Source organism: Medicago sativa, chromosome 3 (assembly GCF_051527215.1).
Source record: "Medicago sativa cultivar Bolivia chromosome 3, Bolivia_mono, whole genome shotgun sequence".
NCBI lineage: Eukaryota > Viridiplantae > Streptophyta > Magnoliopsida > Fabales > Fabaceae > Medicago > Medicago sativa.
In genome coordinates, this window is record NC_140751.1 from 101,607,064 (window position 1) to 101,679,152 (window position 72,089).

Genomic DNA, 72,089 nt, shown 5'->3' on the forward strand with positions numbered 1-72,089 from the left:
CCCTCCGGTCACTATTATAAGCAAATTTTTACTTTTTAGATTCATTCAATAAATGATGTATGTGGTCTACATTATAGACCACATACATCATTTATTGAATGAACCTAAAAAATCAAAATTTGCTTATAATAGTGACCGGAGGGAGTATTAAGTTAACTAGTTAATTAAGTACTCTCTCCGTCCCAAATTATAAGAAAAAAAATTCATTTTCCTTGTCCCATATTATAAGCAAAAAAGTTTAACTTTTATCACATTTAATTATGTTTTTTCAAAAAATCATCTTTTCCAAGGAGAAATTAAATGCAATTTGCATTCATTATGCTCTCTCTTTCATTTTCTCTATAACTAATAACCAATACAAATTGTTTTTACATCGTTCTATGAAACTTATTCCAAGGATAACACAAAATACTATACTACAAACTACAATATTTTAGTTTTCTTAATAAGTGTGATTTTTTTTTTTTTTCTTATAATTTGGGACGGATGGAGTACTTAGTTAGGGTCAATAAAGCATGTTTCCTATAAACAAAATTGGGTTTATATGGAGAGTTAGGCCATTACCTTTTCAATAAGTGCATTAACTTTTGGTATCATCTCACATTTTTATACCCAGATACAAGAGTGATGGAAGTTGGGAAATTTTAGTTTATGAACTGCTAAAGAGAAAATCATTACTTTAGATGCATCCATCCTCATAGAAAACAAATATTTTTAAAAGTGGCTTTTATGCTTTTGATTTTGTAATTCATAATGTATAAAGTTCTTGCTGATTATTCATTATTCAACAGATGATTAGTATGTTTGATTTTTCTGTTTGATTGTAGGAAGAGGTTGCTAAATCTTTTGGCATACCAGCTCAATTCCAACTCTTTTTGGGTATTGGGAAAGCGTGGAAACGATACATGTCATCCATATCGGCTAACACATATTGAGGAAGCAGGACCTGTAAGTTCATGAAAATGCCAGAAGCTTTTCAATTATATTTTATGACTTTTTCATCATGATAGAATATGAATGCATTTTTTTCAATTAAGATCTTACAACTTTCAACAATTTATGTCTACCACGTACTTTCTGCTAAGATAATCTTCTACCATAAACACCAATTTTAAAAGACCGTGAATGTAAACAATGATTTTAGTAACAGCTGATAAAGAAGAAGAATGCAAATGAAAAACCTCTTCTAAAAGCAAGTTATAAGTTCAATTGCTCGCACACGCTCTACTTTTTGGATTCTAAAATCTGAAAATGGGGGGTTTTGTATGTTTTTACCCATTTGGAGGATATTCGAAATATTTAGGAAAGGAAGAAATGCAAGTAGGAGCCACGTACTCACCCAAGCATTTCATCAAATCAAACAGTGGAGTGCAAATAAGAAATGTTAATCCATTTATAACTATCTTATACTTCCACATTCTTTTATCAAATAGCCGACATGCATTTATAAAAAAATACGCAAATAAGAGTAAAATTAAAATTTTAGAAGTTCTCAGCTAATATATTCTAGTATTCTACTACTACTGCTACACACATATAACACCAACAAACAAGACTGAAACAAAAACTTTAAAGGAAATATGGATATGGATGAAATGTGTTTTAATTCTCATAGCTTGTTTGTTTAACAAAACGGATAAAACTTATTTTATTTTAATAAAAAAAAATAGCACCAACAGGAAAGACTAGGAGAAATAATTGGGAAAAATGGTGTGAAAATATTGATTTTCATTTTTTAAGATGTACAGGACAGAGAAAAAAGCGGGACGAAATGGCCTTACCTAATTGAGGTAATACATACAACCATTTTGGTGTGTCTCGACAATTCAATTAAAAGATTAAGAAGCATTAACAAATATTTTCAATTAGGACCTTCATGGTTTACTTCACAAATTAGTAACTTACATAATATATCTAGTACCTATACTCATACTCAGTTTTTTACAAATTAGTTAAACCAAGTCCTGTGATCCATGATTTTAAATAATGTTTTTCAATATCAGGTTCAAAGTTCAAAGATTGGATTGTTCATTCAACTTTATTTCGATCCACCTATACGAAGAAAGTTATCTGCATTCCACAAATTCAGACTAGGCACCATTAAATGCTAAACTAGCTTCCAAAAATGCCACAAGATGCTTGGTTCAACCAGTTTTCTGTTCTAGTTCAAAACCACTTCAAAATGAAGTCAAAAATAAGTCGTTGGCTCAACTTTTTTAAGGAATGAACGGGGGATGCTTCTAATATGGACATTTTACAAAAGGACTCAAAAGCAAGATGCATATTGGAAATAGAATTGGCGAAAATTCTTAATTTTTGTTCCACTGGTTCCATCATTGGGTCAAGACTATATTTGAAACCTCCTCCAAAAGCTAATTTAAAAGTAAAATTAAAAGAGCTTTACCAAAAGATCTTTTTAAACTAAACAGTTTCTAATTCTTTTTTATCAACACAATGCCTAGTAACTTCGGCCCCAGTATGTCCACTTCTTTGCAGGCTTACCCGATGCAAAGCACTTGGTGCCTGTAAAACCAACACCACACAGTTTTATTAAGCAACATCAATATCAATTGTGAGATACATAGAAGTGTTCGTACAAGGGTAACATTAACAATAGCAGATAGCAAGTGCATAGAACATCAAACAGATTTTAACCTGCAGTTGTGTTAAATTCAATAACACAAACATTTGAATAAGGAATATACCTTCTAGGAGTTCTGGCTGATCAAAGGGACTACAGAGAGTCTTTGCTGGTCCCATCTCATTCTTTGTCTTTCTTTTGACATCTAATTCCACATCCTGAAGCATATATATAGATAAAAAACAGTTACCAAGAAAGCTCTTTTCAAATAATTGTCCAAATTGTACAATTATGTCTCTTAGTATTTCTTTGCCGAGACTCGTTATAAAACTGTAATACTAACAAGTTCTTTTGATATTATGATGAATATATAAATCTTGATTCTTAATTTAGTTGTTTATAAATAGTGCTCATTTAATTTCATCTAATTATATATATTGGTGTTGCTGTCCTATATCTTGAACTACTGACGTCTATGTATCAGTACATGTGTCAGTTCAGTCCATGTGTAGGTTTTTTTTTTTTTTTTGTTAATTCAGACTTCAAAATAGGGAAACACCTAGAATTATTATAAGGATTTAATTAATAATTGCATAAGAAAATAGACAATTTCTACCTTCTCATCACACCAAGGAGCTAAGATCATCTTTCTTTGAATTATTATAAGGATTTAATTTATAATTGCATAAGAAAATAGACAATTTCTACCTTCTCATCACACCAAGGAGCTAAGATCAACTTTCTTTGATTCAAAGCTTTTACGAACTCCTTCCACGTATGTATGACTTGAATACATTCATCTCGTTTTTGTTTTGCAACATCGAACATATTTTGTTGAATATTATTGAGCAACTTTTTAATTTTTTCAACCAAATCAGCATTAGCAATGTCCATCTTTGCTCCATTATCACGTCGAACAACACAAACCTGTGCAAAATTGACGTGATTTATTTGGTGTCTCATTGAACATACAGGGTAGAAGCAAAATGACAGGTGAGAATATTTGAGCAACAACAAGACAACATAGATAACCTGTTTATTTGGTAAATCCTTTGGCCCAATTTCAATCCTTAAAGGGACACCTTTCATTTCCCATTCAGAATACTTCTTTTCAGAAGAGTAGTTATCTCTAGAATCTAACTCAGCACGTATTTTTGCTTCACACAACATATTCATAGTTGCTTTACAAGCATCATAGATTCCTTGAGTATCAACATCTTTGTAAGGCACTGGAATTACAATGACTTGAGTTGATGCTACTTTAGGAGGTAGCACCAATCCCTTGTCATCACCATGAACCATCACCATCGCTCCAATCTGTTAAAAAAACAGACTAAAATATAAATGCAATCGTACATAAGAGGAATCCTTCCATGCATGTATACTCTAGACATTAAAAGCTTACAGTTCGAGTAGAATAGCCCCATGAGTTCTGCCAAACCATTGATTTCTCTCCCTTCTTATCTTCAAAGTTTACGTCGAACTTTTCAGCAAACTTTTGTCCCAGACAATGGGTAGTTGCACCTTGTATCCCACGACCAGTGTTTGGAATAAATGCCTAGGAAAATAGAACATAATTATTTTTTATTATAAACCTTCTAAATTTGTACGATTCGAACAGCATATCACTGTCCACACATGAATGTTGACATGTACCTCAACAGTGTTGGTGTAAATTGCACCGCCAAATGTATCCAAATCACTTTTTGTACTGCCAAATACTCTTCGTATATACGCCTATATAATTCCAATATCTCAAGAGCCTGAAACAATAACAGTTTAGAGTATTTTGAAAAACAATTTAAGAGATGACCAATCTCCGTGCTTGGGTGGAAAACATGAACATGTTAGTATTAGTAAATTGTATGCACCAGAAGCAAAAAAGGAAGTTCATAACTAATTTAAGTTAAATAAAACCACAAGGTGGTGACTAAAAATCATTTTTTAAAATATCAAATTACAAAGGAAATTGTTCACAAAGACTCATTACAGATGCCAAAAATGCATAAAGTAAGGCAGATTCCTAAAATAACTACTTGATGGAATACCTCTGCATGTGCTTCATCCTCTGTTGCAAAAGCACCGTGACCTTCTTGCCAAAGAAACTCACGACTCCTGCAATCAAAATTTGTATAAGCACCCAAAATGGGACTATGAACAAGTTCCAACATAAAGTAGACGTGCAAGATAAAAACAATATCCAAGACTGGTTCACAAGACGAGTATCCATTCAAAAAGAAAATGTGCAGAACTTTAAGGCATTATGTAAGACATAAAACTATAATGAATAATATCAATTTTTAGAATTTTTTAAGCCTCTTATTTAAATCTTGAAAGTTTTTGTTACGTTACAGCAGCCAACACATCGTTATAACATGGAAAAAGGAAAACATGGTAAAAAAGAAAGTACCTGATGAATGGTGTGGGATCTCCATCCACCCATCTAACAGCATTGCACCATTGATTAAATTTCAAAGGCAAGTCACGATGTCCCTTTATCCACTTAGAGTAATAGGGATACATGATAGTTTCACTACTTGGACGAAGAGCAAGATGAGTATCCAAATCAGATTGTCCAGACTTTGTTACCCAAGCAACCTGGAAAGCGAGCAATATATAATCATAAAAATAATAATGATGTCCTCAGGGGAAGCAATGAAGCTGTGTAGATTATTATAAAGAAAATCGTTAAAAGCGGTCATTTTAACACGAAACCATCATCAGTAAAACGAGAAACATTGATAAAATAATTGGGAACCAACAAATGATTAATAATGCAATGATTTTCAAATATTTAGGAGCAAGCCAATGTGCATGATATGCATGGAAAATGTTAAATAGCCTAACCTAACAAACTTAAAAACTCTCACCTCTTGTTTAAAACCATCATTATGGGCCTTCTCCTTTTTCAAATGACAGTCTAGCACAAACACAGGGAAGTAGCAGTTCTCAACCTTCATTTTCTTTATTTCTGGATCAAAAAAAGCCTGGACATTTGTTCAAAATACGAAAGCAGCTCTCAGCTAAGTAAATCTTAACAGAAAAGAAAAGAACTATGTAATTCAATACCTATGTCTGAAGTGCGCAATTTCACCAATTGGAAAGAATCAAAAATTTTATTTATTTTGCATCAACTCTATAGCTAGCTAATCAAGAGTATAAAATAAGTACAATATACATAAATGCATTCAAATCGTTGAGAAACATACTTGCAAAGTCTCCCATATTTCCACTGCCAATGGTCTCAGAATATATAAACCAGAAATATCATAGTGCTCAATCAATTCTGCACGAACGACAACCTGTCGGAGCAATTGAAAGCTAAAGTCAAACAGGTCAGAGTGTTGTTACGTATATGAAGTAATGTGTATGAGAAAAGACTAGGGTTAGGGTTAAAGAAAAGAAAACTAAAATACACAAATTGATTCAATGGATGGATATAAGTTGCAGAAGGGGAACGAATAATGTACATACCTCGGAATACCACTGTTGGAAGTTTTTGGTCTTCCGCTGATCTCTCTAATTGGGGAATTTTAAGGTTTTTTTTTTTTTTTTTGAGTTAATACTTAATAGTTTAGTATTTTCTTCCTTAAAAAAAAAAAGTTTAGTATTTTCTCATCATTGTACGAGTTACATATATATATCGATAGAACAGATCGGGAAGATTTTGGACTTATTTTTTTTTAATTCCAATTACACCTTTAAACAATTTTTTTATATTAATATTATATTACTGGTGTTATTAAAAAGATAAGAATTTTTGTTATATTTGTTATATTATTGTTGTCATTGAAAAGGATAAATATGGTTTGTTAAGTTTTTTTTTTTTAAAGAAGAGTTTGTTATATTTTAAGGTCACAAATATATATATATACTTATAATTTTAATCTATATCAAAAAAGAGAGTGGAAAGACATGCATGTGAATGTCCGTCCGTCTTTCCGCTAGTATATATAATATTATTGTTTCTTTTCTAGAATTTTTTTATAATATTTTTTGTCAAGTTGATTAATGGTTAGACTCATATACTATAATTGTGGAGAAGTGGACAAACCGGGGTTTAACCCCGACCCCAACATATCAATGTTCATAGAGGTTATTAACCAAGTTGCACTTACATGACTATATCTAAATATTATCGTTATTGTTATCTATACTATATATAAATGGGATAGATGATTTTGGGCTCGCTCTTTCATTATTTAAATTATACCCTTCAATAAATTTTCCTGTAATATAATGTTATATTTTTTGGGTCATTAAAAAAAACAAGAATTTATATTATATTTGACTAGCAAAAAGACGGACACTCGCCTGCCCATCTTTCCGCTATTTTTATTGCGTTAACGTGTGTAAATTATGAACAATATATTTGATGAAAAAGAAAGGAAAATATTATTGTTCTTGACTTGAGCATGAACATTACAATCAAGTGCTAGTTGTTAGCCTGAAAAAATAGAACAATAAGTAAACATAGTACATGTAGCAGTTGGTGTAGCTTAAAGGGGCTTTTGTGGTTAATGCAGAGGAAACAAAAGAGATTAACCTCAAATAGTCTCTCAGCTATGAACATCACCCTTATATTGACTAACAATTGGTCAATTGAATACCCTATGCCTCAATAACACTAAAAACACTTAAACCGGTTAGATCAAATTGTGCAGGGGCACGTGGGACAGTAACAAACAATGTCCCATGTGCAAGGTACGTGGCTTCATGCACAGGGGCACATGGGCAGCCCCTCTTGCGTGATTTCAACAATTTTCTATCATTTTTCGCCCATTCTTCCATATTGTAATGTCTTGAAACTTGAAATGAATTTTCTTCGGGTTATAATGTCTTCAAATACCTTCTAAGATCATTGAACTTCCATCTTCATATTCTCGATCCTTCACATGATGTCATGTTTTACCGATTTACGTGATTTCTCATTAAACATACTCAAAATACCTATAGACTTGCATGATTTATGATAAAAGTTAATTACAACAATTCGAATGGAAACAATACAAAAAGTTCCTCAAACTATTGACAACTCCTCTAATGACTTCTAACTTGCGTTCAAATGCAAAGAATTACACTAAAAACATGGCTAAAAACGTCATATGTTATTTCAACATCATTAACCCAATAAAAAGGGCAGAAAGACGGATACGTGAATATCATTCTTTCCGCTAGTATGTATACTATTTATTAAAAAAAAAAATCATATATCGTAGTGATAATAAAAGAAAAAAATCATTCATATTTTGTTAGGGGGTAAAAAGAAAAAACATAATAGACTATTAATATCTATCAAAAATATAAAATAAATAAATCTTAGTTGTCCAAGTTAAAGTTTGTACTTTAAACTTTTTTTTTAAATAAAACTTTAAACTTTTTAACACGCGCAAATTTGCACATGATAGAAAAACTCATTAATGATTCTAATTGAATTTATGTTTTAAAACTGCACAACATTTTATAAAAATAGGGGGGCTATACCCTTACCCCAAAAATAAAAATAGCAAGAAAAGAAATATCAATAGAAATGAAAATTAGGGAGGCTACGTCAATCCCTACAAAAATTCATGAAAGAGGCAAGGTCCCACCACACAGAAAAATCAAGGACAATCATTTTATCCGCACAAGTGTTACTTTCTCTGAACATACGGAAGAACATAAGCTGCATGTTTAAACAGAAACAATATCAACAATGAATTATATACAAAAACAATATAGTCATACATGGCATGTCCTCTATCATTCTTTACAATTTTAAATAGAAATAAATAAATAAATAAATAAATAAAAGAAGACATTTAAACCCAATTGATTTTCAAAATGAAACCATGCAACCAAGATCTTATTAATTTCATAATCTGCAATCAAATTACTCAATTACTCATTCATTTTGGAAAACAAATTTTGAAATTTATTTTATAAAAATATTTTTCAAAATGAAAAATCAAGAATAGAGTACAATAAATACCAATATATGGTCCTGCTCAATCCTATATATCGTTTAGTCTCTAGAAGCACCTGCATGTGTAGTGCCCGAAACTTTGCACTCCCGAAGATGCAGCCACTTAGTTGAAGCCCATTTATTTCCTCTAATTACCGGACTACCGCCTGAAAGCAAATATTAATTAAATAACTTCATCATAGCTTCAAATTTCCAATGTGAAATGTAATATAAGTTTGAATCACATGGCTATAAGATTTTCTACATAAAGTCTATGGTCTATTTATAAATTTTTTAGAGAGAGCTGGAAATAGAGTATACAGGGTTTTGATTACATGAATCAAATTATACCATAATTTTCTATTATAAAACATATTTGGATCTAACCGGAGAAGTTAGGTAGCTCAACTGGTTTGAGCAAAACCAAAATGAGTTGGAGGTCTTCAATGTAACTACTAACATTCAAAATTAAAAAATATATATATATATTTGGGTCCAACTCATTAATCTATAGTTTGTTTTTAATAGAGCATATTTTAGGGTCGAACCGGTTACAGTTTTTAATAGTTTCTAACCGTGTAAACTAGAAGTATCTAGTGTGCCATCTGGCTTCATGCTCCAAAACAACAGAGCATCACCCATTTTGGCTTTCACTGATAGACCCTTTACAGGATATTTGGATACAGAATTCAAGCTGGGCTTAGCATTAGGAAATACAGTCTCACCACCTTCTTCAATGTCAGACCTTCATAAGGACCAAAAACAAAGAAAAGAACTGTCAAACTTGTATACAATTCCATCATAAAGCACAATGCAAATCCAATATATGGAAAGAGAGAGAACAAGGGTTTACAGATACATAAGAACTGTAGCAACTCGTGGGCCTCCATTCATAGTGACAATCCCATTAGGGGTGTAATCGTAATGAGGCTCAAATTTCTGCCCGACTCCATAGTGAATAACATGAAGTCCCTCTCCATTCTCTGCATATATATTTAAAAGTTAAAACAACATTAAGCAACGGTTTCATGAGTTCGGATTTGGGATGATTAAGAAAAAGACACTCATTTGTTAAAATCAAGTTGCATGCAAATCATCATAAATTTACGTTTTACGAGAGGACCATGTACCACCACATGCGTTGAGATGAGATAGACTGCCACTTTAGTTAGAAAGAATAATGTGTCCAATGTTTCTCACTAAGGTCTTAAGACTTAAGTATATGTGCAACAAGTTTTGTGTATTATTCACAAATACTTCAATACACAAAAACTCATACCTACTGGTATGGAGGTAATTTCAGCAATTCTCCGTTCAATATTTTGGACAATTTTGTCCTTTCCTCTCTCCAGAAACCTTCCGGAACTAGTTCGAGAGCTACATGCAGGGGATATATTAAAAGTAATGTGTTACCACTAGACACTATTCTCTCAAGAAAATGTATATGATCAACCATTAAGCAAACCTGCTTTCTCTACCCTTTCCAGTCAAGCTATCAACAACAAGCGATCTTGTCATGAAAGGTTTGGCAAGATTGATCAAATGCTCACATTCTTCTTTTGACTGATCAAAATGATAGGCAAAACGGACATTTTAATACAATATAAATTCCAACAATTTAAAATCTCTCTCATTTAAAAAAATTAATATAAAAAACTACAATCTCCAATCAAACTCTGGAGTCTTTCAGAAAGTTCAAGTTTCCTGCAATCTGAATATTCCATGTATGATCAAACCAGTGATGCGATGTCATTATAGTCAATTTGGTCCTCAAATGTGTTTTACATTACTCAATTTTGTTCATAAAATTACAGAGAGTCATTTTTTGCAATTTTGATACATAAAGTAAACTCTAATGACAGCACCAAAATAATTGTTTACCCAAGGAAAATATTTCCAATCATAAATGTTCAAAAACTAAATTCATAATTTAGGAACATGTATTGTGATACATGTTGGATTAATTTTCACTTCAACTGTCTTATGTATTCTCATATAAATTTAGGTTTAAAAATCGGTGTCCTCTAATCCTCTCATATTAATTTTCACTTTAACTATCTTATGTATATTCTAAAACTGACCAGAAAATTGTGATAGATGGAAGCTCTTGGCTCAGATGACAGAATTTCAGTCCACTGATCCTTCCTTTCCGTCAAACTGAAACGCATTCCGGAGGCAACAATCACAAGACTTAAAAGATTATGCACATTTCAAATCAAAATCAAACAGAATACCACTCACTTTATGTCGTTTTCATCCTTCCTTTCCGTCAAACTGAAACAAATTCAGCAGGTAGTAATCACAAAACATGAAATATTAAACACATTTCAAATCAAAATCAAACAAAATACCACGCACTCTATGAAGTTTTCATCCTTCCTTTCTGTCAAACTGAAACGAATTCCGGAGGCAGAAATCACAAAACATGAAATTTTAAACACATTCCAAATCAAAATCAAACATAATACCACTCACTCTATGAAGTTTTCATCCTTCCTTTCCGTCAAACTGAAACGAAATCCGGAGGTAACAATCACAAAACATGAAAGGATAAACACATTTCAAATCAAAATCAAACAAAATAACACTCACTCTATGAAGTTTTCATCCTTCCTTTCGGTCAAACTGAAACGAATTCCGAGGGTAGCAATCAAAAAACATGAAAGATTAAACACATTTCAAATCAAAATCAAACAGAATACCACTCACTCTATGAAGTTTTCATCCTTCGTTTCTGCCAAACTGAAACGAATTCCGGAGGCAGCAGTCACATAACTTGAAAAATTAAACACATTTCAAATTAAAATCAAACATAATAAGACTCACTCTATGAAGTTTTCATCCTTCTGATTAGTTAGTAATACTGATAAGCCGGTCTCTCTCTCAACCTCGTTGTTCTTCTCACCTGTAAAATTTTGCCGTTGGAATCAAGGTTTTAAATAATGATCTCAATCTCAGTCCAAGTAGCGGTAAGGATTTCGAGATTTCGGCTTTTATGCATGTTTCATTCCATAAATTTATTAAACTGATATACACTATCATATAATGTAATAGTAACTTAATTTCTTATTATTTCGCCATAATTGCATAACTGCAATTATTTTCATAATTTTGTAATTAATTTGTTCTTTTAAAAATTAAGTTAACCACTTATAAATCCACGAAGAGACAAGAGCATAAATAAATAGATGAATTTAAAAAAAAAATGATACAGAAATTTTGTTTTCTACAATTTGCCGCGACCCTAATGGCATTTTGTGCATAAGGGTGTTTTGTCAAGCTTGTTTCCATGGTTTTTGTTCACTATACTAAGCCTATGTTTGGCTCTGTGGTGCCATTTCCACATCAAGCCAAAATCACAGCAGTTTGCATTGAAGCTACAGATAGTAGCTTTTCTAAATCACGGCAATTTTTGCCTTGGGACGCAAGAAAACTTGGCCCACCGCATATCCAAACAAGCCATAAAACGGAGAAAACGACCAGAACATGTCGCTGCCATTTTCATGATAACAGACAGGTATTTAAAACATTGGTTAGAATAGAGGAGAAATTCTTAGGTGTAATCGAACAAAACAAGTCATGTTTAGAAACAGCGAATCAAATTTTTTTTGTTTATTAAGTGCATATTTGATTAAAGATGGAGATCAAAGAAATTAAGAAACCCTTATGAAGGGATTACATATGCACGCACAAGCACCACAGAAGATTGAATAGAAAACACTGTGGGAGACACAAAGTTATTGAATAGAAAACACTCCAGTAAAATTCAAGTAGCAGGTTCATAAAAAAGGAAAAGTAAAGAAATAAAAAATAAAATATAGGTCAGAGCCAAACTTGATTTTGACTTTGATTTTAAAACTAGAGTCAATAAGTTAATCATCAGAAACAATCATGTACAGAAGCATACCTGAGTTTATTTGACTTGGCATGACCTTACAGGTCATCTTTCTGTCACTTGATATGGGATGTTAACAAAAACAGCAACTATTATTGTGCGTGACTTGAAGACCACGGACTCTTTATTTATAGAACTTAAATTAGGTTAAATATTGATTGGTTTTCTATTTCATCCCATCATAAATTTGATCATTTTAATTGAGCTAATATAAGAATTTGATTTCCATAATTACCTCAACTAATCGAATAAAATCATTAATTTTAGGGAAAATTACACCCACCGATCCCTTAAGGTTTACTAAAATTACATAATTGTTAACAAGAAAACGTTGAAAGGTACAAATAAGATTCGCACGAAATTTCCCAAACAAACAAAAGTTTAATTTTTTTGCTCTTCAAAAAAATTTCATAGAATCAGTAAATTAAGAAAAAAAATTAATGTGTGATTGTTTGTTTTTTAGGGGTTTCTATAATTAGGGGGGTTCATGGTTCATGAACTGAATTGTAACTGAACTGCATTAACAGTTTGGTTCAGTTCATAAAACCATTTTGATAAAAACTGGTTAATTTTTCAAAGCAGTTCCAATTAAGTTCTAAACCGGTTCAAAACCGGTTTGTAATTGTAAACCGGTTTAACTTGTTTAAACCGGTTTCGAACCGGTTTTTTATTATAACCGAATTACTTTTAATTGATTTTTAAACTGATTTTTGAGTTAATTGTTTTAAAACCTATTTTTTGTGATTTTATAACCAAACAGTAGTGCAATGGAGATTAGGAATAAACAATTGTTTTCTGCAACTTTGTTCATGTACTGTAGCGTTGTTCACCATCATCTTTGACGAGATTCATCATCAAATTCGAGTCTACGTTCATCATTTACATCATTTATGAACACAAGTTTCTGACGAGAGCTATTGACATCTATCTGTTGAAAATCAAGGCATAGATCTGGAAATGAAAGACTATGAATGCAAGGTTCAGTTTTTTCACAAAATCCATTTCAACTTCAATCATTCATTGACGCCATAAGTATTATTATTATTGTTGGATTGATTTAATTCCTTTTGATTTTTAATTCTTGATTTTCATTTTTTTTCATAGTGTCATTGTTTTTTTGTTTTTTTAGTTAATTTTGTTCTCGGGATGTTAAACATTTTGCAGATTTTTTTTTTTTTTTTAAAAAGTTCTAAAATTCAAACCGGTTTTAAACCGGTTTTAAACTGTATTGGAACTGGTTTGAAAAAGTGGTTCAGTTCAAAACTGTTTGAAATGGTTCAGTCCAAAATAGGGTTGGATGCAGTTTGGTTCATAGTTTGGTGCAGTTAACTGAATTATTTGAACACCCCTATCTATAATGGGTGTTGTATTTTTTTTTCAGGAATACATGAGAAATAGAAAGCAAAATATAAAGCTTATTATGTGATGTGTTTAGTAAAAGGAAAAAAAAAAGGGGGGGAAAGCCTCTCTATGTGAGAGAAAATATAGTGTTGAATAATCCCAACAAATATCAATCCTTAGAGGGACACGAATTTTTGCATCACATAACATATTCACAGTTGCTTTACAAGCGTCATAGATTCCTTGAGTATCAGCATCTTTGTAAGACATTGGAATCACAATGACTTGAGTTGCACTTGCACCTTATATTATATCCCTTAACATATATATCAGTGTCCACATAACAACGTAAATTTGCAGATATGCTCCATTGCCTTTGAAATAATTATCTGCCACAACTATTGTTTTAGCCGAACACTATTCTTACAACCAGTCCATAGTTCATACACTATCCCCCACCTACTCTTCATACATATATTTCCTACACACATAATAACATTGCCAAGACAAAACATAGCCAACTCTTCTAATCTTACTGACATCACATCATAGCCAAAACTTTGACAGAATCGAAACCAACTAGTTCCATCCTCAAACATTGCAAAGGGTTTAATCCCCACAATCTTTTTGTTCCTATAAAAAAAAATCAGCACATATTTTTAGTCCTATTAAACGTTATTTAATTATGCTTAAACTTTAAAAAATTTAAATAATTTTTTACATACTTATTAAAACATTATACAAAGTTCCTCCGCAAAAAATTAGCTCGATTTTTAGGTCCTTTATTACTTTAATCTTAAAATTTTGGTGTTTAGAAAAATTCATATTTAATTCATTACATGTTAAAAAAATATAATTTTAATAAGAGTTTTTTTATAATGTTTTAAACATGTCTTTAAAAATTCATTCCAACATTTATAAATTTAAGAATAATTAAACAAATTTTAATTTAATACGGGATGCGTGCTAAAAAATTTATAAGGACCAAAACATGTTACTTTTTTTATGAGGACTAAACAAAATTTAATAGTATATTTACAGGGATCAAAAACTTATTTAACCCGTATCATTATTATTAATGAAACATTTGACCAATTATTTTTAAAACTTTTTCTTATTTTTAAAACTTCTTCTATTAATTGAATATACAAGCCTTCTATCTCTATATCGGAAAGCAATTGATAGTTTTTCTAAAAACTATATAATCAAAAGAAAGCAATTGGACTCAAGTGGTTAATGAGTTCCACCAAGGACAAATTATTCAAAAACAAACTAGAGTTTGATCCAAATGAACACGGACATGATTCAAACCTCATATTCTCTGCTTATTCACCTTAAAGGGAGAATTTCTAGTTGCGTGGTTAAAAAAAGAAAAGGTCATAATGTGCAATCAAAGTATTTAGTCATTGTCATTATATATATATATATATATATATATATATATATATATATATATATATATATATATATATATATATATATATATATGGGTTATGTTACAAGCCACCCTTTGGTGGTGTCTTTTATCAAGTCACACCTTAAGGTATGATTTTCACTTTTTAGTTATAACTTTGCTAAAAGACACCTTCATAAAAGTAAGTTGGTGTCTTTTCGCAAATGCTTATAGAGTAACTTGATAAAAGACACCTTCACAAAAGATGTCTTCTATCATAACCCTATATATATATATATATATATATATATATTCATTTCTAGGCTCCCTCTCTTAGAACATCCATAATACAACAACAACAACCAAGCCTTATCCCACTAAGTGGGGTCGGCTACATGGATCAAATGACGCCATAGTGTTCTATCAAAAACCATATTTGGATCCAACTCATTGACCTCTAAATCTTTTCGAATGGTTTCTCTAATGGTTTTCTTAGAACATCCATAATGTAGCTAATAATTTTGTTTGTTGAAATGAGTCTCATATATAAAAATTACTCATTTTATAACTTTTTAATAATAATATTGAATAAACACCCAATGTATCTAAACCAACACCTCAACAAACAATTATTAAATAGATGTCATCAACGGTTATATATCATTAGTCCTTACATTTCAATAAAACTTATTTATTTTTATACAATTTATTAAATGAAAAAGTGAAGAGAATAAGTGCTTCAAGTGTCACCATCCCTACCACTGCAACGTGACACCATAAAATCGCCGCCCCACCATCGTCGACCACTGTTATGGTTGTCCACTACCTCCACTTTAAAAACATGTCCTCAAAACAAATTTATAAAGTTTTTTTTTTTATCTCTAAACCAGTTATAAAATTAATACTATCGAATAGAATTATTTTTTTGTTTTGAAAACAAAAATTTAAACTTATTTTAGAAAATTGTTTTTCAAAATGAAAAAGCAAGAAAAGAATACAATAAATACCAATACATCCTCCTGCACAATCCTACATAATAACTGAGAACTTAGCTTTTGGGCACAAACTTCACTTAATATTTGATAAGTCGCAAGTAAAATTCAGACCCATATTTGAGGAGAACAATTGCCTCATCGTTTAAACTTTGAACTCCGTAAGATGCAGCAACTTATTTGAAGCCCATTTACTTCCTCTAATTACTGGGCTACCACCTGAAAGCAAAGATAAATTAATTAACTTCATCATTCATAGCTTCTAATTTCTAAAGTAGAATTAATAGAAGTTTGAATCACATGGCTATGATATTTTCAACATAAGTTCTATACTCTATTTATAAATATTTTACGGAAAGGATTTTAAGAGTTTCTAACCGTGTAAACTAGCTGTATCTAGTGAGCCATCTGGCTTAACGCTCCAAAACAGCAGAGCATCGCCCATTTTTGGTTTCACTACTAGACCCTTTCCAGGATGATATATGGATACAGAATTAAAGTTGGGCTTAGCATTAGGAAATACAGTCTCACCACCTTCTTCAACGTCAGACCTTCGTAAGGACCAAAAACAAGGAACTGTCAAATTTGTATACAATTCCGTCATAAAGCACAATGCAAAACCAATAGATGGAAAGAGAATAAGGGTTTACAGATACATAAGGACTGTAGCAACTCGTGGGCCTCCATTGTTGGTGAGTCTCCAATTAAAGTTGTAATCATAATGAGGCTCAAATTTCTGCCCGACTTCATAGTGAATAATCTGAAGTCCCTCTCCATTCTCTACATATTTAAAAGTTAAACAACGGTAAATGAGAACAAATATAAAGCAGTCAATCTAGTCCCTCGATAGAGATACATGGTGATATGGCAAAACATATTTTTTTTCTTGACAAACTCATGTTTTAGAGATACTTGGCATAAGAAACGGTTTCAAGAATTCAGATTTGGGATGATTAAGAAAAAGACACTCATTTGTGACAATCAAATTGCATTACACATCACCTTAAATTTACTTTTTCATGAGAGAACCATCTACCGACACATTGAGGTAGACTGCCACTTAAGTAGAAAGACTAATGCATCCAATGTTTCTCACTATAAGTTCTTAAGAGGGTCTTCTAGAAGTGATATGTGCAATAAATTTGGTGTATTATGCACAATACTTCAATATATGTGCAACAACAACTAAAAAAGGCTAAGAGATGAAGGGAAAGAGGCAAACATGTATACACAGGTATTACACAAAAACTCATACCTATTGGTATGGAGGTAATATCAGCAATTCTCCGTTCAACATTCTGGACAATTTTGTCTTTTCCTCTCTCCAGAAACGTTCCTGAACTAGTTCGAACGCTACATGCATGGGATATAACAAAAGTATAGCATTACCACTCAGACACTATTCTCTCAAGCCAATGTATATGGAAAAAAAAAATACAAGCATAGGCAAACCTGTTTAGTACACCCTGTCCAGTTACGCCATCGACAACAAGTGATCTTTGCATGAAAGGCTTGGCAAGATTGATCAAATGCTCACATTCTTCTTTTGACTGTTCAAAATGATAGGCAGAATGGACATTTTAATACAATATACATTCCAACAGTTTACGGCCACAAGAATTCAAAGAAGTAAACTAAGATCTCTCTCATTTCAAAATAAAAAATAAAAAACTAAGATATCCACTCAAACTCCGGAGTCTTTTAGAAAATTCAAGTTTACTGCAATCTGAATATTCCATGTATGAATACCTAGATTTTCTTTTATTATTAACCACCCAGAAAAACCTCTATCTTCGTACAATTTAATTTTCCATGAGCCTAGCCTATGCTTACAACATTACAAGTGCAATTATATATTTCTCCTTGACAAATCTGCAATATCATACATGCAGCCCTCTATTCAATACTTGAAGAACTTAAATCTTCCATACAAACATTTATTATTTAATTGATTTAAGAAAGAAAGTAAGATAAACAGCCATTTTTGTCGAACAAGTGATGTGCTGCCATTATAGTCACTTAATGTATCGAAATTGCAAACACAAACCTCAAGTTTCTTTTTAGTTGGTCCGTTTGGTCCTCAAATGTGTTTTTCGTTACTCAATTTAGTCCATAAAATTGCAAGAGTTCATAAAATTACAAGAGTCGTTTTTTTCAATTTTGATACATTTAGGGACTCTAATGACAGCGCTTCACACGTTCACCAACCAAAATTGATGTTTACCCCAGGAAAATATTTCCAATCTCAAATGTTCAAAAACTAAATTCATAATTTAATAAAATGTATTGTGATAAATGTTAGATTAATTTTCTCTTCAACTATCTTATGTATTCTCATCTTAATTTAGGTTCAAAAATTGTTGTCCTTATATCCTCTCGTATTAATTTTCTCTTCAACTATCTTATGTATTCTAAAAACTGACCAGAAAATTGTGATACATGGAAGCTCTTGGCTCCGAAGAAAGAACTTCAGTCCACTGATCCTTCCTTTCCGACAAACTGAAACAAATTCAGAGGGCAACAATCACAAAACATGAAAGACTAAACATATTTCAAATCAAAATCAAATAGAATATCACTCACTCTACGAAGTTTTCATCCTTCCTTTCTGACAAACTGAAACGAATTCCAAAGAATTACGAAACATGAAAGATTAAACACATTTCAAATCAAAATCAAACAGAATAACCACTCACTCTATGAAGTTTTTAGCATTCCTTTCCGTCAAACTGAAACAAATTCCAGAGGCAACAATCAAAAAACATGAAAGATTAAACACATTTCAAATCAAAATCAAACAAAATACCACTCACTCTATGAAGTTTTCTTCCTTCCTTTCCGTTAAACTGAAAAGAATTCCGGAGGCAGCAGTCACAAAACACGAAAGATTAAACACATTTCAAATCAAAATCAAACAGAATAACCACTCACTCTATGAAGTTTTTATCATTCCTTTCCGTCAAACTGAAACAAATTCCAGAGGCAACAATCACGAAACATGAAAGATTAAAGACATTTCAAATCAAAATCAATCAGAATACCACTCACTCTATGAAGTTTTCATCCTTCCTTTCCGTCAAACTGAAACAAATTTTGGAGGCAGCAATCACAAAACATGAAAAATAAAACACATTTGAAATCAAAATCAAACAGAATACCACTCACTCTATGAAGTTCTTATCCTTCCGTTTAGTTAGTTTTAAGCCAGTCACTGTCTCCACCTCGGTTTTCTTCCCACCTGTAAAACTTTGCCGTTAGAATCAAAGTTCCAAAAAAGGGTATGTTACGTTGCTGAGAAAAAGTCCGCGACAAAAAGGTAAAGGTAGCCGCCGTTACCGTCTTCCCTGTTTTTACATATTAAAAAATAATAAATAAAATAAAAATCACAATGAAATGCAATTAAAGCCGCACAAATGTGCAATGTTGTGATTAATTCATCACACCGCAACGGCTCTACCCGTGACCTAGAATCTGTTACCACCGAGTTTGAGAAATCGTATAGGTGACCCCAACTATTATTTAAAACCTTGTTAGTGTGCGTATAATGCCCAAGGACTTAGAAAGCCCATAATAAAATATAGCCCTAAATCAACTAGCTATCTATGATACCAAGAAGAGAAAAGCCGCCGCCATTTAATCTCATCCCATGTTCTTCCACCGTACCAAAAACAGCTTCATGTCATGTTTCTTCCTTTTTATCATGATTCACGAGTGTGTGAGAGACATGCAGATAACCGTGCAAAACTACTTTTCTAGGGTATGCAAAATGGAAAAAGATAAGATGACATATGCAATTCAAAACGGTGATAAATAAGAGAACACGATTCAGTTTATGTCAAAAAAAGCAAGAAGAAAAAGCACAAGTGATGGTGGGGGCAAAACTTTGACAAAAGAAAAAACAAGTGACGGAAAATGAAATATAGGTCAAAACCAAACTTGATTTTGATTTTAAAAGTGGAGTGATTAAATATAATCATCAGAAATAATCATGTACAGAACTAACAGAAGTGTACCTGAATTTGGAGTGACCTTGCAGACCATCTTGGTTGTCAACAAGAACCGCGAAAGCTATTGACGTTTCTATTTTATTTATAATGGGAAGGGATGTCGACATGAGAGACTTGCGAGCGACAGATATATATAAAGTACCAAATCTGTTTGTGCGGCGTTTGATTTTGCGTTTTGTCGCGGTGTTCATTTAATTCCTATTGAAAAATCTACATCAGTCAATTACAAGTTCAATCAATGATTTGGGCATCAATGTTGCATATACGGAAGCATGGGTATTTCGGTGACTTAGGTTTTATCATATTATTTGTAGGCATTTTGCCGTTGTATGCTATTAACTTGGGTGCTGTGAGTTTGTTCGCACATTCACCCTTTACGTTTTTAGCGATGTTTGTATATGATGTACTCTATCAATTTAAATGAATGAATATCGTTTTGCTTTTGTCAAAAAAAAAAAAACCGTGGTCTGCACAATTTTGCTTTAAAACATTTGATGTGGGACTTATGCTCGTTTTTAACAAAACCAAACTTTCATTCCTAATCACTATGAAGCCCGGATACCTGCTACGTGTGCCAATGCAAACGATACGGGTATGCGGATACCGTAAATTTTTCAAAATCTAAGATACGATAGAGCTAAAATTTGCTAATAAAAATTTTATACTAAAACTTATATGTTTGTAAAATACTTGAAGAAAATAAGCACCAATTACTATTCGTTATTTTTTTTTTGAAGGAAACTCTCTTTATTATTATATTATGATAAAAGTCACAATTTTTTAAAATAATACAGGTGATCAAAATAAATAAATAATGTAAAGTTTTCATATAAATCATATTTTATTTTTATTCATATTTAGGATATTAGCAGAAGTATCATTAAAAGAACTATACACAAATTTTGTTTAATATTGATTAATTGAATCTATTCTCTCGTTATCTTCATCCACAAGAAGTTTGATTTTAAGAGGTTCATCGAGAAACAATTTTACTGATTCGTGTATGAAGTTGAATCATTTAAATCGAATTTCCACAACATTGTCTTGCTTGGAAAAAAGGGTGAAAATTCCATATTGAACATGTGTGTGGATGGAAACAATCAAGGTAGCTCGAGCAATAGTGGGCTTAACCTTGCACCAGAGAAAGACAAAGATAACACAGTCAAATTTTGTTCTCTACCATACAAAAATCAGATTAGTCTAAAGTGCTTTAGTAAAAGTTGTACCAATGTTACTATATAATTACAAAAATTTGTTTGCGTGCCATGCACAAAATGTCATGATTATGCTCAAGAACAATACTCAACACTATAATTGTTCCATCCAAACATTATGTATGCATTCATCTTACTGTTCACAAAAATGAGTATGGGAAACAGAGTTATATACAAAATCATTTATACATGAGAAAATGGAGATATCAGAGGAAGGTTGAGGAGCACCTATCCCTCAATCAAACACACCAGCACACAAGAAAAACGGGAGGGCCAAACCATAACCAGAGTAATAAAGGGAGAGATATGAGAAGCTTCTGGCACGAGATATGAGAAGCTTCTGGCACTTCTCTTCTCCATCATTTGTTTGAAGATATTTCCGAACATTTTGTCTGATTCTATTATCGTTCTTTTCCTTTCCTATTTCTTCATTTTATGTTCTGACATGTTTTTTCTATCTTGCAATTTGGTTTTTTTTGTAGTTAAACTCTATTCTTATTCTGTTTCTACAATTATTTTTGTTCCCCCTTTATTTTGAAGACAATGAGAGTGTAGCGTTAATTCAGACGATGAAAATCTTATATTTTGATTACAAAGAATGGAATTTAGAAAGTGAAATGCTCACCAATGCATTTATTGAATACCATTGTTGTAACTTTTAAAAAAGGAAGTACATAAATTATGCACTTTTTTAACTAATGAAATGCATGAATTTTGTATTTTTAACTAATTTGGTGCATCAATTATTTGCTTCATTATGTGAGCTTACAAGATTATTATATTCATTCTTCTTTGGTTGATTTGCTCGAATGAATTGAACAATTTTGATTTATTTATTGTTAGAAGTTTCTTGATTCATAGAGGAAGTAGGAGGAGTACAACCAAATATGAGAAAGGAGACACTGAAGAAGGATAAAAAATTTGTAAGATAATAAAGGGCAATCCAGTTGGAACACGATACCGTTTCTGTAAGATGATAAAAAATTTGCGAAAACAGCTGAAGGAGCAGCCACTGATTTGATCACGTTGTTATTTGAGTTGTTTAATAAGGATGAAAAACTTCAGAAAAGTTCTCTGTTCATTGCAGCAGAGTCTTATGGTTGCAAATTTTGGATTATTTGCTCTTAAACTGTCAAATCTCAGATTAGTCGCATTCAGTTAATGAAAGTCAATAACATTGCAGCTGTAGTTGTGACTTGTGGTTGTGGAACCTCAATTTAAAACTAATTGAACTCTCACAAATTTCATACTTGATCTGAATTTTCAGTTCTCATGAGGTCCTTCCTTCAAAGCCTTCTCAAGACTTGATGATAATGGACTGAAAAAATCAAGCAGGTAAATATGTTTTCCATCTTCTCAATTAGAAAATGTTTGTACTTTGTACAAAAAGTTTAATATATAGACTAGTCATTTTCTCTGGAACCTAACAAACCCATTTTGTAGATCACTATAGCTCAGAGGATCAAGAAGCAATTTGAAGATGGTAAAGTTTTTGTAAGAGAATGGAATGCTTGTCTTTCTCATTACTGAATAGAATGTATATATACAAGTGTAGGTCAACTATCTAATTATGTTACAGCATAATTACAGGTAAATCATTAAGATTAATTATGGTAAATATTCTATTCTATCACACCCCCGCAGTCGAAGCGGGAGGTTCACGGACGCTTAGACTGGTCCGAAAATCATCAAAAAGAATACGAGGGAGCCCTTTTGTGAAGATGTCTGCAATCTGATGTCTGGAGGGAACATGAAGTACGCGTGCCTGACCACGAGCTACTTTTTCCCGAACAAAATGAATGTCCATCTCAATATGTTTGGTACGCTGATGCTGCACAGGATTACCAGATAGATAGATGGCACTAACATTGTCACAGTATACCAGAGTGGCATGAGGAATAGGAAAATGGAGCTCCAGAAGAAGGTTGCGGATCCAACAGGATTCAGAGACAACATTTGCAACACCTCTATATTCAGCTTCGGCACTAGAGCGAGAGAGAGTGGGCTGTCTTTTGGAAGACCAAGAGATAAGATTGTCACCGAGAAAAACACAGTACCCAGATGTGGAGCGTCTAGTATCAGGACATCCACCCCAATCAGCGTCAGTGTAAGAGATCAGCTTAGTAATGGGGGACGGTGATAAATGTAGACCAAGGTTTATGGTACCCTGTACATAACGAAGAATGCGCTTAAGAGCAATCATGTGTTTTGTGCTGGGTGCATGCATGTGAAGACAAATTTGTTGAACTGCATAAGAGATGTCAGGTCTAGTGAACGTGAGGTACTGTAAGGCTCCTGCAAGACTGCGATATAAAGAAGGATCCTCATAAGGTGTGCCAGAGGAGGTGCTAAGTTTCTGTTTGGTATCCACAGGTGTGGCAGACGGTTTACAGGATGTCATGCCAGCACGCTCGATGATCTCAGAGGCATAGGTGCTTTGACTAAGAAAAAGTCCACCAGGATGACGAGATACAACAATACCCAAAAAATAACTCAGGGGGCCTAAGTCCTTCATCGCGAATTCAGATGCTAATAGTGACATAATTGACTTGCGAAGGGCATGAGTAGAGGTGATAAGTATGATGTCGTCCACATAAAGAAGAATGTAAGCCATGTCAGATTGTTGTCGATATATGAATAGAGAGTGGTCTGATGTGCTATGTTGGAAACCAATGGTGGATACATAGTCAGCAAAGCGTTGGTACCATGCTCTGGGCGCTTGCTTGAGACCGTAAAGTGACTTCTTCAAACGACACACATAATCTGGATGATGAAAATCACGGAAACCCAATGGCTGATGCATGTAAACAGTTTCATTAAGATCACCATGTAAAAAGGCATTCTGGACATCCAGTTGATGAATTGGCCAGGATTTGGAGAGAGCAATGGTGAGCACTGTTCTGATGGTAGCAGGTTTAACCACCGGGCTGAAAGTCTCATCACAATCCACACCTGCAACTTGTGACCTGCCATCACCTACAAGACGAGCCTTATATCGCTCAAAGGAGCCATCAGAATTTTTCTTATGTCTAAAAATCCACATACATCGAATAAGATTAGCATCACAAGGACGAGGAACTAAATCCCACGTGTTATTTCTAATAAGTGCATCAAATTCAGATTGCATTGCGGATTTCCAATTCGGATCGGATAAGGCTAGTTTGGGGTTTTTAGGTATGGGAGAGATGGTGTGGTCGGAGTGAGAGATTGATAAGTTAAAAATCTTGCGGGGTTTTACAATGCCTTTCATGCTACGGGTAGTGATGGTTCGTGTAGGTGGAGGTGGATGCGGTTGGATTGGTGATGGTGATGTAAGAGAATGGAATGCTTGTCTTTCTCATTACTGAATAGAATGTATATATACAAGTGTAGGTCAACTATCTAATTATGTTACAGCATAATTACAGGTAAATCATTAAGATTAATTATGGTAAATATTCTATTCTATCAGTTTTTTGTGCACCCAACTCATGGAGTAAATCAACATTTGAGTTTGTTAATATCTAATCAATGAATGTGTAATATGAATTGTTTGATCTCGGATCAATAGTTGAGATTGATAATTACGTGTAACTGTGTAACAATATTATTACTACAGGGAATCCGATCTCAATTTCAATATAGTAAACTTCTTGCTCTGCTTGATTTATAAGCAGATTACACGAATATGGAAAATATGATCAATGTGAAAAGCATGTTTGTGGTTATATTATACATTAATCAATGTAAGGAACAGCTATTCACTTTGCAAGTTTCGATTTACAATTCTGAAAATAATGAAAGTCAAATTGCTATTTACCAAATTGTAGGATTCTCCAAACCTGAATGGTAATGACTTGCAATTTTCAAATGAGGTTTGACATTTAAATTACTTCAACTCCCACTTCTTATCATTTCTACAATTTTATTATTAACCACCATTTTGCATTTCCACTTTATAGATACACCATACGCAATAAAACATAAAACAAAGAGGGAAAGGGGCATCCATGAAATGGGAGAGAGCAAGAAAAAGAGTAGGGAAATTGGAGACCACAAACACCACCTTTCGACAACGGCTTAAAAACAGACTCTTGTGGTAGACCCGCGAGATGAAGGTAGGCAGGGCCGTCCCTGGGGAGGTGCAAACAGCTCTATAGAGCTGGGCTTCCCCAATTTTGGGGCCCAATTTTTTTTTTAATATATAATGCACAAAAAATATTAATATATACTTGTAGTATTGTAGCTTTAACATCAGTGAAGGTGTGGCCCAGCGGTAAACCACGCGGGTGTTATGTTAGTTGACTGGAGTTCAACTTCAGCATGATAGGTGTCTTTTGGGCCTAGTTTTAATGGATTTGAGGTCTATATTCTAAAAAAATTGTATTTTTTTAGGGGGAGTTACTTTTCCCACCCTATGACTTTCCTAGCGCGCCCTATTTTTTTCCAAAATTGCCCTCGGGGAGTTCCGGATTATATAATCCGAAATGAAGCAGTGCACAGAACTGAAACAGAACTGAAACAGATTTGCATGTCATTGTGGTTTTTATCATTTTTTTTTCTCAATAAATCATTATATATGTTTGTATAAAAGACAATTAACTTAAATATTTTTTTTTGAAGAAACAATTAACTTAAATATTATATCAAAAAATGATTATATATATATATATATCATTATACCAAAAAAAGTTGAATTTATATCATTACACATTTCACCTAATGATATGCATTTCAACTAAACTAATGATATATATCTAATCTATGGCGCCAAAAGATCAATGGGACTATCATCCACTTCAACCTTCACACCAGGAGCAGGACCAGCACCAACCCTCTCATCGGGATCAAGATTTTCAACAACGTACAACTCTTCATCATCTTCTATGACCTCAACACCCGCCGCCCGACTTAGCTCATTATAATCTGCCATCCGGCTGACATATCTATCAGGCCATGTGTCTGCATCCTCTCGATGGTATTGTCTCCATAGAGCGGAAGTGGGAGGAATCGGACAACCATCCTTCAATTTCAAGGCCATAAAATGGTTGTCATTCACATATGCCAGACATATCAACGGATCGATAGTTGGAGGCGGCGGTGGGCCACATAGAGGGAAAAAGGTTTCTGATTTCCCAATGGACAACACAACAACCGTTTGGCTGAATTTCTGTGCGATGAGGAACCCCATATCCGGCATTGTCATCCATTTATCTGGTGGTGCATTGCCAATACCGGAGTGGGATAGAGCGTCCAAGACCTCTTTATACCGCCTATCATCATTAATCATCCTCCGATAACGGGCATTTTCTACACCGATAAGCTCTTTGTAAAGGTTGTACCGGACTAATACGTGATCATCAACAGTCAAGTTACGCAGGACCGCAACTGCTCGGAACCCACAATGGCCATCACCGGGTACATCCGTAACCTTTTCAATAAAGTCATGCATCCAAATTGGGATTTAGTCTTTGTGTGGTATGCGGACTTCAACGGGTGATGGCTTCTTTGGATTTTTTGGGATTGGCTTAGGAGGAGTAGGAGACATGTTGCTTTTCCGTGCACTTTTTCTACTCGTCCCTGTTGACCGTGTCTGTGAACCCTGTGTTTCTTGCTCTTGGGAGTCAACAATCTCCCATAGGGAAGGGGACCGCCTTGTCGATCGAATGCTTTGCTTATCTTTCTTTGGAGCTCCTTTGATGGTGACCTTATTTGGCGGTGGACGCATACAGGTGGTTTTCGGTAAAACAAATTGTCGGAATTGTTCTTTCAAATGCACCTTCATGTTGTAATCGGCGTCCTTGAACCGGGCCTACAATGTGTAAAAAATTGTCATTATTGTTGTTGATGGAAAACAGTCAGAAACATGTATCATGTGACTATTACTGATAACTTCCGGATTATACAATCCGAAATACACTTGGTTATCCGGAATGTATAATCCGGAACTTCGTGATACACCCTTTGCATGAGCCTTAAATGCACTTGCATGGGGCGTAAATGCTACATTTTCGGATTACATAATCCGGAATCCGTCGATTGTATCCGGATTATATAATCCGGATTTCACCAGAACAGAATACAGAAACAGAAATCCTGGGCAGAACATAAACAGAGACAGTTTTGAAAAAAAAATACCTGGAGAATATCCCATTCTGGCAATAGAGAGATGTCTTCTTTTTTAAGCTTCGGGTCAACCTCGTACTCGAACCCCAACCTCTTCCAGTGGGTGTGAATTTCTTCCAAACGAATGGCGGTGCCGTTCTTGATCTTCAAAGCTAGCATACATGCACACGGTAACCCGTATGTGATCAAACTCAAACAACCACATCTTGATTTATCCGTACCAATTTCAAGTGCTTTATTGTACTCCACTACGAGATGATGCAAAGCTTCCCTTGAAATGTTCCGGATCAACCTAGACCACAACACCTTGTCTTTGAACCGATGTTCAAGCATGATAATGCTCGTCTGAAACGAAGCATGTATTGCGGTATGTTGCAACTCTAGCATGGCATGAACAGATTTTCAGTTTGTGCTCAAATCACCCATACTACTACTCAGATACTTTTTCAACCGAGCGTGTGCAGATTCAGCTCTGTTTGTTGTAGTATTTCCCATATGAAGGTTTTTGTCAACCCAAAACCTCACAAACTTCTCCTTAACCGGATCCAAAATTGTCTTTTCAACATAATCCAAAAACTTGGGAAATTTTGCGCATACAACTTTGAACCGGGTCCAATTATCAATATATGTTTCCTCCGTGTCGGAGTCCACAATATCCATCCATGCAGCCATCACAGTCTTCACTACCGAACCAGGCTTAATCGTTTGCCCATTCTTGCCTTTGAGATCCGTCACTTTGCAATCCACTTTACACTTTGCTCTCACATTTTGTCCAATGTGATATGAGCACAACAAAGTAGTAGCTTTAGGGAAAACCTTTTCCACAGCATTGATCAAAGCATTGTCCCTATCAGTGACAACTACTTTGGGATAAAGATCTTTGGAGTACAACATCTCACGACACCTCTCAAGAGCCCAATAAACATTGTCTTGCCTCTCAGACATCATATAGGCAAAAGCAATAGAGTATGTTTTCATGGTAGAGGTGTTACCGACAAATTCAAGCAATGGAAGACGATACTTGTTTGTCTTGTATGTGGAATCCAACACAAGCACCGTGGAGAACGTATTAAACAACTTGATAGACTCTGGATGTGCCCAAAAAACATCACTGACTTCATCAGAATCATGATACTTCCTACAATGATAAACGTAACCATTATCAACCAAAGACTTCAAGAGATGTTGCATGTCATTCCTCGTACCCCTAATGCACCGCCTATACTTGTAAGTAGCATTATAAACGTGTTTGATGGTAGTTGAAGTGGTACGGTTCCTCTTCTTTAAGTTGGTAAGCATTTGCCTCGGAGGAACATTTGATTCCACCATCTCTTCAAGGTGAACACGTTCATTTAGGTTTAGACGACCGACGATTTTATGACCTTTCAACACATCTGTCATGCCATGGTTGTGTTTACCATCACCAACTTTGAGGCTCCACTCACCACCCGTCAACAAGTAACCTCTCAGCCTAAACGGACACTCGCATTTAACCGAACCAGCTATCTCACGCCTACTTTTTCTCTTGTACTCGGTGTATGAACCTCCCCTTTCACATATCAAAGTAACAAATGCGTTTCTTCCATTGCCACCGTTATCGGATTTACCAATAACAGTGGAAAAACCAAGCTCCCTAGCTTTCTCCCGAACCCACTCCAACAAATCATTGTGTGTTGCAAACCTGTGTTTGGTGGTAAAATCTTCTCGCTGGTCAATACAAACAGCAACAACTGGAAGAATAGGAGGAGGAGCATCCTCTACTTTAGGGGGTGGTGGTGGGGGATTCTCGGATTTGGCATTTCCGGAACCATGCGCATCTTGAAGTAAAAGAAACGGCAACACAACAGGAGGTTCATTCTGAGGTAGATCATCATTTGGGGGATCAACAGGAACAACCATGACTGAAAACAGTGTGAAACAGAGTCAGAAAATGAACACAGTTTATGCACTGGTACAGTCCGGAACACGAAATCCGGAGCACATGAATGCAGTCCGGATTACATATTCCGGAAAAGTACTGCATAGATCATACAACGTGATCAAAGCTTAATCGCCTAAAAATCGACTAGGGAAAGGTTTATATACACATTACCTTTGCATTCAGTCGAAAATGATGATGTTAACCCCCCTTGATGGCCAGATTACTGCTCCAAAACTTGATTTCGCCCAAATGGAGGGTTTTTTAGAGGTGTAGGGAGTGTTTTTGATAAAGGTGGTCTGCTTCAGCTAGGTTCTGGCGAACTATATATACCCTAACTGTCCGGATTACATTTTCCGGAATTAAACGTCTACTTTTCCCGCCTGGTTTGAACATAGGGCGTTTGAACACAGGGCGTGCGGATTTCCTCCTCCGGAGTGCAACCATTATATCCGGATTATGTTTTCCGGATTGTATTTCACCTGACCAAACCAGACTTTCGCAAGTCCCAATAGGCAGGGTGATTTTCAAACATTTCGGATTATATGATCCGGATTTTGTCCGGATAACATAGTCCGGATAAAGGGTATTTTGGTCAAAAAAATAGGGCGCGCGAGAAGGCCATAGGGTGGGAAACGTAATACTCTTTTTTAGGGGCCAATTTTTTCAAGAGAGCCGAGTATCCGATTTTACAGGGACGGCCCTGAAGGTAGGTTGCATGCGCCATGGACCGAAGGTTACTTATCGTTTTACTTTCTTCTTAAAATATAAAGGTTGTTTTCTTCTACTTTACATATTTTTAATAATCTCTATTATTAAGTGTGTTTCTAATTAATTTTCTTCTTCCACTTTATTTTGTGCGCAGTGAGATTGTGATGTCAATTGAAATGGTGATACGGAGTTTGACTTTGTTGTTATACAGTATTAGAGCTTCTCTAAAAAGAACACAGTATTGTGTTACATTATTGTGTTTAATACAATGTTCATAATGATACTCATGTCTTGAATATTTAATAAATTGGCCATCACATGTTCCATGATCAGTTAACCGTTGAAGTATGTGGAATTTTTTTGAAGAAATTTGACCAAATAAGCAAATTTCATCAAAACGGATTGAATATATTGGTCTTTCACTATTCTTTTGTTCAACTATCAATCTATTTTCAGAGATATCCAAAAATAGGTAAATTGTGACTCAAATATAACTCAATGTATTGGACATTATATCCACGGAGGAACTATTAACTTCACGTAGACATGATGAGACTAGATCTTACTATTGAGTTGTATACTCTTTCCCAAGAGATTTTATATACTTACGAACCTAATCTTGATATGAAATTTTTGGAATGCTGCAAATGATTGTTGGATTGTTGGAGTGCTAGCTAAGTTGAGATGTCAATAATATAATGGTGTCTTTGTTCAAGTGAAGGGATGTAATAATTTATGAATAGACCAAAGTAGATGCTCCCCTATTGATTGAACTTTTTTATCTTTACCATTGTTGGTTTGATGATTCTCAGTGACATGTTGAGATAACTAATATAACACTACAATAGTTTTCAAATATAAATTTAATCATGAATATTTCATGTCTTTTATACCCACAAGTGCGCAGTCAAAAACATAGTAAAATATATAATGACATTAGTGAAATAGTCTTGTGTCCGTCTGCACACTAGTCTAGCATAATTTATGTAATATTAGTAACTTCCTCTTTAGTTTGGAGCTGACTGTTATGGCAGCCTTAGGTGCTTAATTCCTCTTCACAGTTGTAATATTTGATTCTAAACAATCATCATAATGTATATCTCAACTTTCTCATCTTTATCATAAATCCAAATTTTCTTGCACTAATACAAATAAATATGTTATATATTAATCAATTGACAAGAGGCTTTCTGATATAGAAAACTATAAATAGATTTACAAGTCCAGACGTAGTTAATTTAAAATGATTAATTTGAGACTATGGACAGAAGCAGATTGGTGATTGCGTTGAATTATTAAAGATGAAAGAGAAATGGAATAGTATGACATGAGAACAAAAAAAATAAGAGAATGAGGTTGTGCCCTCAGAAAATATGTGGAATGCTAAACAGTGGAAAGCAAAGATTCACTAAGCTTTGACTTTTCTTGACTATTGAAAAGAGAGTGTTCATAACACTTCTCATGTGTTGTGTGTGTAGTTCATTTCTTAACTTTTGTATAATTTGTCTTTGAAACATCGAGCATTTCCATTTATTTTAATGCAATTTATTAAACGAGGCATGCCAAAAGTGAAAAGAGAGAGAAGAGGGGTGTTTTCATTGTCACTATTATCTATAAACATCCAATTTTTTACTCTGCAATGGGTGTCTATAGTTTAGCGTCAAATAGGTGAAGCATGCTTTTATGGATTGTGGAATATATACAAATAGGTGACTTTTAAGGTGCACAAATGATTAAATTTGTGTACCAATACACAAATGCTTATTGTACCATTGATTCAAGAGTTCAAAATTCAATGGCTTAGATTTAGAAAATGAAAATTGCTTTTATATATTCATAAAAAATATAATGAAATAAAATAATTTAAACTAAAATAATTAGCTGATATTTGATTGGTGTTCGTGATAAACTCTATTTTATTACATATTAATAATTCAATACCTTTCGGAAAATAAATAAATTAGCATATATTAAAAACTTATTTATGTACGCATTCATTCTTTTTACAAATGTTTAATTAATTTTTTCTTCTTAATCAGTGGTACATCTTCATTGTAAAGTTTGCTCTAAGAAAAAAAGAAACATACCGTAAGCAACTATAACTTGGGAAAATTACCACCAAAATGAAAATGTAGTGTAAATGATTTTCTTTAGTTTTAGTATTTGTATGGTACTTTGTGGAAATTGAAGTCGTATACATACTTTACAATTTATAAACCTGGGGTACATTGAGTTGCCCAAATCCTGGTTCATTGAATTTTTAATATCATGGATCTATGGCTATAATGCACGGTACACAACACAAATTTGTGTACATGTTCAAAGTTACTTTTTCAATGCACAAGTTTTTTATACACCATTAGATCAATGAAATGTACCGATTTTATCATGGTCTAGTTGTACTATATTTTTCATTCTTTATCATATTGTCTTCAAGCTCCATGAGTAATATTTTTCCAGATCTCAGAATTTACTTTCACACACCACTAACAAAATCCCAACATGACAGATCTCGGTCTTCACTTAACAGTTTTTTCTTGTCACAACCATTTTCCAGCAAGATCCCGTCAAGGATATACCCTTTTTGAAAGAAAATTGAATGAATTTCTTTCTTTGGAGTAAAATTTTCTAGAACTTTGCAACAATTCCTTCCTCAATTAAATTAAACAAAACGGATTCCCTCAATTACATTGACCCTTCTTAGAATTAAATTAAGCAAAACACTGCAACTATTTATTCCCAATTAAATTTTCCAGAACGTTGCAACAATCCCTTTCTCAATGAGTTTCTAATAACAAAATTTGTATAGTGGTTGCTTTGCTTTCTCTCACTGATTGAGAGCGCCAGAGAAGAAGATGGAATAGCCATCAACAATGGAAGATACAAATAAGGTAGCAGTTATTGTTTAGCCGCTTTTCCACCTTTACCGACTTACAATAACTTTGCCGGCGAGATGCGGATGACGGTGAACTGTTTAATCCACTTCCTTATTCTTCATCTAGACGAGAACCACTTCTCTGGCCTCGCTCCTGAATCAAATATTCCCGGCCTTCAAAATTTCAATGTCTCCGGAACCGTTTTCCGGCGATGGGAATGGGTTGTAGTTTTGTGGTGAATGAAGAGGTTGAAGACAAATGAAAAAGATATAGTATAGAAAGACTATAATAAAGATTAATGTTCTTTTTAATCTAATGGTTAAAAAAATACTTTCCTTAACTTGTGCATGCTACACAAATTTGTGTAGTGTGTATACTAAATGCCACCATAATGCACTTGTGTATGGGTACACAAATTCAATTTGTGTACTCTAAAAGCCACCATACAAACAAAACCAAGTAATATACATATACCATATAACCTCTTTTGCCCACCTCTCAAAAAAAACCTCTTTTGCCCTTTTCCCGTATATTATTCACAGGATACTATTAGGGGAGTAAGTCCTCTAACCTGAGATAAAAGTTACTTTTCTCACTATCACGCTTCATCCACTTTTCATTTAACTCGCTATTCTCTCTCCCATTTACACACTGTCAAAGTTCCCAAGCCATATCGTTTCCTCCTTAAAATTACAGAATACAGAACAATGTTTAGTGTGGATGAATGACATGGATGCTTACAAAACAAATGAAGAAAGAGTTTGATTATGAGAAAATAAAAAGGGAAGTGTTTGAGCACATTCTTTCTGTACACAACTTATATATATGTTAACTAATTTTACATAACTGTGAAGCACGCAACACATTAACATTGTTTTACAGGACTAATTAAATGGCCAACACATAGACAACATTGTTTTACAGGACTAATTAAATGGCCAACACAGAGACAGCCACTACCAACGTACCGCCCAACATCATTCCCGCCACTGCAACTTAACACCATCCCAACATCATCCACCACCTTTGTGGTTGTCCACCACTTCTCCACTTTAAAAACAAGTCCTCAAAAACAAATTTATCAAGTTCTTTTTTTTCTGATCTCTAAAGCAAATTTTGAAAATAATACTATATTTCTTTTTTTATTTTGAAAAACAAATTTTGAAATTTATTTTATGAATTTACTACTTTTCAAAATGAAAAATCAAGAACAGAGTACAATAAATACCAATATATCCTCCTGCTCAATCCTATATATCTAGTCAAACATAACTGAGAACTGAGATTTTAGGCACAAACTTTTCACTTGATATTTTATAAATCGTCATTAAAATTTTGACCCCTATTTTTAGGAGAACAATCGACTCATCCTTAGTCTCTAGAAGTACTTGCACAGGTAATGCCTTAAACTTTGTACTCCTCAAGATGCATCCACTTTGTTGCAGACCATTTATTTCCTACAATTACTGGGCAACCGCCTGAAAGCAAAGATAAATTAATTAACTTCATCAATCAAAGCTTCTAATTTCCAATGGAATTGGAATGTAATGAGTTAGTGACATGGCTATAATATGTTCAACATAAGGACCAGTCAGTACCAAAATGTACAAACGTCAAACATATCTCATGATTCAAGGAGGTCAAAAAATAGGTCACTCTGAAGTTTGAACTTGACATGTGCTATACTAATAAGTCAATATTTACAGCTGAACCAGTTAAAGTATTTAATAGTCCCTAACCGTGTAAACTGGATGCATCTAGTGTGGCATCTGGCCTCATGCTCCAAAACAGCAGAGCATCACCCATTTTTGGTTTCAGTGATAGACCCTTTCTAGCACATTCAGATAAATCATTCCACCATGGCACAGAACTAAAGTTGGCCTTAGCAGCAGGAAATACGGTCTCACCGCCTTCTTCAACGTCAGACCTACGTAAGGAGCAAAAAGAGGGAGCTGTCAAGTTGGTATACAATTCCATCACAAAGCACACTGCCAAACCAAGTTATGGAAAGAGAATAAGGGTTTACAGATACATAAGAACTGTTGCAACTCGTTGGCCTCCATTCTTAGTGTTGAACTCATCAAGGAAGTAATCATAATGAGGCTCATATTTCTCCCCAACTCCATAGTGAAGAACCTGAAGTCCCTCCCCATTCTCTGCATATTTAAAAGTAAAACAGTAAATGAGAACAAATATCAAACAACCAATCATGTAGCTGGATACAGAGTGATTGGAAAACATATTTATTTTTGACAAACACATAGGTTTTAGAACTACTTGGCATAAGCAGCAGTTTCATGAGTTTAGATTTGGGAATATGAAATAGACACTCATTTGTGATAATCAAAGTTGCACTGCACATCACCTTAAATTTACTGTTTCATGAGAGGACCAATTACCGACACATTGAGATAGACTGTCACTTAATTAGAAAGAATAAGTAATCCAATGTTTCTGACTAAGTTCTTGAGAGGCTCTTGAATAAGTTATATATGTAACAACTTTTGTGCATTATGCACGCTACTTTGATATATATGCAGCAACAAAAAAAAGGCTACGAGACAAAGGGAAAGAGGCAAGCAGGTAGACATAGTTACGCACAAAAACTCATACCTACTGGTATGAAGGTAAAATCAGCAATTCTCCTTTCAATATTCTGGATAATTTTGTCCTTTCCTCTCTTCAGAAACATTCCTGAACTAGTTCGAACCCTACAGGAAGGGGATATATCTAGAGTAATGCATTACCACTAGACACTAGTCTCTCAAGAAAAGGTTTATGGAAAGGAAAAAAAAATGATCTACAATTATTGGAACCGATACAAAAAAAAACTCAAGCAAAGGCAAACCTGCTTTCTGTACTCTTTCCAGTCTTGCTATCGACGACACTTGATTTTGCCAAGAAAGGCTTGGCCAGATTGATCAAATGCTCACATTCTTCTTTGGACTGTTCACAATGATAGGAAGAATTGACATTTTAATACAATATAAATTCCAACAGTTTACTACCACACAAGACTTCAATGAAATAAACTAATATGTCTCTCATTTAAAAAAAAAAAAAAAAAAGATCTCCTACTCAAACTCTGGAGTCTTACAGAAAGTTCAAGTTTACCATAATCTGAATATTCCATGTACCTAGATTTTCTTTTATCACGAACCACCTAGAACAACCTCTATCTTCGTACAATTTAGTTTTCCATGAGCCTAGCCTATGCTTACAGACTTTACAAGTGCAATTATATATTTCTCCTTGACGAATATGCAATATCATATATGCAACACTCTATTTATCAAACCCAGTAGAATCATTTGTAACTAGTGAGTAGCTCTGTTGTCAATAGAGGCCACTACTGGCGCAGAGCGGCCAAAATCAGTAAAACACGACGCAGCGCTCCAAGGCGGAGCATTTGGAGAAAGCGGCTGAAGCGGGCGCGATGCAGGTAAAAGCGGACGCTTTTCCCTTAAAACCGTTTTCAGGGTCATTTTTGTAATTAAAACCGTTTTCAGGGTCACTTAAAACCGTTTTCAGGGTCCTCTTCTCATCTCATCATCTCTTGATCGCAGAACCCATCTCTCCTCTTCTCATCTCATCTGCAGAACCCATCTTTGTTCTCCTCTCTTCATCTCTTGATTGTAGAATTTGTTTTTTTTTTTTTTGCACAAATGATTGTAGAATTTGTTAATTTGTTAATTGGGAGGATGACCTTGTTAATTGTTAATGTTTTGCACTTTTGTTACTTTAAGCTTTAGAGGCTTAAAGTGTTGGTTTCCTTCAATTTTATTAGTATTTTTTGCAAGTATGTTTTATGTTTTGCTTAAGAAAAGTGACTTTTATTTCAAATTAGGAATACTTCATGAATTTTGAGTAATGTTAAAGGTATTTTAGTATTTTTTTTCAACAGTATAGTATTTTAATATTAAATATATTAGTGTCTGCGCCACCGAAATAGCGCCTGCTACGCGTCCGCATCCCGCGCCACGTCAATTTTTGGGGTGGCCGTGCCACACCGCATTTCCGCTTTGACAACAGAGGTGTGAGTAGCAATAATTAGTTTTCTGTTTGGTTGTTACTTCAGTAAGGTTGGCTGGCAGAGTTAGTTTGAGAGTTAGATTAGCTGGCAACAATTCTCTCTGCCATAGAAGTTGTATCTTCCTTTCTTTCTGATTTAATGAATTCATTTTCGCCTATTCATTCCAAAACCGTTTAGCACCAGGTGTGAGAAATTTTCTCTGAAGGTATCAGAGCGGGTTTTTCCTGTTGTGCTTCAGCAACACTGTTAGGTTTTCTTCCCTGAGAATCTTGCTTTCATCTTTCTTTCAATTTTTACTTTGATCGAGCTCCATGGTGAGAAATTTGAACAACAGTAATGACTCAAATTCAAACAATCGGGGGGAAACTATCATGGATGGATGAGGAATGAAGAACTGGTTTGAGTTTGTGGACAGTTAGATTCCAATGCTAAGAGAAAACAGAAAACTAACTATGGCTACTCCCTAGTTAGTAGTTACAATCGATTCTATTGTGTTTGGGATTTGGATCCTCGAAGGTGAGTAGAGCATAAAGTGGGAAAATGAGGGTTTGTTCTTTCAACAAAGTTATGATTTGTTATGATGTATATATAATATCTACTCTTAATTTTAAGCCATTAGTGAACCCATTGCGATTGATTGATATTATTCAATACTTGAAGAACCTAATCATTCATATAAGCATTTATTATTTAAAATATTCTAAATTCACAATTTAGGAACATATATTGTGATATATTATAGAGAAATGATATTTTGACAACCACTTTTTGACAACTTTTGGACAACTTTCTCTCTCATACTCATGTTGTTATTCTCTCTCTTCTTTTTTCTCTCTCCATTGTTTTTGACCAATAAGAAGTGAGAAAACCAAGGTTGTCAACAAATTGATGTCAAAATATATTGTGATATATTATAGATCCATGAAAAGATAACAAAAACTAACCAAAAAATTGTGATAGACGAAAGCTCTAGGCTCCCATGAAAGAATTTCAGTCCACTGTTCCTTCTTTTCCGCCGGACTGAAACCAATTCCAGAAGCAACAATAACAAAACATGAAAAATTAAACACATTCCAAAGCAGAATCAAAATCAAACATAATGAAATTACCTTTCATAGATTTTGCGTCGATCTGTGATTAAAGAATCATCGGTTGTATTAGGAAGATAAAGTATTCCGAGCGCAAGAAGAAGGATGATGACAAGTGTGAGCATGAACAAAGTCAACAAAATCAACGTCGATAATTTCTTCACCGGTGAACGTGGATGCGTATGCTTTCCTTTCGCCATGGTTTTGAAATTGCGTTGAATTGAATTGAATTGAATCTGTTTCCAAAACCCTAAACAGTAGATTAATAGTTTACTCAAATAAATAAATCCAGATAATTCTGTGATTAATCGAGTCTTCGTTGACTCATGTAGCTAGAAGCCTAGATACTTATTTCCCCGCCTATTTATGCTCCTTGATTCACGACACAAAAATGCTAGGTGTATTATTATTACCCGTGCAACCCACGGATTTTATTAGAATATATTAAAAAAAATTATACTCCTTCCGTTTCAAAATGAGTATCGCTTTAGCCAAAACAATTTGTTTTAAAATAAATGTCACTCTCAGTTTCCAATGCAATAATAACTTTTTCTTTTCAATTGTACCCTCCAATTAATACTCTGCACACTACTTCCAAGGTATTACTTTTAAAACTAACCAATAGTTAATAAGGATAATTTGGTAAAATAATCATTCTCTTTCTTTTAATCATTGCATTTTTTAATATGTGTGTAAACACCTAAAACGACACTCATTTTAAAATGGAGGGAGTAAATGATAAAATAATAATTTTAGTAAATTTAATATGTTATGTTTCTCCGTAACAAACAATTATTATCTTTTTCTCCAATAAATTCCTATTTTTTTGCGCACTCTCTCATAACAAATAATTGTCAATTTTCTAAATATTATACACATCTTTTTATTTATTTTAAGTCAATATAAAAATTATTTCAGCTTCACAATTATCAAAAGTTAAAAAAAGATTAACTTTCTTCCAACTCCTTTAATCAAAGTTATGGCTTCAACTAATGTTATAGTCACACTTGAAATTTTTAACAATTGTTATTCATCTTATTTATAGAATTTTAACTCTTCTTAAAACCATTGTTTGGAACAAAATTTTGTTTAAATTTAAAGATAACAAGAAACAAATTTTGTTTAAAAAAACAAACAAACTTTGTTTAAAAAAACAAACTTTAATTTTCCAAATAGATAGCATTAATTAGTTTTACTAAAAAAGATAAAAGTAATTGGCAAAGAGTATAATTGACAAATCATTCCCTTAAAATACCAAAAGACAGTTAAATATGAACGGAAAATTCACTCTAAAAAGACACTTAAAAAGGAACGGAGGGAGTATATTTTAATAACCAAGAATAAGTGAACATGTTTTATAATATGGTGATATAATTTGTTCAAAAAATAATATGGTGATATAATTATATTTAATTTTGTCGAAAAAAATTATATTTGATATTAACTTATACTAAAAATCCCTCCGTTTCACAATATATATCGCTTTTGGAGAATAATTTTATTTCATTTTACTTGTCACTTTCAAGTTTCAATGCAACATTAATTATTGATTTATCAATAATACCCTTACTTATTTATTGTAATGAAAAAAATCTTTATCTTTATATAATACAAAAGCTTACTTCTATGAGCAATAGTACACGTGGCATTTCATGTTTCTTCTAACATTTAATGCTCCTCACACAAAAATGTTGCAATGTATTTTACCTTTGATAAAAAAAGTTGCCTTAATTACATTTTGTTATATTACATTCATTCCATTTATTTAAAATAAAATAACTATATAACTATATGTATTGTTATGTACGTTTAAACAAAAACAACTATTTAACTATATGTATTATTTAAAACTGAATTATTATAAAGATTAGAACAAAAACAAAAAACCACCTTTACATGGGATCAGACCAAACTAAAGTTTTTTTTCCCTTTTCCACTCTAATTTCGACTCTAATTGACCGATCAATTTTACATATTAGTTAACCGGTATTTTTTTAATTAATCGGAAATAACTTAAATATTGTATTATCTTTGTGAATTTTGTTAATCTCCGAAAATAATATTGTACATATATAGGAAAAATCGTTTTTAAGTTGTAAACCAAACTGACGAATATAATAGTTTCTTTTTCGACTAAATTTTCAACCATATTTTAATATCCTACCTATCTTAAAAGAAATAATTTTTTTAATTTTTCTTGGAGAAGCAGAGGTGAATATCATGTACTTATACACTATTTTTAATCAGAAAAAAATAGTAACTTCTTTTTTATGGTTTGTAATATGAGGTTGTAGCACCATTTTTTTTGTTGAGAGAGAGGTCGCAGTACCATGTATAAAAGAAATCAGTATTCTTGATTGGAAATAGTTAATTAATATGAGGTTGTAGTACAATGTATAAAAGGAAATAGTTAATTTGCAATCAAATTCTACATTAACATATTAACATATACATGTCCATTTGTTTTTTGTATTATTGACGTATTTTATTTTGGACATGGAAGCCAATCAAGAGAAAAGAAGAAATGCATGATGCATCATATTTTAATTTAATCTGATTATTCAATTTATTTATTTGCATTTAGACACGTCTTTACCCTATCGAAGTTAAAAAAATTATGTCACTAAAAAATTAAGAAAGAAAATTATTTTAGACAATACCTTTAACAAGTAAATCATAATTTTTAATTCAATCACAGTTTAACATGTGTTATTGAACCAATCATATTGCATCATTTTAATTTTATTACATCATATTTTTTATTTTTATACTGCCTCAAATAATAATGTATTAAAACGGTAAGAAAATTTTACTTTAATCGTATTTTGTCAAAAAATTATTTTAGCCACACTATTGCTTTCACGTGTTCATTGCTCAATTGTCTTGATGGTATATTTCTTTCATTGTTAATTTCCTTCCCTTTTCACATTAAACGTATTGAATACAAATAATAACGTCTCACACTAATTATGCACTGATTTCGGGTGTCTATTTTCTCTTCAAATTCTTAGTGATATTTTCACTATATATACTCATGTCATTGGAAAGTTTTTTTTGTACCTTTTCTTTGCTCGGTCTTTCTTCACACAAATCCATTTTTTTTTTGACAAAATCACACAAATCCAATTAATTTTTATCTTTATTTTTTTTTCTTTTTGGCTTTTACCGGTACAAAGCATAGAGTACACTTATAAAAACAATTTTTATCTTCTTCAAAAAAAAACAATTTTTATCTTGATAACATATGTAGAATTAATTAACATTTTTTTGAAAGAAATATAGAATTAATTAACATATAAACTATCATTTTTCTTGCATATAGTATTATATATTTTTTAATATCTTGATAAGTGTTTTGATATCTTCTGTTATTTTGATAATGTTGTGTCATTCACTACACAGCAAAAACAACCACATGTCAACTTCTTATGTTTGTCACGACTCATGTTGTGTTTGATTCTGTCATTCAAATAAATTTGGTGTGTTTGATTCTTACGCCCGTATTTTTTTTTCTTTATTATTTTAGTTCAAACTTTTTTAGTGTATTGAATCGATTTATTTTGGTTTTTTATGATGTTCGACTGTTTCATACGAATAAAGACTAAAAAAGTTTGATGCGAGTGATGATGAAATCATCACCGTTTTTCAACAATGTAATCCATATTTGAATGTTTATCATGTTTCTCTTTACATTGTTTTTATTAAAAAATTCATTTAAATTCATTATTTACTTCATTGATAAATTATTTCATCTTAACATGCTATATTTTTATAATATACGGATCCATGTAAAAAGGCTCATACTTTCACATATATGGAATGAATTTGAATTTTAAATATCCACCTAAGGTTCCTTCAAAAAAAAATATCCACCTAAGGCTATCTTTTTTTCTTCAAAGCATTATAACCTATAACTGATGTTTTTTTTTAAACAAATCTATAATTGATGTTATTAAAAAGCATTAATATGTATTCAAGTCCAAATTCAAAAACATTCCATATTTATTTTCTATATTTTTTTGACAAAATATATTTAATTATCATATATACTTTTTTTTATGTTGCTTTATTCTATCTTTTTTTGTGAAAATAATTCTTCCTCATATTGTCTTACCTCTTTCGGTTATTCTTCATTATCAATATTTTTTTGTACACATAATCATTTTAAATAAAAATCATGTCTCTTTTTGTTTTTATAAGAAGGAGAAAACCATTAATTGTTAATGTTTTTGTGTATATGGTTGTTCTTTTGTCAAAAAAAAAAAAAGTATCGTTCTTCTTCATTTCAGGATTGGTTAAATTTGGTTTTCTCAGTCTACTATTAATTTCAATGTGTTTGATTATTTCTAAATAATTTGTTTTTATTTTTTAATGGTATATATTTTAGTTAAAATTAGTATCCTACTGGATTTGGTTTTGAATCGACCGGTTTTATTTTTTGGCATTTCCTTTTTATCTAATGTAGCTGGGTCTAAAAGAAGTTGTATATCTATATACCAAAGATTTAGAGAATGACTTTGCAAATGGGCACATCAACTATAGTTTTCATGTATATTCAACTTCTTCGAGATTATTTTTATTAAATAAAGGGTTTACAAATATAAGTCTTTTTAAACTTTACTTCAAAAGACAACAAATAAGATGTTGAAAAGGTTTCTTTCTCATATGACTAAATAATTCTCATATGATTAAATATAAGTTCACTATTCTATAAGAACAAATGTGAGTTCATTTTCTCCTCTGTTAGTGATGGGGAAAGGTTATAAGAGGAAACTAAAAATAAAAAATTAAACCAAAATGATAGAAAAAAGTGCAGTTTTTCCTGAAAATTATACTAAAGTTTGTTTACAATTTTGGTTATTCCCTCTCCTACCATTTTACATAATTTAAGTGTTACTAATTATTTTAAGTCTAGCTCGAGGAGAGTGAAATATTCGGAATGAGATTATAAAGTTACAAAAATCAAGTTCAATAATTTTGGAACATATGGCGACTTTACATTAAATGAACGATGAGAATGTGGTAAAAAAAAAACATGAGGATGAATGTTTGATAGTAATAATGAGATGAAATTTTATGAATAGATGCACGATCAATAAAAAGTTGTAAATCTTGAAAATTATCAAGTTACAACAAAATTTAAGTGTAGGAATTTTAATCGTTAACAAATGAATCAATTTATACTTTATGTTTTGCGTTTTGGTTGATAATATTTTTTGTTTTAAAGAGCAATGAAGTCATATATTGAAAAGAAATTCAACAAAGAGGTGGAAAAGTAGAGAAAAATAAGATAAAAAGAAATCAAGAGAAACAATCAAAGAATAGGATTACTAATTATTCCAACATCCCCCGGCTCACATTCGTGCTATTAGGTCATCCACAAAGAGTTAATTATGTCTTGATGATAATAAAAAAAATATTCCTTAAAAAAAGATAATTATGTCATGGAAAATAATAAGTAAAAAAGGGGACAATTATATCTCTGACAATAATTAAAAGGAAATAATTTATTTTCCAACAAAATATTTTTAAGCATAGCAAAAGATAGAGACTAAATTTTCATACTTATTTTTTTGAACTAAAATGTGTTTTTTTTTCCTTAGAAACTAAATTGGGTCTCAATTTTTATACGAAATTAAAATTTGTCTTTACTCAAAATTCAATTGTGTACTCCTTCAATAATATATGTTGATATTTAAATATAAATTTTAAAATATCATATTTCTAATCAATTATCATTATCAATTGTTTTAAAGAAATATAAACTACCAATTAACCACTCATTATTGTATTTAAAGCAATAATAATGGCAATCAAATGATTTCAATGCAATTATGTACATTTTGTTTTGAAGGAACATTATTTTGTTTATTTGCATTACCACATATTTTATCTATCATAGACAAAAATTTGTGCTTTTTTTTCCCATACACATGTAGCTCATCAAATTATTTATCTTATTTATCAATCAAGATGTTTAATAAGCATACATTTTGTCTACTCGGCATAATATATTAGCGTTTTTCCATTGTTAGATTCCTTTAGGGCCTGTTTGGTTAGGGTGAAAGAAGTAGGAAAGATTGAAGAAGGACAGAAAGTAGAAAGATTACCAATCTTTCCTTAGTTTGGAATATCCTTAAAAAGGGAAGGAAAGGTAATTATTACTGGGTCCCACACAGAAAAATGTTTCTGTGCCATTGAGGACGGAAAGCATACAAATTGCACCATATTGATTTAAATTACACAAATGCCCACGAACACAAATGCTTTTCCACGTGACATTAAAATATAAAGTAATGGAAGTAAATTTTTATGGTTAGGTGCCAAAATTGCATATCATTATTATTTTTTCCTTTCCCCATATAATCTGGCATTGTCTTTAATTTAGAACGTGAAAACACTGCAATTAACATCTTCATTTTAATATAAGGACATTTATGTCATTTTACAAAATTATAACTTTCTTTCCTTTCACTTTCTTTTCACTTTCATTCATACCAAACAACTAAAACAATCATTTCACTTTCCATTCACTTTCCTCATACTTTCTTTCCTTTAACAATCTTTCCTCTTACAATCTTTCCTCTCACTTTCTTTGGTGATCCAAACACACCCTTAAAGACCAAAATGAAGGAATTGAAATAACATAAAAAAATGAAACGATTTTTTTTATATTTAATATAAAAAATTTGACAAAATGGTATTAAAAAACCAACAAAACATTTCATCATAATGTTCGGAGTTCTGAGGAAGCCTGCAAAGGGTTGGATCATTATCATATTTTGCTAAGAGAAACCCCACAAATGAGATTGACGCAACATCTTCATCAAAATGCTTAAGACATTGAAGTATATTTGTTATCTCACTTATATGTTGCTCAATATCTACTCTTATCAACATCGATCCCTTAAGCGTGAGACTCTCTGTATCTATGATATGGTGAAATAACTAAATACGCCCAGAGGCATAATATGGTTAAAAAACTGTCAGCTGACAGTAGTTTCGTAGAGGGACGTTTTTACTCCTTTGTTTTGTGAGAAGAGAGAAAATATATTAGAAAAAGAAATCATATGAAAAAGGAATTTGAACATGAGAGAAACGGTAAGGGAAAATACTGTTGTTGGTAATATTGTGTTTATTGAAGAAAATTGATATAATTCAGTAATTATGCTACTAAAATATCAGAATCATTAAAAAAAATCACACCAATTTAAAATGTCTAATAAACATGTATTTTGTCAACTCGACATAACACATCTACAATTTTTCTTTGTCATATTCCACTAAAGACCAAAAAATAAAAGAATTTGAAATAATAGATGTTAAAAAAAAACACCTAAAAAAATTAAGAAAAACTATGAAAACAACATCTAAAATTTAATATTAAAAATATAAAACAAATGAAACCTAAAAACTGAGAAAACAAATCATCATAATGTTGAGCTTTCAGTGTAGCCTACATTGGGTCGTATCGTCACATTAGGCTAAGATAAACGACACAAATGAGATTGGCACCATATTTTCATACAATTTTTTTAGACATATGTATATGACCATCTCACTTATATGTTATTCAAAATCTTATCTTCCATCTATTGTAGAATTTTAACTCATATTTGATACATTAACATCTCTCCCTCAAATGTGCGAGTCCGCACATATGTAATTTTTTACATAGTCAAATAAGGTCAAATGAAGGCAAAACATGGTCAAAAAATACCACATCAATTTAAACTATCAAATAAGCATGTAGTTTGTCAATTCAGTATAGCACATCTAAAAAATTGAAGGAATTTATAGTAACAAGTTGAATTTAAAAAAATTGCATGAAAGCGAATAACATCCAAAAACTAAAATTTAAAGTAGAAAATTCAGCAAATTACACCAAAAAACTAACAAAACAAATCATCATAATATTTGGCCATATGTGAAGCCTACAATGAGTTGTATTATCACATTAGGCTAAGACCAATAATACAAGTGAAATTGATATTGCTTCTTCACATAAAGTTGTAAGACATTAGATATACGGATCTCCTAACTTATATGTTGTTCAACATCTCTTGCATACAATGTGAAATTTTCGCCCACACTTGACAAATTAACATCACTCCATTAAGTGTCACAGCTTCTGTATGCGCAATCCACCACAAAAAAATTGCTCCCCACAACGTTGAACCGGTATATTATATAATCGTTGGACCTTCTAAGGGAGTTAACATTGGTGTGGATCGACAAATTGGAGAAAAAACAACAATACAAGTGAGAATAATACTACATCTTTATCCAAAATTTTAAGACTCAAGTATATGTATAAGTTTTTTTCACTTATTTGTTGTTCAACCTCCGCTATTTTATCCAATGTTTGTCTTTAACTAACACGTGATACATTATAATATTATCTCCTTCAGATTAAGAAAATTCTAACCCGTGCTTGGCACGGGTGTCCAAACTAGTAATAAAATGAAATAACAAATGGGTAAGGGTATTATAGAAAAAACACAAAGAATTTCACCAAAAATAACAAAATTTATTTGGTTTCTTGGTATGTGTAATTTTTTTAAAAGCGACAAGTATTGTGAAACTGAGAGAGTCATTTTTTAAAAGTATGTGAATTCTTATAAGAGTAGCGATATTTGCACAACCATTTGTGACAACGACAACTTTCTTTTTCTCTCTTCTTATTAGTCAAAAACAATAAAGAGAGAAAAAGGAAGAGAGAGAATAAGATGATAACGTGAGTATGAGCGTGAAAATTATCAAAATTTTGTCACTAAATGATTGTACAAATATCATTTCTCTACTTACTAATTTAGGGGGGTGTATTGGATTGAGATTTTAAAAGACAATTTTGGTAGAAAAAGTATTTAAGATTTTAAAAGACTTCGTATGATTATATTGATTCTGTGAGATTTTAAAAGACTTTTTACACAAGATTTATATCAAAGATTTTAATGGAGTTATAACACAGATTTCAATGGATTTCAATGGATTTATAACAATGACTTTTACACTAAAGACTTTTAAGATTTTTTTTTAAATTTGAATAAAGAAAAATAAAACTGATTCAAAATTATTTTACTAAAGTGATTATTGCTTTTCCGTAAAAAAAAAAATTGAGTATTGCGTAAAAATTGGCTCTACATTTTGTTTGCTAAGCGACCCATTGACATCCACAAGGAAGTGTAACAACTTTGTAGTTTCATCCATGGTCCTGGCTACATAACTATATTTGTTTTTACCTTTTTCTCGGTTATTTTCTTGTTGTGAATCCTTCATTTGATCACTAATATATATAAGGAACACACTAGTCATCTCACTAGAACAATTGTTGTTTCCTAATTGTCAAAAGTTTTGTGACTATATACCAAATAATATAATTCAATAAAAAAAGAAAAAAAAAACCTAGCTAATAATAAAAATAATACTCACTTATTATATAAATAATGATAATAATAATAATAATAATAATAATAATAATAATAATAATAATAATAATAATAATAATAATAATAATAATAACAACAACCAAAACAACAACACAATATATATCAATGAAAAGAAAATAATTAATCAATATAAGCAACTAATATCAGTGAAACAATTGTCAAAAGAAAAAATAACAACAAATCATAAAATAAATTCTATCAAGAAGAAAAGAAATCATAAAATAAAATAAAAACAATGAATTGTTGTAAAAATAAAACAAATCAGACAAAAGAAAAAGATGCTAAAAAAACTAGAAATTGGAATGATAAAAACATGTTATAGAAAGAATCAGACAAAAAAAATAACAACAAAATCAGACAAAAAAACAACAAATCGTAACAAAAATGGTAAAATAAACAAGAAATCGAGAAGAAAAAAACATGGCATACAAAATAAAAAGAAATAGTGGCAGAAGAAAAAAAACAACTGGTTAAAAAAAAACAAGAAATCATAACAAGTATATATAGATTTTTGAGGAATTTGACAGAGAAAAGGAAGAAGAAAAAAAAAGTGAAAGAGGATGTCAACTGGTGAAGTGGCAGTAAAAAGAGTCTCAAGAAATCTCAGGTGTTTGTATGAGATTGTTAGTTTTAAAATTTTCAACTAAAAAGTCTCACAAAATCCATTATAGCAATGAATCCATTGAAATCTATACATTTTTGAATACCAAGAGATAGTTTTTAAGTTGAGAAAAATCTTGATTGAATACTACCGGATTTTGTTGGACTCTTTAAAAAATCTTGAAAATCCTTATTGAATACCACCGAAATTATTTCTAATCTTTTAAAATCTTGATTGAATACCTCAAAATGTTTTTATAACTAAAAAGTCTTTTAAAATCCTTCAAAATCCCAATTGAATACACCCCCTTAGATTGCAAATTTTATAAATATCTTTAGGAGTGTTAATATAATAACTTTTACATATTTTCACATATTAGTCTAACTGTTTACATTTTACATCATTTCTCTTCTTAAAGATTTAGAAAGATGCATTAGAAATTTTGTCTGGAGTGGAGATATAAATAAAAGGAAACTTGTTTTAGTTGCTTGGAAAAAGGTCTGTAGGCCATTTCATCAAGGAGGTCTTAACATTAGATCTCTTTGTGCTCTCAACAATGCTGCTAATCTCAAGCTATGTTGGTCTTTGTTGAATTCTCAAAAGTCTTGGGCTATAATTACGAGAGATAGAGTTTTAAGGTCTACCTCAACTGTCAAGTATCATATTCACTCATCCCTTTGGAGTAGCACGAAGGAGGAATTCTCAATAATCTTACACAACTCTGTTTGGCTTCTTGGTAATGGTCAAAACATCAATTTTTGGAATCATGCTTGGTGTGAACCTCCTCTTGCAGATGTTTTTCATATTCATGTGAATTTTAGGTAGCTTCTCACTTCAACTGTCAGTGACTACATTTTGGATAATCAATGGAATATCCCATTTCAGCTCATTCACATGTTTCCTAACTTATACCAAATGGTTAAGGAGGTTGTTATTCCTTTACAAGATAAGCCGGATCAACTTTTATGGAGACACATTCCTAATGGGGAGCTTCAGTTAAAGGGGGCTTATTCCTTCAAAATGCAACAATATCAAGATCTTCGTTAGGCTAAGCCTATTTGGAGTATTGATATCCTTCCTTTTAAATCGATGATGGTTTGACAATTAATGCATGACAAAACCCCTATAGATGAAAACCTTGTGCGAAGGGGTTGCAATATTCCATCTATGTGCTCTCTTTGTGGTAAGCATTATGAATCATCTTTTCATTTGTTCTTCCAATGCTCTTTTGCTATAAAACTGTGGTCTTGGCTAGTTGGTACTCTTAACAAGAGTCTTCATTTTAATTGCTTGGAAGACATTTGGAAGCTTTGTGATTTGTCTTAGTCTCCCCAATGCAAGTGGTTGTTAAACCTGGTACTATTAACCTTTTGAACATTATATGGTATGCTAGAAACCAAATAAGGTTAAACAACAAATCTATATCTTGGAGAATAGTTTTGTCCATGATCATCACCAACACCTCTCTATTTGGTAATCAAACAAAAAAGTCTTAAATAATTCCATTAGAAACTTCACTTTATTCAAGACCTTCAAAGTTAATATTCATAATCTGAGAGCACCTCAGATTAAGGAAATTATATGGGAACCTCATCTTCCTTCATGGTTTAAGTGTAACACAGATGGCGCCTCAAAGGGGAATCCTAGCATTTCAGGATGTGGTGGAATTTTTTGAGACCATGCAGCTAAGCTATTTTGTGTTTTGCAAAACCTTTTGGCTTTACCAACTCATACTATGCTGAGTTTTGTACTTTCATGAGAGATGTTGAGACAACACATCAAAACAACTGGCATAATATTTGGATAGAGACTGACTCAGCTCTAGTTGTCTTGGCAGCCAATAGTTCCAATCAGGTTCCTTGTGAGCTTAGAAATAGATGGTTCAATGTCATAACCAGTTTAAATACAATGAATTACTTGGTTTCTCACATTTTTAGGAAGGGGAATCAAGTAGCTGACCTCCTTGCAAATCATTCTCTTACAATTCCTTCAATCAATGTTTGGCGAGAAGTTCCTGTGTTTATTAAGGATTGCTATATCAAAAACAAACTAGGGTGGCCTAACTTTAGATTTTGTATGTAATTTTAGAGTTTTGGTATAGTCCCCTCAAGTTGTACTTCTTGCTTTATTTTCGTTATAGATATATTTTGGTGATTGCTGGCATTTTGTCACCGTCCTTTTTTGCAAAATAAAAAATTACATTTTACATAATAATTTTTTTGCTAGAACTTTTTATTAATAACTCATTTTATATTTTAGTAGTCCTATAGCATATAATACATATAAGAGTGAGTTTGTATACTCCATAGTTTTCCATTTATTGTTTAAACTATAATTAACGAAATTTTAAAAAATAGCATATATTTAGTGTATATCGTAATTTACAATGTCGAACTCTGTATGTGAAAAAAGGAGTGATATTTGTACATCTAATTTTAGAAAACTTTTGTGACAACCACTTTTTCTCTCTTCTTATTGGATAAAAACAATAGAGAGAGAAATAAGAAGAGAGAGAATAAAACCACATGTGAATATAAGAGAGAGGGTTGTATCAAAGTTGTCAAAAAATGGTTATACAAATATAATTTCTCATGTGAAAAACCCTATCTTTTTTCATTTGTTTTGTCAAACTCTATATGTTTTACCTTTTTGTTCTCAAACATTTGTTTGTCAGTAGATTAAACTATTGCAAATTGTCTTTAATTTTCTATTGTGTTAACATATTTTCTATTGAGAAATTTAAATTTAAAGTACAAAACATTTATTTTTCATCAAAATTATAAAAATTTGAATAAAAATCAAAAAAAGATATTGCATATATTTGATTTTTTTAAAATCAATGTAAATACTTCACTAAAATTATCAAAATATATGTTCCATTAAACTTAGATAAATGTCCCATGTTATTTTCAAGCAGTTTTATTTAAATTGCACGTTAATTAAAATTCATATATAAACTTTATTAAACCAACTTATGTTTAAGAATGTGGTATACAATAAAGATTTAAGGATGCTTTAAAAAAAAACAGGTTTAAAGATAATCCATTTGTACAACCTCTAAGTCAAGTTACATCAAAATTCTTCCCATGTTATAATTATGTCAATCACATCACATGAGTGACATTTTCATAAAAAATTCTTTCTCTACTTTTATTTTTGTTTTTCATTAGATCACACACATCTTGTTGACAACATAGTATTTAAAAATAAGATATATATTTATATGAAGATAATATATTAAGACAATCTTTAAATTAAGTTACACCAATAACCTTCTTATATTACAACCATAACAACCACATCACATGAATTCTAACTTCAAAATCTTTTATATCCAACTTTATTTTTGTTTCTATCGTTCTCTTGATGTTTCTATAATTTATGGAATTTATATTGAAACTTGTATATATAGTTTTGGTCTATTTGGACATCAAGCACCAACAATCACTAACCAATAACATTTAAATTTTGCACGGTTTTAAATTGCTTACTGTAACTCAATATTTTACAATTATATGAATTGTTGGATTTGTCAAAAAAAAAAAATTATATGAATTGTTAGAGTTATATTGATACCGTTTATGTTATTATTATATGTACATCATGTTACCAACAATGCCACCCTCAATCATGTTGAAGGCAAGAAAACGAGGTTTAGATGGTTAGCGAGATGAATTTGATGTTGGTATGTGGCGGTAGAAGTGATGATTATTTATCTGATACTCATCAAAGTGTATAGATGACTTTGTCAAATTCTATGTAGTAAATGAAATAATTAACTTATATATTAATGAGATAAAAATGGACCTAATTAATCAACTAGGTAAACTATTATTCATCATATGACAATAGTTTAAGGCTTTAACCAATTTCAAATTAACTTTGTAATTTTCCTATACCAAACTCAATCAAATGCCTTAAAATCAATAAATAAAAAAGAAATTAGAGAAGAAATTAACAATATTGATATCAATTAATTTACAAATTCTTTAAATCAAACTTGTTTTCATCCCTGTCTTCAAGAGTTATGAAATAAACAGTAGTTCACGAAAAGTTATCTCAATCTTGTAGTTGTTCACGAAAAAGTGCCCCACAACGATCAACAGTCGTTTTTGAAAAAATGACTCATATGCAAACCCAATATTTTTATCTAACTTGTCATTAACTAGAGGTCAATCATCATCACTTATATCAATTAAAGTTGTAAATGTCTAATATCCGTAAATTGAAAAAAGAAACCCACATGTGATGATATTTTCATGGAAGGGTTTGAAGAATGATGAGAAGACTCGCTATCATGAACAAAATGTATAACATCTATAAATTCCAAGTGTATGCATAAATTTCAAAACGTATGATAACAATCTTAACTAGCGTCATGACGAGCTTCAATGTTTATGTTTAATTGTATATTTCTTATTGCAGTGAGACTTAACTGATGTTCAATAGTTAGGAACCAAACAGTTTTAGCATTTTCTGGAGGCCAGAAAAGCACAACTCTTGTTGTAATGCATCTATGGGCCTCTAAGTGAAGTCGGTCCATTTTATTTGGAGCCCCCATCGGCCCAATTACAACAATCTCTTGTACTATTTGTCAACATGTTGCCCGCCAAACATGCTTTACCGAACTGAAACAGGAGGACACGCCGCCGCCAATAACACATTTCTGCTTTCAAAAGCAACACACCAGCGTTGTTAGCATTGTTGCTGTTCCTCTGAACCGAAGCTGGTAACATTAATCACCAACATAACCATCCATATGGCATTCATCAAATCAAGGGTAAACTTTCACTTACACCATTCTCTTTCCCCTTTCTTACCATACACTTTCAGACTATGTTCTTCTTCACCTCTTGTTTCAGAACACGACACCAATGACAACAACAACAACAACAACACTCCTCAAAACACAAATCTATCTCCCGAAGACACTCACATAGTCGATAAATTTCATACCATCATCAAAGACCACTACCGCAAAAACCCTAACCCTAACGCCGTTTCACCTTCACTAAATCTCTCCATACCTGATCTTTCAATCGATTTTTCCAAAATCTCCACTGTTCATTCAGTTTCCCCCTCAATCACCCGCCGCGTGATCGAGAAATGCGGTGGTGTCCGCCATGGTATCCCATTTCTCCAATCCCTGGCTTTCTTCAACTGGGCCACCACGCTAGAAGGCTTCCCTTCATCCCCCGAGCCTTACAATGAGATGATTGACCTCGCTGGAAAGCTCAGACACTTCGATTTGGCATGGCATTTGATCGATTTGATGAAATCGCGCGGTGTTAAAATAACGGTCAGCACATTCTCTGTTCTTGTAAGGCGATATGTTAGGGCTGGATTGGCTGCGGAGGCGGTTCATGCTTTTAACCGTATGGAAGACTATGGCTGTAAGCCTGATAAGGTTTCATTTTCGATTGTGATTAGTAGTTTATGTAAGAAGAGAAGGGCTAGTGAAGCACAATTGTTTTTTGATAGTCTTAAGCATAAGTTTGAACCTGATGTTATAGTTTATACTAGTTTAGTTCATGGTTGGTGTCGTGCTGGTGATATATCGAAAGCAGAGGAGGTTTTCAGTGATATGAAGGCGGCCGGTGTAAAGCCTAATGTTTATACTTATAGCATTGTGATTGATTCGCTCTGTCGTTGTGGTCAAATAACTCGTGCTCATGATGTTTTCTCTGAGATGATAGATGCTGGTTGTGATCCTAATGCGGTTACTTTTAATAGTCTTATGAGGGTTCATGTGAAAGCTGGTAGGACTGAAAAGGTTTTGCAGGTTTATAATCAAATGAAGAGGCTTGGTTGTGCTGCTGATATGATTAGCTATAATTTCTTAATTGAGAGTCATTGTAAGGATGAGAATCTGGATGAAGCTGTGAAGGTACTTGATACAATGGTTAAGAAAGGGGTTGCTCCTAATGCATCTACTTTCAATTCAATTTTTGGGTGCATAGCTGAGTTGCATGATGTGAATGGTGCGCATCGGATGTATGCTAAAATGAAGGAACTGAAGTGCTTGCCTAATACGCTGACTTATAATATACTGATGAGAATGTTTGCTGACTCGAAATCTATTGATATGGTTCTGAAGTTGAAAAAGGAAATGGATGAGAGTGAAGTTGAACCTAATGTCAATACTTACCGGATTTTGATTTTGATGTTTTGTGAAAAGGGGCACTGGAATAATGCATACAACTTAATGAAGGAGATGGTTGAAGAAAAATGCCTAAAGCCAAATCTGTCGATTTATGAAAAGGTTTTGGAGCTGCTGAGGAATGCTGGGCAGCTTAAAAAGCATGAAGAGTTGGTCGAGAAGATGGTTGCCAGAGGATTTGTCTCTCCTCGTCCTTTGTAGAAGTTGCTTCATCCTTGAGCTGAATCAAAGAACTTCTAAGTATGAATATAGAATTTTGGTGTTGTTAATTGGTTTAATTGGTTATAGCGTTTTTGTTGTTTGAGTCTTTTAAATTTGATTAACTCAATGGCCAGGACTATAGAATGGTGGTGTCGATAATGGTTATAATATAAGCGAGACAAAATGTTGGTTTAACTGGTTATAGTGTTTTGGATGGAGTCTTTTTAATTTGATTAACTCGATCTACATGATTTATTTATGGCAAAAATATTAGTGTTCTTGAAGCAAATTCTTAAGACTGTAATTGCAAGTGTTGTTTTTGTTGTTGGGCAGGGTATTCATTTGACCAATTGCTCTCTCTGAACTACAGTTACTTAATTTTTGCTACAGGAGCCCTATATGATTTGGCTGAAGGAAACAATACATGCGGTGCACATTAGCATTATGTCCCTGCTGGCATGTTGTTCATAGAGATGCTAACAAGTTTCATATTTAAGAGAGACTGAGATGCTCTTATATGTGGAAGGAGGTAACTATATCAGTGGGATTGAACCAGTTTCAGGCTGTCCGGTCTGATTTTACTCGGTTGAAAAACTCATTTTTGATTCTGTGGTAGCAAGCTTCATTAACTACAAAACCCCCTTTAAGTGAAGCAAGCTGCAACGTGCAATGTGTTAGCTGCTTGTAAGACTCTAGTTGGCTGCGTATCTGGTTCTTATTTAAAATTTGTCCTTGGTTTGCTGAGAAAATGTTTGATGGTTGTAATAATATGTATTGAATTGGATTAGATGAAGGTCAGGTTAGGTTTGTTATGATCTTTCTCCCCTTCAATTTGAATATTGTTACGATGATAATTTAGATTGTTTTTCTCAATGGATAGTCTGGTTTCCAAACTGTATACATCTGAGAAGAGCAACTGCAGCATGGAGTGGATTATTGGTTCATGCAGCATTGATGTTTCAATTAGTTTAGACTATTTGAGTTTAATCTTTTATTTTCTCAATCAATATCCCTAATACCTGTACTCCTAATTTTTTGCTTTAGAAGCCCTGAATGGTTTTGCTGAAGGAAACGCGATGCATGCCGTGCACATGCCATTAAAAAAAAATGCTGTGCACATTAGCATTATACATGTCCCTGCTGGCATACTGTTCGTAGGTTTGCTAACAAGTTTGCATATTCGAAAGAGAATGCGATGCTGTTATATGTGGGTGGAGAAGGTATTTCTATCAGTGAGATGTAAACTATTCCTTTTAGTGCTGCCTGGTCCGTTCTTTACCTAATTGAGAAACTATTTTTTTATTCTGTGTAGCAAACTGCAGCCAAAACCCCTTTTTAAAGCCAGCTGCGATGTGTAATGTGTTAGCTGATTGTAAGACTCTAATTGGCTTGTTTATCTGAGAAAGTGTTTGATGTTTGTAGTGATATATATATATATATATATATATATATATATATATATATATATATATATATATATATATATATATATTTAATTGGATTAGATGAAGGTTAGGTTCATATGTTAATTTAGACATTTTTTTAGAATTGATAATCTGGATTCTGGACTTATACACCATATTAATTCATCTGAAAAGAGCAATTGTAGCATTTGAGCGGATTTTTGGTTCATGCAATGCAAGCATGAGGTTTTAATAGTTTGGGGAAGAGGGAACCAGATTTAGATTCTCTCAATTGAACATTTTTTTCAGCTTTTCTCCATTTTCATTTTTTCACCATTGAAATACATCAACTATTTTTCTTTATAATTGAACTCGATTCTACTAATGCAAAAAAAACAAACTTGATTTTACCCGAAAAAAAATTGAAAGAATCCAAACCCGAAGGAACCATGTTGTTTGTCCTATAAAAGAATTAGTAAAGATATTTGTACTTGTCACACAAAATGATTGCACAAATAACTACTACGCGACAAGCAAATACAATCATTTATTTACGTAGTTTCTACTCTTGCTGCATTTTCCTTTCATTAATTTGTTCATTTCACACTGTTTAGGGTAAAGTTCTGCGAACTACGTACGTAGTTTGCCATATTTCACACACGGACGGAGATAAGAATGACCAAATTCCCCTCTTTTATGAATTGACCATGATTTACCAATGACATACACGTGCGCGGGTCCTAGAATATTATTATTACTACTCATATGAATCCAAAAAGAACACTCTTATCATAAGATAAGCTTAAGCAAGAATCTGTGGCGTCTACATGGAAAAGTTAGTTAGGTACTCGTTTTAATTTGGACTTCTCACAACCACTTCACATTTTCTTTCGTTGATCTTTCTTAATATATTACGTACATTTTTAAATTCTTTTTTTTATTGAATGCATTTTTAATTCTTGGGTAATAATCAAAGTTACCAACACATGTGGTATAAGGAGTTTGGTTCCCATTAAGGTGCCAGTTTGAGTTGTGTGAAAGAAAAAAAAATCGTGCTGCAAGAGCTTTATTCCATTTTATGGTCTATTTTGTTCAACTTGGATTATTTGGGGTTCAATGTGACGTTATCGTCTACCAAGAGGCGAGACAAAATAATAAATATATCTTGAATCAAATTAGTTGAATAGCAATCTTGGGAAAATATGTTACTATTGGGAAAAGCCACGCACCAAAAATTGAAAATCATAATACATCACGTATAAAGGACTAATAATTTGTCTTGTGAGCTTAACTCGTTTGAGAAAGAGATTTATTATTCATTACGATTCTATAAGCTGCAATTACACGCTGATTTCATCTATTAGGTGAATTATTTTAAAAACCGCATCCATGGTCGGTTGAATCAAAACTTCACAAAAACCTCAGAAGTGGACAAAATCAAGCGCACACCAATGCTCCATGCTAATTTATGGTGTAAAACGAAATAAATTGATGACAATTTTAAATATTATTTCGTTTAAAAACGGATGTTGCTTAAAAAAGTTTAAATTATTTATTACAATATTACTATTTATAAAATAAATAAATCAGGATATGCTAAAGGCCTGTTGCTTTCACAAGTTTCATGCAAGTATTCGTAAAAACCAAAATTATTTATTAAAAAACTGATAATGAAAAAGGCATCCTGCTAGTTGCTACATCAACTACAACATGATTTTTTTTGTCATCACCAGAAAATTTAGCGCCAGCTGTTTCACAACTATATTAAAGAATTGCTTTTTTTTTTAAAATGGAGTTGGACTTTGGAGCTATGTTTTTATTTTTTTGTGGGGGAATTACAGCTATGTTGCGCCTGAAAAGAAGAAAAAGTAATCATAAATCCTTACAAAAAACAAACAATCATAATATAATCTCGTTATTTTTGGTTTATAAGGCGATGAATGTCAATCTTTATAAACTTATATTTAAGACTTCCGCATCCAATTAATATAAATGGCGAGGTAGCCTAAATTGATCAAACACTGGTACCATATTATTTTTTATATTTTGTATAACTTACTCTTACAAATTTGGCCTCTAAATAAGAGAGAATGATGTCACATTTTATAGCTTAGATTTTTTTCTAAAATAGTTAGAATTTCTTTCCGTCCACGAATAAAAAAAAATTAAATAGTGCATTCAATTTGTCAGAAATTATACACTGATTTTTCTAAATTATGTTTATGGTTCGAAGCAAGAAAGCTGTTTAATTTAATGCCGTTCGAAGTCACACGGTTTTTAGTTGACCACACCTTTTCTACATGCCACCTTTCTTGACATATTCATATATTTCAAGTATTATATATAATATACCAACTTTGGTATGATCAACCATATTCTTGCGACTAATTAGTTTCAACCTCAAAGCTTCGTCAACAATCCAAGATATATAAAGAGAGTCCATCTTACCCGAACATACAAAATATCAAACTTCAACCCTTTAATTTGGCTACGTACCTTATCAATCTTTTTGTTCTACACGTGTGTGATCATGGAGAAAAACCTTAAGCTAAGGAACAAGATCTTGAAGATATTACCAAAAACTATCACTATAAACTTTCAAAACCATCCATTCAGTCCAGGTAGGGATCACAAATCAAGACAAGATAACGCAACAAAGTGGGCAAGACCTCATGGTGTCAAGGGATTTTCAGGTCCAATTGCATCCATAATTCCACATGAAGCTAGAAGAAAGTCCAAAGATATTAATGGAATTGATTATGAAGAACCCACTTCACCAAAAATATCGTGCATGGGACAAATCAAGCACAAGAAGAAACAAATAAAAAAATCGAAAGACATAGAAGTGAAGAAACATTTAAACACTTTTCAAAAGATGTTATTTCATGTCGGGAAACCAAAATCTGAGGGAAGAAGGAAATCAGATGTATGTGCAGTTCAAGATAAGAAGTATGCAATTGAGGAAAGAGCAACACATGTGAGTCAAATGAAACGTTTTGCAAGTGGACGTGACACTTTTGCTAATTTTGATTGGAAGGCTCAGGTAGCACCAGAGGAAATAGATAATTACTATTCAGATGAAGAGAGAATGCAAAGTGATGATGATGATGAAGAAGAAGAGGAGTTTAAGATCCCTTTCTCTGCACCTCTTGGTGGTGGTGGTGTTGCTGGTTGTAGTCTTGGACTTGATTTGAAGCCACGTAAAGAAATTAATCTATGGAAGAGAAGGACCATGGCTCCACCTAGGCCTCTACAACTGGATCCAGTAAATTAGATCAAACTTGGTTCTTAATTGCTCGTTAAAATGAAGACTTGTTCTTTGGATTTTTTATTTTATTTTTTATATTTGATTAATTAGTTGAGTAGAACATTTTGTAAAGAACTACTACCACCAGATTTGTGTACAAATATACGTAAGTGTGGACATTAGTTGTGTCTATAAATTATTTCAAATTTTTTATAATAGATTATATTGAGATATACTGGTATGTCGAGATGAGTGGTGAAGCTAGCTTTATTTTTTTTAAAAGTCTAACATACATTTAAATTACAATCTCAAGATGAAATTTACTCATTGATGAAGTCACAAATTTTTGCTACCAATCTAATCTAATTAATAAAAAACAATTTAAGTCGGGAGATTTCATCAATGTTGTTTTGCACTATTATTTTTTCAGTAATATTTTCTGAAAATAGTCATTTGGTATTTTTTTTTTTGACAAAATAGTCATTTGGTATTTGAACGTGTTGTAATTAAAATCATTAAATATATCAAAATAACAATAACATTAATGAATTTATTTTTTCTTAACGAATTTGGTATCTTAATATGTCTTTTGTTAACTAGTTTTTCTTCTTTTGATACAACTCTTTTGTTATTATTCAATTTACTAGTACATAAAACTATTAACAAAAGTCATATTTATAATGTTTTTATAATTTCAATACATTAAAAAACTTTGGTATACTAATTCACACATTTAGGATAAGAAAATAAATGACAAGTTAAATAGCTCAAATTACATCTAAATATGTTCTATGTGTTCATGTCTGTGTGTTATAATATTGTTTTCGTATTACTCAAAAAAAAAAAAAAAATTGTTTGCGTAGTGTAGCCAGCTCACATTCACCTCCCCTTAATTTTGTTTTAATGACATTAATGGTCCCTCTAATTTTCTAAAAATTAACATGCATCCTTGATCCTTCCTCCCCTTGCTAGTAATGTACTCCTAACCACCTGGATTTCTAAAGCATCTCATTCTCATTCTCACCATTGCGGTTCTTAGTCACACCCATGCCTTCAAACAACATACATTCCCGGTCTTAAAACGTCCGCCTAGAATTGTATCAATGTAACACTTTCTGCATTTTAAAAAAACGGGTTGTAATGTAACAAATTGCTGCTGAGAGAGAATAGTCTTTTCGTTTCCCCATTCCTCACACCTGTGTTCCAAATATCGAGTGTTAACTCGGAGGTAAACTCGGTTTTTGGTGAAATCAGAATGTTTGACGAGTTTGACCAAGTTAACACGTGTTAAACTCAGGTAAACTCAACCGAGTTTAAGAGTTTACGTTTAAAAAAAACGTTTTTATATTTATTTTGGACCCATTTTTTTTTCAAAATCCAATTCTTTTTTCAACCAGAAGATACTAAAACTAATGTTGAACTGAGTTCAAGTCATGTATTTGGTTATAATATTGAAAACTCTTTCTCATCTGGAGAAGAATTTGATGAAGTTGGAGATGAAAACACCGATGAAAATGATGTTATGAAGCTTTAGAAGGATTGAACTTTTGAAGAAATTAACTAGTTTATTTTTTGGATAGGTTTATTAACAACTTTAGAAACTTGTAAAACTTAGTTTTTTGGATGGTTTAGAGTCTTATGATTTTGTAAATTAATTTTGTTTTGATGCTAAGTTGAACATAACTCTTTATTATGGTGGTTATGTATAGTTTGTCTTTATAATTAAGTTATATTTTGCTCTATTGACCTATTTGCAATATTATATTAGCTTACCTATGTCATGTATATAATAAATTTTATATAATTTTAATTTAGGTAAACTCTTACGAGTTTACAATTTGATTTGACATAGGTAAAACGAGTTGAGGTAAACTCTCGACTTGTAAAACTTTGCATGACACATGCCTTAAATTGTGAAACTCTTACATTATTGCTAGAATTTCTCTTCATTGTCATACATCATCACTCATTAATTATCACTCATCCCTTGTGGCCTTCCTCGCTTATCACTAGTCATCTCTAGTGAACGTTCACGCACACGGTCGTTCTCACTCGTTCTCGTCGATTTTTGCACCACTGTTTTTCTGTTCATGTGGTTATCTTTCCGCCTGCGTCGTTGTTTTTACCTTCAGCGTCGTTTATCATTGCGAATTTGAGTATATCAAGAGGGTTGTATGTCACTAGATTGTACAGTGAGATAACTCCAACACAACCCTATCCCATCCACTTAATTCTCACGAAGCTTCATTTAGCATGTTTTGCTAGAAAGGTTGCAACTTGTATAAATTATGAAAAAAATTGTGATTGTCACATAAGATAGCCACATGCACATTTTTTTACGACAACAACAATTGCTTCCCAAGACAGTAGAATATCGACTTAATTCTACTTCAACTATTGTGTTTTTCAGTCTTAGTTTAGTTATTAGTTGCAGTGGGACTTTTTTTTTAGTGGGTTGTGGAGAAGAAATGAAGAACTAGTGCATGATATATAGATAGTGAGGATGAATGCTCAATTCTGAAAAAATAATAGCACTGGGTTTTGTAGTTTATCGGTTTATTTGTCATAAAATTAAGGGGTCTATATAGTTGTTGTCAATTTGTCTTATGTTATAACATATTTGAAAACAAATTTTTGGTACTAAAATTGTTCTCCCATGAATAAATTAACGTCACTGTATGCGGATTTGGAGACGTATTTTAGGTGGCAAATTGAGTGCCATCATATGCCAAATGTATGAGGAATTTTGCTCTACACCCAGCACAAATCACTCGCGCCCTGCAACCATTTCGAAAATACCCCTGCGCTAGTTAACTAGCGCAAGTGTAAAAAAGTGTAAAAAAAACGGGACTTAAATTTTACACTTGTGTGACTTAAGTCACGCCGCGTGAGTTAACTCACGCAGAAATTAACACTTACGTGAGTTAACTCACGCAGTTATTGTTTTTCACAGTAACCATCATCTTCTTCATTTTGTTTTATTTGTTTTTCTTCATCTTCTTCCCTCATATCTTCTTTATCTTCATCATTAACATCTTCATCACTTTCATTATGTATAATCTGCTATGATACTATTCGCTTGCACACGTAAGCTAACATAATCTCCATTCTTTAAATATTGTTGCGCATCCTCAAGATATCTAAGAGCACCACCACCTCCGGTCCCAAACAAACTCAAACAAGACTCATAATGGGCTTTTGCCTCAGGATCACCACCACTTTGAGAAATTAGTTTCCTTAGCAGATTAATTGTGTTGTTCAACTCAGTATGTGCCACATCAATAGTGTATTGAGCAATGGTAACAAGATCTGCACCATGCTTGATTTGAGAAGAGTTAAGCAAAATGAAGATGTTAATGAAGAAGATAAAGAAGATATGAGGGAAGAAGATGAAGAAAAACAAATAAAACAAGATGAAGAAGATGATGGTTACTATGTGAATATGCAAAACCTGCGTGAGTTAACTCACGTAAGTATTAATTTCTGCGTGAGTTAACTCACGTAAGTGTTAATTTCTGCGTGAGTTAACTCACGCGGCGTGACTTAAGTCACGCAAGTGTAAAATTTAAGTCTCGTTTTTTTTACACTTTTTTACACTTGCGCTAGTTAACTAGCGCAGGGGTATTTTCGGAATGGTTGCAGGGCGCGAGTGATTTGTGCTGGGTGTAGAGCAAAATTCATGTATGAGCTGAGTCTAAGGTTGTTGTGTAACGATCCATGATAGGCCCATTTGAATAGTATAAGTCCAAGTTATATTAGGTGATGAGTCATGCTTTCTAGACGGATTTAGAGAGATCCTTTATGATGAGTCATTAGAATATCAAATAAATAAGTGATTGATCATTGTAACCATTATCAAATGAATGAATGAAGAATTAGTTTGTTAGGATAGTTTTAGTTGTAGCTTTTAGTTCTTTTTAGATAATTTCTCCTTTCTTGTAGGTACCATCAAAAGTGGTACCTTACATGCTGAGTGAAGCAAATCACCAAGGTTATGTGAGCTGTTGGATGAATGGTGTTATGAATTATGATGCATCATCTATAAATTTTTTGATAGACCAAAATTATAAGTGAATAGAAAATCCAATCAACCTCTGAAAAAAAACCTAATCAAGCAATTGAAGAATTATCTATTCATTGCAAATCGAATCCAACATAAAGTCGATTAAAGAACCAAATGATTTTCTTTTTGGAGGGTGGTGCATACTCTCTATTTGAATGTCTTGTTAACAACATCTTTATCATCAATTTAACATTTTATTCTCTTAATTTAGTTGTCCGAATTATAGATGCTGCTGCAGAAACAATAGAAACTTAGTTAAAAAGAATACTAACGCCTACAAGATGTTTACATCCTCAAGATGTTTAATCTTTTATCCGTGTAAGAGTAATATCTCTCTTATGACTACCAATTCATGATTGTATGTTCAATTTTCATTTTAACTACCAATACCATTTAAGTGTCGACTATTGAGTGATTGCATTTTCAAATACACATTAAAGATGAACAAATATGTCCTTTATTTTTAAAAAGAAAGCACATTTGAAGAAAGTGAGATGTAGTTGTGAAGGTAGATGCACTTGGATGAAAGATATGATGAGAAGAGAGATGTTCACATAACTCATTCACCGTAAAATTTTAGCCTTGTAACAAAAAAAAACTCATTCACCGTAAAATGATTTGCTTCACTCGTTCACCTTAGCATCCACCAAATGTATGCCATGCTTTTGGTTTATACACCCTCCCGTCACAAATATAAACAAAAAATCATATTTTAGATTCATTCAATAAATGATGTATGTTGTCTACAATAAAGACCACATACAACATTTATTGAATGAATCTAAAACATGGATTTTTGCTTATATTTGTGACCGGAGGATGTACTTGCAGACTCAATTGCAATTCTATCTATGCTTTTAAGAAAAACAATTCTTTTTAAGAGTGTTAAATAAGATGGGAGATGTTTGACTCTTTGATAAGAACTTTAAAGGAAGTTGATGTGTACCTTATTTGAACTAAAATGAGTGTTTGCGCCAAAATCTTAGATGAGATATGCGTAACTTTTCCCACTCATTAAAATTTTCTTAACAAATAATTAATCAATAACTTTTTTTAATAATTGATATAATAATATTTTCTTGCTAATTTTTTTGTGATTGTGACTTGCTCCACTTTCTATATTTAATTAATTTAGAAAAAAAATGGAGGGTGGCTCACGGAAAGTAGATGAGAATGAAACTAAAAACTATTGACAGATCCAACGCAAGTGCAGGCCAAATGTCGTGACATGTGTGGCCATCTGTCTTCTGGAGAAAATATCCACCCACAAATGACATGAGTAAAGCCAAAAAAAGCAACACAACATGCATCAAAGTCTAGATCCCGATTCTAAGGGCCTGTTTGGTTTGGCTTCTTAGAAGCAATTCTAGCCCAAAATCAATTCTCTACAGTGCCAAAAGCAATTTTAGCCAAAAACAACGTGTTTGGTTCAGCTTTTCAGAATTGCTTTTATCCTCCAAAAGCAATTCTCCATGAAGCTACAAATCCTAGCTTCTAGCTTTTCTAGAATCAATTCTCCTTGAACAATGTGTATAGGTTTGTATATTTTATTATTACAACATGTTATTTTACTTTATTGCCCTTTATCAATTCTCATTCTTTATCAATTCTCCTTTAGCTATGTCTATTTTAGTAATTATACATTCAAAAGCAATTCTACATAATTGCATCCAAACATAAATCATTTTGTTTAATCAATTCTACATAATTGTATCCAAACATAAATCAATTCTCTCATAATCAATTCTGTCAGAATCAATTCTATCAAAATCAATTCTCTCGGAATCAATTATATTCAAAGCTGAACCAAACAGGCACTAAAAGCAAAAGCATAATCACGTTAAGGTGGACAATGGTGGTCGCCACTTAATCACAGGCTAATATAGCCATTTTAACATGTGCTGTTTGTCCATAACTCCACCTCATCATCTTATTTTCCGTTTAACTTTCTTGACTTGCAGGAAGCTCAAATTGGAGCTTTAGGAAATAATAATTTTAAAATTTTAAAAGAGGGATATATTATCATGACGAGATCCTTTATCTGGACACAAATTAGCATTTTTCAATCTTTTGTTTGAGGGAGCATTTTTCAATCTTTGAATTTTGAACTTAAAATTTGAAATATTCATTTTTGACGAGACAATTCAAGTGACTCGCTGAAAGTCACAACCAACCTTGAGACCGCACACAAATCCGACCCCAAAAAAATGTGTTTGGATTCTCTCTCAATCAAGTTCTTTGAAGAGAAAAAAAGATAGTAAATAATTTTGATGGTTAAAATATTTTTTTTAAGAAACCAAATTAACCCATCCAAATATTTTTAAGAAACTAAATTAATCCACCTAAATTGATATCGAAAAAATGAAACCTAAGACTTAAGAAACACACTCAAGTCCAAAAAATGAAACCAAGAATTTTTTGTATTTATTTTTCCCAAAAAAAGCTATTATATTTTAAAAAAAGAGCTTAAAAATTAGACTATCCAATAAATTGAATGGTTGACGTGACTCACTATCGTGCAGTTGCCGGCACAAACCTACGTCACCCCACAAAGATGGGACGGAAAATTCATGGATGACTTTGACTTATAATAACTTTGATATTAAGACCATCCACAATGGTAGGGTCTTAACTATTTAAGACCCGGTACCTAATAGATACCCCTATTGTGGAGAAATTTTTTAGGGGTCTTCTAAGACCCAAGGTCTTACTTAAGACCTCAATGCTTAAGTGGGCCTCACATTTCTTTTGCTTAAAATAATCAATGTCATTGTACTATTACTTTTCAATTGCAATTTACCTTGGTTTTTTAATGTTATTGGTGGGTCCTATTTAGACCTTTTGTTAGAGGGTCTTCATTGTAATGGTTGAGTACCTATTAGGTACTATTATTAAAAAATAAAAAAGTGATGTGTCAATGTGAAACTCATTTAAGACCTCAAAGTTGAGGGTCTCCATTGTGGATGCTCTAATGTATTTTGAATGTGAGAGAGTGATAAATAAATGATTGAAATAAATTATTTTGCTCTCTCCGTCCCACAATAGATGACCCATTTTAAAATATGTAATTTTGACTTAACTTACTTTAACCATATTTTTCTACAAATATACAAAGATAAATAATATAATATAAGATGTCGTTAGATTTGTCTCGATGAGTATTTTCAAAAGAAAAATGCTAAATGTCGCGACACATTATTTCGGGAAAAAACGCGAACAAGGTTTCAAACGGAAAAAGCCAGAAAACTTGCATTTCGAAACGTGCCGAGTCTCCGTTCCTCCCATCTCATCGTGTGTATTTTATTGTCATGGCTGTTCCTTTGTTGTTTTCCATCGTCGTTCATCTGCCTTCGTCGTCGCCGTTCCTTTAGTATCAAGTCGTCGCCGTTAATTTGATGCTAATTGAACCTTTAAGTTTCACAAATTACCATAGGCTAGATCAAGCAAGGAATCTTGTTGCTGATTTCTTATTTGTTCTGCTACATTTATGTTGTTGATTTTATGGTTGTTTTGCTACTTGAAGTGTTCCAGAATGAAGACCAGTTATCATATGTTGTTTTGAATTGGAGCTCGAGCTGGAGTTGTTTTGTGCTGATGATGCATGTTGATTGTTGTGGTAGGTACAAGCATGAGAAGGATATGGATGAATGGATGGAAATCTTTTGTACTGATGAAGCGGCAAAACTCAGAAAATATGGGAAAGCTTTTTAGATGGGACCCATTCATGAATTTTGCCAACCGCTCCTTTATTGTACCATAGGGAAGATCTGACGGTGCAGATTTGTCGGGAAGGATTCGCGAAATTGATGTCGAGACGTATAGCATCGCTGTTTTCAAAATATCAAATTTTCATAATTTTTTATAATATATTATTCAAGATATTTAAACTCAAAATTATGCATTGGTATGCGTAATAAGACAGAGACAAAATTACCAAATTCACTAATCTCAGTCATCCAAATGCAATCCCACAAAACTACTTCGGCAAACGCATTTTAAGTTTTTAACAATCAAATTAATACTACATGGTCCAGTAGTTAAACAGTGAGAGATTTCGGCAGTTCATTTCCAATCGGAAGGTCCAATTACTAGGTCTGCGCAAAAGCAGTAACTATAGAGCTATTCTTCTATGGTCATAAGACCAAATATATAGGCTTTGAACACACTCACATGAAGATATTATCTTTAAAATATGGGTCTTGTTAACTAGTGCCCCGGGCATTAGTTAAGGAAACAAAAAAAGAAATATCTACACAAGTTCCAAGGTACTTATACGGAGGTGTATTTAGTTTTCTTAACTAGTGCTCCGGGAGCACTAGTTAACATTTTCCTTAAAGTATTTAATTATTTTTTTATCAAGTTTCTTTTCATCATTAAAAAAATACTTGTTTATGTATGTGTGACCAAACACTAGTTTGGTCTTGTGACCATATTAGAATTTCTAGTAACTATATTAAATCCCAAACCCCCAAAGAATTCTTTCGAGTTTCGATCCGTAAGATATGCATATCAACCAATTCAGCCAAAACACAATAAAGCTAGCCTTTCCCTTTCGATCTCCACCGTTTAATACGCAAATCAATATCAAAAGTTCTCATTCCTGTTCTCCACTACTACCAATCAAATCATAAATGGTAACCATCAAAACAATCCACTTTAAGCTAAATAAAAAACGCAACTAAGACTAAAATAGAATCCATACAGCAATTGCTACTGACGCATAGGAAAATTAAAAACAAAACTACATTGCAAAAATTAAACAAAAAAAAAAAAAAAAACGAAATTACATCCAGTTCAAAAGTAACAACAAGTTAAACTCAAAATAGAATAAAAATTATAGAATTTTTATTTTAATTAAGATACCTTAACTTCATCACCACCTCAAGTTAAGTTGAATTATCTTCTTTTGGTTTTCTGCAGAGAATCATGTGCATAGGAGAGAAAATTCCAGTATCACCCCCTCTTGTCAAAAAGTCAGCAGTCTTGAACAGCATCTCATGAACATCAACGGTTCCTTTAGGTGCAATTCCCAAAGCAGACAGAACCGTTACCACAATATGGTTACGCCAATAAGCAATCCGACCCATTTTCAAACGGGTCCACCATGGATGAGACGGTGGCTGAGCCAGATCCCGTTCCTTAACAACCTCAAACCCAACCTTCTTAGCCGCTTCAGCTATATCAGCGTAGGTTCTAAGCCCAGGAAGCGCATCACCTCTTTCAATACCTTGAATAATCTCAACATGTTCAGCGTTTTCAGCTACAAATTTCTCAGTTGTGACCCATTCATAAGAAACGTAAAGAGCACCAGGTTTCAAAACCCTAAAAATTTCAGCGTAAACTTCTTCAAGATTAGGCGCGTGGCACGTGGCTTCAATTGAATACGCGCCGTCGAAGCTGTTATTGGGAAACGGCATCTTAAGAAAATTACCACAAACAACATCGCATAGAGAATCTAAACCAGCTTTTTTGTTGTGTAATTTCGCACGATTCACTTGATACTCGTTGATCGTGATACCAACAACGTTAGCGCGTGAATGAGACGCGATAGCTCTCATGGGCCCACCAACACCGCAACCTACATCGAGAATTTTATCACCAGATTTAACCTCGATTAGATCTACGGCCATTTCTTCATGGAGGCGGGTGGCATCACGGTCAGATTTACCGGGAATAGCGGGTGAAAAATGGAAGGATTGACCCCAACCCCATTCGTAAATATCGGTAACGAGATTGTAAAATGTATCGACGAAATCTGGAACTTTCTCAGCGGTTTCGATCTCTTTTGGGCGGCGGAAGAAAGACCAGTATTTATCGTAACTGTCTTGGACTTTTTCAGCGGAAATTGAACCGCCGGATAGATCGGTGGCGCGTTTGCCTTTTCGTTCGGCAGGGCCGAGGACGCAAACGAACCAGTAGAGACCGCCGGCGAGGAGGGCTCCGGTGCAGAAGAGAGAAAGGGTATCCATTGAGAGTGTTTTTTTTTTTTTGTTCACAACCTACGTTGGGAACTGTGTTGTTTGGGTTTGTTTCACTTGTACCTGTTCTTAAGTGAAGTGAGAAACTGATGTGTTGTGTTGGTGTCTTTTTTCTATTTAATTTTTATTTTAAATTGGTGATGTTTTTATTATTTTAGTGAACAGCATCTTTCCGTCCACGTGCTTTGCGCGTGAATCCCGCTTAGTTCTTATCATCATTTGTTTAATTTTTAAAGATCGTGACAGCTCAAACATACAGCACATTTCTTGTTTTGTTTTGATTTCCACATCTCTTAGTTTTATTTTTATCCTTTCACGAATCGAATGAAGTAGTGGTAAACATTCATATGTACATTGATTTAACAAAATGAATAAAGAGAATTGCCCTTTGATGCACCGGCTAGCAAGACCTAATGAATAAATATTACATATATGGTGCAATGTACTAATGAGTTATGAATAGTTTCTAAATGTGGTTGTCATTGATTTAGCAAAATGAATAAATATCCTTTTAAGCTACGGCATTCTGTTTCTGCCGGTTTCTGTTTTTCAGATATGATATGTTTTATGGGCGAGTTTTAGCATGGGCAAATTGATAAATTGCTCCATCTTAGACCAATTTTGTCTTACATGTTATCACTTTAGTCTTGTTTTTTTTATTCCAACCTATACCCTTATTTCAAAATCATAATTTCACCCCAATTATTTTGCCTATTTCATTATGGGAGATACATCTTTTTTTTCCTACATATAATATCTGTTCTCACTTCCCAACCTCGTTCTTAATAATTATTTTAACATGAAAACAATCCCTTCCAAATTGAATTTTAAAATCATTTCCGAAAAATAAAAATTCAAAAAGTACTCTGTTATATTTAAATAATATAATTTTTCAGGAAAAATAAAATAAAATTATTTTTTTAGTAAAACACATTCTTTGAAAAGAAGTGATATCACTTGGTACATTTTATTGAGATACATATCAGTTGGTTCGTAAAAAAGATTAAACGTACATCATCGAAATTCATGTTATTGGTAACATAGTTATTAAAGTCATCATTATTAATTGACCAAAAAAAACAATCATCATTATTAAAAATAAATTTCCCATTTTGTGAAGAAAAAAATATATATAAGAAAAAAAATAAGTTCATGGCAAATTCAACCAAATTGCAAAAAGAAAACATGTTTACGTGATTTTAAAAACACAAATAATATATATATATATATATATATATATATATATATATATATATAAAAATTTATAATAAATAAATTGAGCGGATCATTAATAATTCAACTAATTTGAGTTAAGTATTAATTGAGTTAGCGATCTTGAATTTTAACTAAAATAAAATGCGTAATATTGATCTTATAATTAACTATTACTAACATTTGTCCATTTTTTTTTTAAATTATAAAGAAAAATGAAATATTTATTTTGATAAAAAAAACCAATTTTGTAATGAAAACCATAACGACACAATTTTCTACATGTTCCAAATCTATAAATCTACCAAAACTAGGTGATTTGTACAATTTCAAAAAATAGTACAGTAGTTTTTTAATATTAATATTCATCCAAGTTATAAGTAAACATTTGAGAGCAATCGTATCCACTGATATTTATTAATATTAAATCAATGGCCATTGTTAAATTGACCTAAGATGGGGAAATATGCCAATTTCCCCATGCTAAACGCTGCCATGTTTTATGTGGGGGTTCGTTTGGCTTGAAAGAGCTGTTGATGCTCGCTGTATTTTCTAGGGGCTTATGGTTCGTGAAATTTCCCGTGCTAGCGATAGATTCATACATCATACTTAAAAAAATGAGTTTGATTTTAGTCCGGCTTGCTTCTGGTTCGAGTTACACTTCTTTCAATGTTTGTGACTTTGTGCACATAAGCTTTTTTTGCAAATTAGTTTTGGGCTCCAAGTTGGGTTTGGTGGTTTGTGCTTTGGTGTGTATATATCTACGACACATTTTGGTTTATCACTGGATTTTCATGCAGTTGTTTATCATTGTTGTTGGATTAGGTTTATGTCCCCCATACTCTTTTTATTTACTTATTACATTTTCCTTGCTTAAAAAAAGAAAGAAAAGATATCTATTACAAGTGCATTGCGTGAGCAAATAAAGTGAGTAAATGAAATAATTGCTTAATAACATTGGCAAAACAAAGGAATATATTTTACTACCTCCGTCTCCAAATATAGTACTCTTTTGTCAAAATCACGATAATTAAGAAAGTTGGTAGTAGTATTAAATTTATATATAATTACTACTCCCTCCGTCTCACAATATTAATCGTTTAAGGTTTGTGCACGATTATTAAGAAAATGATTAATTGTGTTGATTTTAATGGTAAAATTAGTTGCATTTACTCAAACACCCTTATAAATTGTAGTTAGTGGAATAGTTAATTTGGATGAAATTCAATAAATAAGGGTATAATAGTGGAAAAAAAATAATAAATGTTGCATTGGTATTGTAAAGTGCCAATTATTTGAAAAAAAGAAAATGTTAAAGAGACAATAATTGTGAGACGGAGGGAATACTGTTTTATAAATTTATCCTTAAGAGAGAGATTTAGTTTATGTTTTCAACATATTATTTATTGTTGATTGAAGAAAAAGATGCAATATAAATAAGGGTATGTTGGTAAAGAAATAATTAATGTCATTGAAAATACCAAAGGAGTATTATAAAAGCCGAGATTAAGTTTCAAGCTTATCTCTCAGGATGAGAAATTTCATGTCAGACGGAGGACAGTTCTAGTGAGCAGAGCACCTTGCATGTGATCCTTCCTTAGGTATAAAATTTGCACACGTATTTTGTTCCCTAAGAATATCACCAATGTTTTATTTCCATTTCCATGTATAACATCT

The 72,089-nt window shown here is 32.5% G+C and overlaps 6 protein-coding genes, 1 long non-coding RNA gene and 2 pseudogenes across 10 annotated transcripts; 3 read left to right on the top strand and 6 right to left on the bottom strand.

Annotated features, from left to right (window-relative positions):
• Positions 1–2,266: 2,266 nt before the first annotated feature.
• On the bottom strand, positions 2,267–7,372 carry LOC146943030 (proline--tRNA ligase, cytoplasmic-like; annotated as a pseudogene). The gene is made up of 11 exons (XR_015030051.1): positions 7,269–7,372; positions 5,791–5,902; positions 5,452–5,568; positions 4,992–5,179; positions 4,630–4,696; positions 4,238–4,344; positions 3,987–4,139; positions 3,614–3,898; positions 3,290–3,508; positions 2,706–2,799; positions 2,267–2,523 (listed from the first exon to the last, which is right to left on the bottom strand). The product of XR_015030051.1 is annotated as a proline--tRNA ligase, cytoplasmic-like (transcript).
• Positions 7,373–8,585: 1,213 nt separating this feature from the next.
• On the bottom strand, positions 8,586–12,469 carry LOC146943031 (putative prolyl 4-hydroxylase 3). The gene is made up of 13 exons (XM_085750080.1): positions 12,433–12,469; positions 11,352–11,430; positions 11,235–11,267; positions 11,118–11,150; positions 11,001–11,033; positions 10,884–10,916; positions 10,767–10,799; positions 10,607–10,682; positions 9,991–10,088; positions 9,805–9,902; positions 9,379–9,508; positions 9,101–9,270; positions 8,586–8,692 (listed from the first exon to the last, which is right to left on the bottom strand). Exons 1-13 carry the CDS (start codon positions 12,467–12,469, stop codon positions 8,586–8,588), a joined length of 960 nt encoding a protein of 319 aa, XP_085606206.1.
• Positions 12,470–16,052: 3,583 nt separating this feature from the next.
• On the bottom strand, positions 16,053–20,258 carry LOC146943032 (putative prolyl 4-hydroxylase 3). The gene is made up of 13 exons (XM_085757119.1): positions 20,160–20,258; positions 19,312–19,384; positions 19,195–19,227; positions 19,078–19,110; positions 18,960–18,992; positions 18,843–18,875; positions 18,730–18,762; positions 18,570–18,645; positions 17,599–17,696; positions 17,402–17,499; positions 16,797–16,926; positions 16,525–16,697; positions 16,053–16,365 (listed from the first exon to the last, which is right to left on the bottom strand). The coding sequence occupies exons 1-13, from the start codon at positions 20,185–20,187 to the stop codon at positions 16,292–16,294; spliced, it is 915 nt and encodes a 304-aa protein (XP_085613245.1). The 5' UTR covers positions 20,188–20,258; the 3' UTR covers positions 16,053–16,291.
• A 5,850-nt stretch (positions 20,259–26,108) lies between these two features.
• LOC146943033 (uncharacterized) lies at positions 26,109–29,837 on the bottom strand (annotated as a pseudogene).
• A 4,299-nt stretch (positions 29,838–34,136) lies between these two features.
• On the bottom strand, positions 34,137–38,350 carry LOC146943034 (putative prolyl 4-hydroxylase 3). Of its 3 annotated transcripts, XR_015032941.1 has the most exons (8): positions 38,120–38,350; positions 37,955–38,036; positions 35,826–35,923; positions 35,591–35,688; positions 35,004–35,133; positions 34,717–34,904; positions 34,251–34,455; positions 34,137–34,214 (listed from the first exon to the last, which is right to left on the bottom strand). XR_015032941.1 is itself a non-coding variant. In XM_085757122.1 (7 exons), the coding sequence occupies exons 1-7, from the start codon at positions 38,296–38,298 to the stop codon at positions 34,382–34,384; spliced, it is 843 nt and encodes a 280-aa protein (XP_085613248.1). In that variant the 5' UTR covers positions 38,299–38,350; the 3' UTR covers positions 34,137–34,381. The 3 variants fall into 3 exon arrangements, 2 of the variants coding, with proteins under 2 accessions (XP_085613248.1, XP_085613246.1); XM_085757122.1 differs by having other exon boundaries at positions 34,137–34,455; positions 37,955–38,030; XM_085757120.1 differs by having other exon boundaries at positions 34,137–34,455.
• Positions 38,351–52,770: 14,420 nt separating this feature from the next.
• Positions 52,771–55,537, top strand: LOC146943035 (Pentatricopeptide repeat (PPR) superfamily protein). The gene is made up of 2 exons (XM_085757123.1): positions 52,771–54,548; positions 54,900–55,537. Exon 1 carries the CDS (start codon positions 52,908–52,910, stop codon positions 54,507–54,509), a length of 1,602 nt encoding a protein of 533 aa, XP_085613249.1. The 5' UTR covers positions 52,771–52,907; the 3' UTR covers positions 54,510–54,548; positions 54,900–55,537.
• A 16-nt stretch (positions 55,538–55,553) lies between these two features.
• LOC146943036 (uncharacterized) lies at positions 55,554–55,934 on the top strand. The gene is made up of 2 exons (XR_015032942.1): positions 55,554–55,729; positions 55,822–55,934. It is a non-coding gene; the product is annotated as an uncharacterized LOC146943036 (long non-coding RNA).
• Positions 55,935–58,280: 2,346 nt separating this feature from the next.
• LOC146943037 (uncharacterized protein At1g76070-like) lies at positions 58,281–59,392 on the top strand. The gene has a single exon (XM_085757126.1). It carries the CDS (start codon positions 58,443–58,445, stop codon positions 59,184–59,186), a length of 744 nt encoding a protein of 247 aa, XP_085613252.1. The 5' UTR covers positions 58,281–58,442; the 3' UTR covers positions 59,187–59,392.
• Positions 59,393–67,877: 8,485 nt separating this feature from the next.
• Positions 67,878–69,399, bottom strand: LOC146943038 (24-methylenesterol C-methyltransferase 2). The gene has a single exon (XM_085757127.1). The coding sequence runs from the start codon at positions 69,189–69,191 to the stop codon at positions 68,109–68,111; it is 1,083 nt and encodes a 360-aa protein (XP_085613253.1). The 5' UTR covers positions 69,192–69,399; the 3' UTR covers positions 67,878–68,108.
• Positions 69,400–72,089: the final 2,690 nt, after the last annotated feature.

Coding starts and splice junctions, on each gene's coding strand:
- LOC146943031 (XM_085750080.1), bottom strand. CDS start 12,469: ATGACCTGTAAGGTCATGCCAAGTCAAATAAACTCAG. Junction 11,431..12,432: donor GCCAAGTCAAATAAACTCAG/GTATGCTTCTGT, acceptor AAAATTTTACAG/GTGAGAAGAACAACGAGGTT. Junction 9,271..9,378: donor GCTACAGTTCTTATGTATCT/GTAAACCCTTGT, acceptor GTCCTTATGAAG/GTCTGACATTGAAGAAGGTG.
- LOC146943037 (XM_085757126.1), top strand. CDS start 58,443: ATGGAGAAAAACCTTAAGCTAAGGAACAAGATCTTGAAGATATTACCA.
- LOC146943035 (XM_085757123.1), top strand. CDS start 52,908: ATGGCATTCATCAAATCAAGGGTAAACTTTCACTTACACCATTCTCTT.
- LOC146943034 (XM_085757120.1), bottom strand. CDS start 38,298: ATGGCGAAAGGAAAGCATACGCATCCACGTTCACCGGTGAAGAAATTA. Junction 38,037..38,119: donor CGACGCAAAATCTATGAAAG/GTAATTTCATTA, acceptor TTCTGGAATTGG/TTTCAGTCCGGCGGAAAAGA. Junction 34,905..35,003: donor GCAACAGTTCTTATGTATCT/GTAAACCCTTAT, acceptor CTCCTTACGTAG/GTCTGACGTTGAAGAAGGCG.
- LOC146943032 (XM_085757119.1), bottom strand. CDS start 20,187: ATGGTCTGCAAGGTCACTCCAAATTCAG. Junction 19,111..19,194: donor AAGGATGAAAACTTCATAGA/GTGAGTGGTATT, acceptor AATTTGTTTCAG/TTTGACGGAAAGGAATGATA. Junction 17,697..18,569: donor CCATGTATCACAATTTTCTG/GTCAGTTTTTAG, acceptor CATTTTGAACAG/TCAAAAGAAGAATGTGAGCA.
- LOC146943038 (XM_085757127.1), bottom strand. CDS start 69,191: ATGGATACCCTTTCTCTCTTCTGCACCGGAGCCCTCCTCGCCGGCGGT.